The sequence below is a fragment of the Leuciscus leuciscus genome, assembly GCF_965113295.1.
Source record: "Leuciscus leuciscus genome assembly, chromosome: 4".
Taxonomy (NCBI): Eukaryota; Metazoa; Chordata; class Actinopteri; order Cypriniformes; family Leuciscidae; genus Leuciscus; species Leuciscus leuciscus.
Genome location: NC_138728.1, coordinates 42,040,883 through 42,101,830, shown reverse-complemented (window position 1 = coordinate 42,101,830; position 60,948 = coordinate 42,040,883). Strand labels below are relative to the sequence as shown.

Genomic DNA, 60,948 nt, shown 5'->3' with positions numbered 1-60,948 from the left:
GCTCTCCGGGGCGTGGTCAAATTACTTTTGAATGGCTCCTAATGAGCTCGACTGGAGTCGCTCTCTTTTTATACAGATTACAGAAGCTGATAATATTTGTTTTTTATATAAATTACTTCATTTAAAAGCTGCGATCTCAAGCTTTATGCCCGTGGGTCTGTTTGCCTGTTTGACTGAATTTTCGCGGAGTTATAGATAATTTTCGAACGCGTTTCAAATGGGAGTTTACTGACAGAGAGAAGGCAGAAATAGCATCATGTTAGTTTTTCTTTATTTGTCAAAAAGCAAAACACTTTATTTGTATTGTGAGTATACAGAAAAAAAATAGAAACTGAACAGGATCGATTGATGTATTACACGAAAATGAAAGATCAAAATTAACAGAGCATTTTGTGTTTATTTTTCATTGCTAAAAAAAAAAACGAGCAAAACGCGCGGGCGCGTTTTTGGTCCCCAGAGGGTTAAACCAGCGAGTTACATCGTTGTACGGGAAACGCACCCCTGGTCTCGTCGATGTTACTATGACAAACAAACTCCTTACACAAACATTCACCTGAGATCGTCATCCGTATCCTGTCTCCTGTTTGTTTTACACCCGTCGTTAAGATCCAGTTCCCCTGTCTTCGTTCGTCTTCATCACCTGCACGGAAACCCACTTCAGCTATGTCACCATCTGCATCGTTCAGTCACCATCTGCATCGTTCAGTCACCATTCACTCTCCATTGCCTGATTCCTGCTACTGCTTCACCATACTGCATCAATAAAGACTGTTTTGCACCTACCACCTGTCTGTCCCCTTCTATGTGACAATGACTGTATACGTTTTTTTTGTGTGTTTTTTTGTCATTTAATTATTTGTTTATTACAAATATTTTTTTGTCATAAGTCCTTTAATTATAAACGCACACTTTAATTATAAACGCAACACAATTATAAACGCCCATTTTTCATGAGCTGAACTCAAAGATCTAAGACTTTTTCTATGTACACAAAAGGCCTATTTCACTCAAACATTGTTCACAAATCTGTCTAAATCTGTGTTAGTGAGCACTTCTCCTTTGCCGAGATCATCCATCCACCTCACAGGTGTGGCATACCAAGATGCTGATTAGACAGCATGATTATTGCACAGGTGTGCCTTAGGCTGGCCACAATAAAAGGTCTAGAAAAAGTCTTAGATCTTTGAGTTCAGCTCATGAAAAATGAGGGCAAAAACAAAAGTGTTGCGTTTATAATTTTGTTCAGTATATATATATATATATATATATATATATATATATATATTTATTTTTTTAATGATGTGTTATTTTGTACAATTGGACCCCATAAAGAGAGCAATATGATGCTCAATGATGACCAGGAGTCGAAGTTGAAGTTTGTTCAGTTGACAGAGTTTACTAAAGACTAAGTTCTCCACACTTCTAAAGGTCATAGAAAACGAATAAGAGGATACAACTTATGATACAGAAACACTATTACTTACAGTCAAATGGGTAATCAGTTGACATCATACCCACAAGTTCTGCTTAACAGTACAGATCATACTAGCAACGTACAAATCTTTGGTAAGGGTCACAGGTAAATTCCAGAAGGACTCTTCTCATCTGGGGTGCTGTTGAACTCTATTCCTTTGGCATGGTCACATGTCTCTAAAAATAATAATCAACCACTGCAAGCATAATTAGATGAAACATAGGCGATATTTTCTCCCTACAAGGCTAAGTTTTGTCAAGACTTCACTGGAACAGAAAATGAAAACAACATCCACACAGTGCACAGATATAAACTTCTACATGAAGATGTTATCTTACACTCTTACATCCTCCCTGTGTTGTAGACATGAAGTAGTTTTAATAGACTGCGCTGGTCTCACCACCGACGCAAAGGTGTGTTTGTGTGTTTTGGAGCTCTGAAACTGGCATTGGGCTTTTTTAGTTTTGGCCTTGTAAAACGATACCTTGGCCTTGCTAGTTTATGAACTTGCTTAGCCTAGCTTTACAGATTTAACCAGTGGTTTTGTCTTTGTAGCTTGCAAAATCTAGACGACTAAATTCTGGTGGTACGGTACAAAGGGAGAAGCGATGTGGGGAGAGGACAGTGTTTGAGAAGTGATAACCCAGTGTTCAGAGAATTGGCTATGCAAATCCTGGTAAAAGTAACAGCTTTTGAGACTAAGCATGTGGCCATAAAAGGCAATCTCACACAAATGAAGGTGCTATCTTTCACTCTGTTCAAACTGTAGTTCCCAGCATGCTTTTCCCACGGCCATAAAAACAATCTCACACAAATGAAGGTACTATCTTTCACTCTGTTCAAACTGTAGTTTCCAGCATGCTTTGCCCACGGCCATAAAAACAATCTCACACAAATGAAGGTACTATCTTTCACTCTGTTCAAACTGTAGTTTCCAGCATGCTTTGCCCACGGCCATAAAAGCAATTTCACACAAATGAAGGTACTATCTTTCACTCTGTTCAAACTGTAGTTTCCAGCATGCTTTGCCTGTGACGTATTGGGGTGAGTAAATCTCTTTGAATTAAGTATTATTTTTTTGTTTTTGAGTGAGATGAGAAGAGGAGGAGACTTGTATGTCTTTAAAGGGCAAAATTCACTTTTACATGGTGTTTGAACACACGTGTGTTGGCAGTGTGTACACAACGACCTTATAATGATAAAAATCCACCCACTTCTTTGTTTAATCCCCAAAAATCATAAGCAGTGTCTCAGAACAAGCCATTTGCAGATTCTGTACAAAGTGACGTCATTATTATTATTAATAATAATGGGATGGGAGGGGATGGGGGGGGGGGGGGCTTTGTGGGATTCACTAGACAGCGGCAGACATTTTGTCAAGTTTAAGCTTCAGTTATGTGGCACCGAATAAATGTCATTTTTAGATTGAATTAGATTGATTAGAATCTTTAGATTTAGATTTTTAGACCAACCAAACACTGGCACATGACCAGACCGACCAGACAGTGGCGGAGCCAGAGGGGTGTCCAGTGGGCACTGGCCTCTGACATCTGATTGGCCACCCCAAAATTTAGATTGCTACTTCCAATTGACATCCTTTTGAAAGTAGGGATGTGCACGACTAGTCGACTAAACGGTACAGTCGGCTATGTCTTAACCAAAGCAGTTGAGAAAGAAATCGGATGCATGTCAATATATTGGATTTAATATTGTGCATTCGGTCTTAGAGTGACAGCAGTGGCAGTAGTCTACCTTTGATTAAGTTAAAGTTAATCAAAGATGATAAACTGTCCCTGTGGACTGTTGCAACCGTCTCCTCTTATGGGGCCAGGTGCAACATGTGACTTTGTCTATGTAAGTATTAATTGTATTTATATTATATGTATGCATTAGGGGTGTAACGATACATCGATATGCATCGATATAACGTCTAACGATACGATGCATCGATTCCACACGTAAAATATCGATATACACCTTTATTTTGACACTCTCCACATTCTCACGTAACATCCTTCCGCCAAGGAAAAGGTAAGGAAAATAAAAGCTGAAACATTTTCACGGAACCTTACTAAAGAGCAGCTCGTTTAGTGGTGAGGGAAAAGCTCACTGTATTGCATGTACGTTAATCACAACAACAAAGTTTCTCAGGCGTCTAACGTTATGTCAGCTGAGGAGATTAACGTTACAAAGATTAACCGAGTGCTGTATTATTTATCATAGCAATTACTTGGTTTTGTTTGACTCAGAAAGATGAAATGTGAATGTAAAAAAAAAAAAAAAACTTTAACTTTAACTTTTAAGTTATTATTATTATTAATCAAAACAACCCAGCTGCAGTTGGTCCAGGGGCCCGTTCTTCGTACGTCGCTAACTCAGTTAGCTGGATTTGATTGTTCGCGATTTGGCATGATCTTGGATTGTTTGGTTCTTCGACGCTCATCCTGAACTTGCTGTCATAGCAACAGGTGCGCAATCTTAAACCTGCTCGGGAGCAGAGGCTTATTTCATGTTAACAGGATTAGACTGCGGCTTCATAAGCGGAGCTGATACGGGAAGTCCAGCGCAGCGCGATGGTGCACTTTCAGAGATATATATTTTTTCTCGTGACTCGTGAGATTGTCGTTTACATTATTAATTTGTTGGAAACGCACATTTATGTTCGACTTGTCGGAGTCAGGCTTTAACTACAGCACAAACTGTTTGCATTGCCCTAAGATTATTTGCGAGTGGCTCTTTCCTTTACACTATTGGAGATGCGGAAAACTTGATGGAAAATGCTGTCTGTCGTGTCATTCGGACTTTACCTGGTGCTTTTAGGTTTAAAAAACAGTTGTAGGTTTTTTGTGGCATTTCCAAGCCACTTAAGACCCAATGTTGTAAAGCAGTTTTTTTAAAGCAAATTTTTTTTTTTTGGCTATCATAATTTTTTATGAAGATCATGCAATCATGACCATGCCGATTACAGTATATGTCACTCAGGCTTCACTAACGTGATTGTACCATAGACTATAGCTAGACCATAGACTGCCATCAAGGCCTCAATGAAGGGGATTATGTGAACAGAAAGGGGATTCACAATGTAAATGTGCAGCCCAGTTACTATTGGGATTCTTAATATTCCAGATTAGTAATATTATATCAAATTAAAAAAAGGCAGTTGACTAAAATCTTCCATATCACAAAAGTGAAAGCAAAATGGCCAGGATCTGTGCATGACTTAAGAATGTTCAGAGATTCACATGTATGCACATTATTTGAAAGTGGTAAGGAAAGTTCCACAATTAAATATCAAGCTCACTGTATTACATACACTTATGCTGATCCTAACAGAACTGCATTTTTTCATAGGTGATTATGACATGTTCCTGCCTGCAGACAGGTGTTTTATGACCCCATTCCCTGACCCAAACCAGTTACAATGCAGCTCTAGCCAGGACAAGGGCACACAATGAAATGAACTTTGGCTAACTAAAGGGAAGATTTCAGTGTCTGATAAGTCTGAGGGTTGCACACCTGACAGGGCCTGTGACATTGTTGCATGTGCCATATTACACAACATTGCCAAAAAAAAAAAAAAAAAACACTATTCATTAAATGTTTAATAAAAGACAAATATGCTTAGTTCCTTGAGTTTTATTTCAAATGTTCTTTGTAAAGAAAAGCCAGTGGTCAAGTGCCTGCAACAAGAGATATTAGACACATGCCTCATGCAACAAATAAAAAGGAAAAGTTGTCTATACACTGCCCACCTGTAGGCCTATGTCTCCTCTGTCTGTGCAGACTCTTCTGTAGGCCTTTCTGGAGATCAGAATCATGTTAAGTGTTCAGAAGGGAGATGTGTTTATTTGCAGGATGTGGAATCCTGCAACTTAAATTGATGCCATAAAGCACACAAGTATAAATTAAAGCTGCCGTCGGCAAGTCTGGCAGATTGGGTCGATTAGCCAAAATTTTGAATGTTTACAACTCTCATGCCCCTCCCCACTACCAGCGAGCACCCTCCCATCGAGGTCGTGCTCGTCAGTGCGTCACTGTGCGTGTGTACCTGATTTTCTGTGAACGCGTCCGTCTCTTCAGCATCTATCAACACCATGGACTCGGAGGTAGGCTGCCCTGGCTAATCTATCCATAGATAGCAATAACCGAGGAATTGGAAGCTTGTTAGTAGATTTTCTCTCCGCCATCACGCTTCATGCAATCTCCAGGCGAACTTCAGGCGTGGCGTGTGCATGTGATATTAACGTGCGCGAGTGAGGGGGATCTGTGGCGTGTGCACGACCTGTGATTGACAGTCAGATCTCACACCCCCCTGCGCTGATTGGACCTGATGAAGCGGGAGCGCTGGATTTTTGCAAAACAAATAACACGCTCCAGGTGGAGTTAGAAGCTCGGGTTTTTTTCTAAAACCACCTTATTTATGTTGTTCTGTCGGATTATAGTGTCAATTTCACTGAATATGATCAAAAAAATGTTGCCAACGGCAGCTTTAAGTAAAGTTATTTATGCACTTGCAGGTAGGCTAGTTCCTCCATATGACAGTTATCTGAGAGGGTTTATTCACTGTCCAGTGCAATGGAAACAAATGGACATTACAAAGTCTTATACTTTCTTTCCTTTGGAAAGTTAGAAAATGTCCACTTACTGCACATATTTCAGCCACCACTTTCTTGGGAACAGATACAAGTGTTGGTGTATTATGTAAAAGTGCACAAAAGAGGAAAACATAATGTCATTACAATGAACTACACTCGGGAAAAATGTGATCAATAACTCATGGCAAAATATTTTTACATTAACATAAGTTTATCAGTTTTCACTTTCACAAGTCAAAGCAATTCATCATTACTCAAGATTTAACAGTTGAAATGACTATACGGCCTTAATTTAATGCAGCAAAAAATATTTTACAGTGTAGGCTACTAAGATCTTTTCTTCTTTTTTTCTCAGCCTTTTTCTTGGTTGCTTTTATAAACAGCCAACCATTTATTTAACAGTGCCTTTTATAAAAGAGACTATAATATAGGCCAACTAAAAATTACCATTATGTAGAATATTTTTGTACTTCACTTTTGTTCCCATGTTCTAGTGTGGTGACTCTGACATTACAATGAACAAAGTATTATGCAATTATTAAAAATACAAATATATAGGTTATTAAGTGATAAAAACATCTAACATGGCCACTTCTAATGGATTTAAATTGTCTGCTACTTTTTGCCAGCCCTCTCTCCTGGCTTTTGCAGACTTTGAGGTGTTCCCTGGCGTTTTGATTAAACATTAAAATTCCGAATAAACTTGGACTATTAGTTCTTGCTCTGCTGAGGAGAAAAACTGAGCGCGCTCTTTGGCCACGCTGAACAGCCAATAGCAGCGTTGCTGATCAATGTTTCTACTATCGATACATATCCCCTTTTAACCCAGCGCATGAACGCGCAATTATCTCAGATAACTCAATCCAGCGATACTAATCATATCCGGCAAGTGTGTTCGAAGAACCTAATTAGCCAGATCATGATTAGCACGATGATATCATCTTGGATGTCTCATTTGATCTCGGATGTTTTAAGCAACGTACGAAGAACGGGCCCCAGGTCTGTGTAGAGGTGTCAAAATGATCACATTTTGGGGTCTCCCAGACAATACAGGATAGGAGACAGTTGTATGTGATGGTTTACATTTGTTCACGTTTAGGATCACACAATAATACAATTTTAGAGGTGACGATCCTGCCTTTTAATTGTTTGAAGCTTCCAGAAACAAATCAAACCAAAAACACAACAACAGCAACAACAACAACACACAGTCAGGATGGGGAGCTGTGCCCCTGCATGCTGCATCTCAATTCATCTAAGTTTCTCATACATCTCATCTCATGTTCATAAGCTTGAACCCTATCTTTAAAATACTTCAATAATCAAATTTCATCTTATTTCTATTATTTTATATGTAGTATTTATCAGCAATTAGCCTGGCTAACGTCGGGAACCACATGTTCATTTTCTCGTATTTGAGGCGTGGTTTACGAATGCCCAGAGCCGTTTATTGGGCGCTATGAATGTCTATCAAATGCACCTGTACGTAGCTCATAGCCAATCGCTTCAATTATACCAGATGACGTATGTAGAGCGACAGAAATTCGACGAGGAAAAAGACGATGGGTCATAGATTTATTTGTACACGATGGCGTTTAGCGAATATTACCGTTTGTGCAAGATAAACATGAGGGTAGAAGGTAACGTCGAGTCTGATGCCATGTTGGATCCATAGATATAAACAAACTGCTTTGGTGTCGTCATCATCTTGCTGCTCCCTCCCCGTTCAGTGATTGGTTCCCTTTTTCAGGGGAAAATCTGGTCCATGGTGTCCAGGCTGCCTAGCAGCGTGAATAAAATCGCACTGCGAGCAAGGCAGCATGGGGAAACCCAGGCTAATCAGCAATGCTACCCGCTACTTACCCGCTACTTACCCGAGATTCATCCGCCTTCTGTCTTCATTCGAAGCTCCGTCTGCCTTCTTCAGTCTTCAGCCCTCTTCCTGAGACCTTCCAGCCGCCATCTGAAACAGAGACTCTGATTATTCTTCAGTTAAGTTCCTGTCTGATTATCATCTGCTTGCATACTCACCATATCTCCATCTGGTTCTGTGTTTCTGTTAATAAAGCTACGTTTACTTACCACCTGTCTGACTCCTGTTCCATCCGTGACACAGACATTATGGACGGTTGTAATCCAAAAACAATTCAAAGAGCTGTGGACTTTAACCAGATAGAGAGAGAGAGAGGAGAAAAAAGTCTCATTTCATCAATGGTAAGTTCACTTTAACTCATGTTTAAAAGAATAAAGCTAACTGTAAAATACTTATACTTTATAAAATTAATCTTATTTCATAAATCTATTATTTTGTTTTATTTATCAGCAATGCCATTTCATTCACACACACGTTAGGGCTGAACGATTAATCGCACTTAAATCGAGATGGCTTATCGTGATTTTAAAATCGCAAAGGCTGCGATTATTTAATTTTTTATGCGCAGCTTGTCATTGATGTACGGCTTTGTAAACACTGCTCCATCTGAAAGCACTGAGTTTGAGTCACTTATAAAGTGCATTTGAAAAAACAACACGCGTCAAACATCTTTCCAAACCATGAAGCATTTATGAACCTCTTGTCCAACAACAGACAACATGTAATAACATGCATTTACTCCAAACTCACTTCATAATGACAGTTGAGCATCCCTCTGTGAGATGATGTGCCTTACACAGAATAAGGCAGTTGTGTATTTATAAGTCATGTTTAATCAAAGCGTTTCAATCTTCTGTTTATTCAGCTACAGCGATAGGGATTTCCTGGAATGATGCGCATTATTGTACTTCTGCGGCGGGGCATATTTATCGTGTTTGCGTGAGAGCGCCCTCTGGCGTTCAAATGGGGCAGTATTTACTACCGATCAGCTGCACTCCACTGACAAGCTGCGCATAAAATAATCGCAGCCTTTGCCAAATCACGTGCGGTTTTATTGCGATATAATCGTTCAGCCCTAATGGACGTTGCTGTACAATCTGAAAGCCAACAACATGGGGTCATTAACATGCAATAATAATAAAAAAAAATTCAATTCCTTATAACACACAAACATAAACACTCCGGAAACGGATGGTCAAAAGGTCACATAAGAAAACCTGCTGGTCATAAAAGGCCATAAAATAAAAAGTGACACAATGACCCGCATATAAACTACTTAAGATCAATAATGATTGTGTACATTGTGAATTAATTTAATAAACTTAGTTACCTAACTTTCTTGGTAGCCTTCAGTAATTTAATGTCTCTGAGAAAATTATTCATATAATCAGTTGACCCAATGTTTACTTTCTTCTCTGACACTATATCAGTCAAAGCTCGGCTTTAGGAGGGGAAGAGAGTGATGGAGAGATGATGATGGTTTATTGAAAATCAAGTATTTTAAGTCACCATTATGTTGATCGGTGTTTGCTTTAGGTGGGCTCTTGACACTTAATTTATTCACATTAGCTTTTCTCTTTCTGGTGTATGTGTGTTTAAATCACATTTATTATAGCAAGAAAAAAAATATGCGGTGCTGTGTATTGACGATGACATAATCATTGATCCACTGATTTCACCCATATTTAAAGGGATACTTCACCTCTGGAAAGATGAAGGCGAAATTATGAAGAAGAAATGTGAAATTATTAGGGGTGACCCCGAATAGTCGAAGATTCGATGCTTCGATAGGAGGAGCCTGATTCGACTACCGATCTCACGGTCGAATCTTCGCAGAGGTGTTATGAAACGAGGATCATGCCACTTATTTGGCTATATGAGGGCGCTCAATGTCTGATTTCACATAGAACTACCAGTTTTCTGTCAATACGTTAACATTCAGCCTGTTATGATAATGCTGTATATAAAAATGTGCAAAGAAGCTTTTAATAAATATTTTTTAACGTGCGTGAATAAATCCAAACACCCCGTGACAGATTTAAGTTTCACTTTCAATCCGTGACCGACAGAGGAGCATCTTGGCGGCAAGGATCTTTAACAATGTCCGGGATAAGAAAATCTAAAGTGTGGATGTACACCATCAGAAAGGATATTCTCCAAGGCTGGATTTAGCATCAGGAAAACCATGATCGCACTTCTGCCGGCCAACGTTAACAAGTTGGTTTTCCACAGGACATTGTAAAATGCGTAATGTGAAAAAAGCTTTTAAAACGCTTAAAAGGCACTTTAACGTGGCTTAATGTACACAGTACACACTTTATTAAGAAGCCACACTATGTGCAGATAAGCAGATGATGAACGCAATGCGTTCCTCCTATAGTAAAGCGTTTTCATATTTTAATTTAACTATTTTAGGAGATTAAGTCGTTAAACGTTTTTCACGTTACGTGTTTTAGAATGTATTTTATCCGCGCGCACAATTTGAAAAGACTCCAACGGACACAGAGTGAAAGACTTTCAGGATTTGTTCTCTCGATCAGGTACAAGTGGTTTCAAAACTTTTCAGCCGGTTCTAATTTGATTTTTGGATGCTGTGGACATTTTTAGCTAAAAAGACTGCCTCTCCAGTTTAGCATTTATTGTTGTTTCTGCAGTTAAAAAGACAAAGTAGAAAATTCTGGCTACTATCATTATTTTAATAATTTCTTTATTTTTATTTTATTTATTGATCTGTCAGGGTTATCTAATCTAACTATTTGTGGCTTGTGTTTTGAATATATGTTCCCCTGCACTTTAGGCATTTTGCACACATTTGCTCCTCATCTTGTGACTTGATTCTGATTTATTTCGTTTTGTATTTTTATTTATTAGAAAGGTATATTCTGTTCTAATTTAATTCAGTAAATTAATTGTTTATTTTTTCGGTGCATCGATGTTGTGCTGTAGCCTACTTAGAGCCTGCTGGCACAGGTAATTTAGCCGATTTAATTTGATTTGCATGTGAAATGTAAATCCTGTCTGCAGTGTGGCCTTTCTTGAGTTATTTATGTTATTTCTTAGTTTTATTGATCCAAAATGTTTTTATACATTTTCTTCTATATCTTTGTGTGATTTTTCTGAACATCGCGGCTTTGAATTGTTAAAGCCCCGCCCCCATACACATGATTCGACTATTAGTCGACTATAGGCAAGACTTGACGATTCTGATTCGACTATGAAAATCCATAGTCGGGGACACCCCTAGAAATTATTTTTGAATTTGGAGCTTTCTAGACTGAGAAAAGCCAGAAAATGTATTTTTGGCTTATGTGGATGAAAGACAACAACTCCCAGAATGCACTTATTCGCTGCCCTAGGAGGCCACTCCCAAGCCACGCCTACCGGTAAGAGAGCGCAGCAGTTAAACAACAAGGCTTAGCTACTAGTGGGTCTCCCCGGGATTTCGAGATCGCCCCAAAATGTCCGGGATTCGGCTTTTGTGTTCTACAGTCGCCATTCATTATGTTTACTGTGGCGAGCAGGACGAGGCTGAGGGCGCGGGAGAACGATGAGAGGCCGGTGGCGTGATTACTGAGACGCACCGGTCTCGTATCTCTCACGGAGGAGCGGGAATTTTCTTAGCAATGTTAAAACGCACATCAACCGATCACTTGTTTAGCGTTCATGTAAACACTACATTCAGATTCACCAATCGGAATGAATTCAGTTAAATTGAAACAAAAGGTGTGCAGGTAAACAATGAATGGCGACTGCAGAAAGCAAAAGCCGAATCCCGGACATTTTGGACGATCTCGACGGCCGGACATGTCCGGGAAAAAGAGGATGGTAACCCCTACTACTCAGCTTTCTCCTACTACTCAGCTTTCTCCACAGAACAAGAGCCTGCTAGCTTAGCTTCCAAAGAAAGACGGCTGATACTATGTGTACATTCTGTGAGTGAGATCCCACCCTCTATGGGCGGGTTGAAACATGCGGAGCGAGCTCCTCCTACTGGCTGTAGTCTTTAGCCTCTGGCCAAAAAATCTTTCCAGACAAAAAATACATAAATCTCTCGTCTCAGGGGGATATTAGGGTGGAAAGCACGGTCATTCAAAAATACTACAGGTTTTCTACTGATACAAAGCTTAATGCTAAATCCTGAAGTATCCCTTTAATATCTGGTTAAATAGGTGATGTTTATTTACTGTCCATTATTGATTATAGTAGCCCTGTGAATCTACAGCTTGAGATCCAGCAGTGTTGTGATAATCTAAAGGATTTAAAAAATGTTTTTAATTACTGGATCATTCAGACACACACAGACATCAAGAACAGTGACGATCAACAAAAAGCTTCATGCTGCAATGCATGCTGGGTACCAGCCTATACAAAACACATCCATGACTCCCAGCATGTATTTTTGCATGAATAAATTATACAGATGAATTGTCTTAGTATTTTCATTTATTCTTACTATTTTCTTTTTAATTGCTGTTTTGTTGTGACTTTAGTTGCTTGTTTTGTGATGTTCAGAGTTTATTGTCACCATTGTTGAGAATCATACACTGATTCTTAATGTCTGTATTTAAACGTTGCAGTACTTCAGAACTATCTGTGCACAATGTGCTTTTGAAATCATCCAGATGTTTTGATCGTGACAACATTGGTGGATCTGAAACTGTAGAATCACAGGATTATTATAACTAATACCACAGTATAAAACGTAAGTAAATGTGCGTGTGGTAGAACTACTCTTTTCGTAAAAATACACATGTATTCACATGAGATCACGTTGCATATTTATTTGACAAATATCTCTTTTATTCCATTCCCTATAAATTCTATTCTAGTGACTAAATATAGTTAATACATTAATGTTAACAACCTTATTGTAAAGTGTTAACATATTATTACATCTTTGTCGTGTAAACGTACCCTAAGAGTGCAGCACAACCATGCAGATTATGATGATCCATTCCCCAGTAGAAACCACATTATTTACACCAAGTTGAGTTGGCACAGTAGTACATTTGAATGAACTATAGGCACACATGTCAAAAGGGATTTATCACTTACACTAGATAGTGTTACATTAAGCAGCAACAATTTGATACTAGACTCAACACCTCCCCCTTTGCCTTACAGACGAGGTTCATGTTTATAACAGTAGTCTTGCGGGGTGGACTCATTTAAAGTAATGTAATTGTTTGGTTTTAGCCAGGTTTCTGTCAAACACAGCACATCTAGATTATAGTCTGTAATCATATCATTAACAATAAGTGCTTTTGAAGTAAGGGATCGAATATTCAGCAACCCAAGCTTTATCATTTGTTCATCTGTATTATATCTGTTTTTTATGTGTTGAACATCTATCAAATTTTTACACTTAAATGTGTTTGGGAGTTTTTTGCATGTCCTAATTCGGGGAAAAGACACAGTCTCTAAGTGATGATATCTAGGTGAAAGAGGCTCTATGTGATGGGATTTATCTGACCTTGGTGACGTGAGACAGCTGGCAGACGGTCGGTTTAGCCAGTCTGTCTGCTTCCTGACTTGAGCCCCAGATAGTCAAGGTTCAACTCTAAGGCCCTGTCCACAAGAGTCAGCGTGTACAACGTCCATTCACTGATGCACCTTTCAGAAGATGCTCACAACTTTGGCTGCCTTGACAACTGCTGATTATTATACACTCAACCCCCTTTATCCTTAACCGCTCTGTTTAACTGTCGGTCTCGCACATCCGTCATGTTTGTAGTTTTTTTTAAACACTTTTTATTCGTGTTTGTATTTCTAACCGAATCCTCGTCCGCAGCGCAATGGGTTGTGGGCAATATTAGCTGTTAGAGTGTTCACGAATCTGCACTTCGGGTTCTAACCGGAAAAAGTATACCATCCGGGGATCTTTGGCATACTCATTTCAACATACTACAATTTGGGACACACCAATTCTAATTTCAAATACTATTTAGGACGGATGGTATGCTAATTGGGATGCGGTGTTTCTGAACCTATTGACTCATTGAACAGATCCCTCCAAAGTGTGCGGTTAGTTTGGTGGGGGGTAATTGAGAATGAATGGGGGAAAGTACGTGAGAGGAAGCAATGCCGTCCATCGCACTATGATTGGATATGATCGGTTATGTTTGGATACGATAAATCCTGCCTCTAGTTTTCGTGCACGCTCTCGAATCGGCCTGAATGGACAAAATTATGGCATTAATGTGAAGGCTGATTAAAAAGTAAGTAAACTCAGCCATTTAGATATCAGCAGCACTTTACGTCACAACCAAATCAAACTGGAAATGGCCTGAAAACATGAGGACTGTGGGGTTTGTAATGAGCAATCAATGTTGTGAAATGAAAGGTACATCTTCATGTTACAGTGTTTTTCGGAGCATGATGACTAAAGAAAATAAATTGACTATTTAAAAAAAATACAGCTGAACATTACTTCACAAATAAAATATATTTTTTAAGTTGTTACTGCCTTTAGTAATAAAAAAAAAAACCCTGCAAAAACAGTACCTTGACATTTGCGCTTGGTTTTAATAAATGGAACATTTATTACATAGGATATCCTACATAGGGTAAGATATTACATTTGATATACAAAACTGTGAGGACTTTCCCTCATTTTAAAAACACCACTGATATTTATATGCGACAGGCTGAAAGTCGTTGACTTTGCAAGAAGATTGTATGTGCTGAATCATGTATCATAATGCACTGTTTTATGTTACGCTATGCAATTTCTTGGCAACGTTCTTTAATAACTGAGTGTTGCTGTTTGTTGATTCGATGTCTTTATCTTCAGAGTGAAGTTTTGGGGATTAGAAGAGTGCTACAAAAAGAGAAAAGGAAAATGACCATTTCAACGTCTACTGATCAATGATGTGATCATATAAGTTTATAAACTGTCTGTCTCCAAGATTGTAAAAAGTGCTTTGGAATGTGATAAAGTAATTCTCTTTGACTAAATGTGCATAATGGCATTCAAATGTCAATATGATCTCAGTTTGTAAATATTCATATTAGTAAGTCTGTTATGAGAACATGATGGATGTTTAATACTATTGGGAATAGTTCTTTCTACATCTGTCTGTGTTCTAGTTATAATTAATGTAAACTGTGTATTATTTGAAGGTGTAATAGACTGCCGTCACCCTTAAACTTATCCTGAGAAAGCAAAGAAAATGATCAGGTGAGAGGATTTTGACCAAAACCTCTCACAATATGAGTATTTTTATTTCATGGTTAATACTATTGTTGTGGTCATAAAAATAAAAAGCAGCCAGCAATTTTTATGATCCCTCTTAATTTTGCAAAAATTATTAACATTTTACAGATTCGGTAAGGTGTATGAGATTTATTTTATAGTGATGTCCTGAAAATGCTATTTCACATAACAGTGGTTTACGTATAGACTACAAGACAAAATTAAACCTGAATTTACACAATTACCCAATTCCAAAATGTACATATGCTTAATACTGTGTGCTTTTACCTGGATGATCCACTATTTTAATGTTTTGTGATAGTTGTTAAAAAGTTACAAACATTCACTGATGCTCAAAAGGGAAAGTCGACACTTTTAAACAAGATAATCAAAGTCTTTGCTATTCTGTCTTCTGGGAAACATGTCTAATGAAGCTTATGAATGGAAGTACTAAATGAAAAAATAAGATGAGCCCCAATGGGCTAATGTATAATATATGTTTATGTCCAATATATGGGGAAGTTAAAGGTCTATTAAAAAATGATTGAGGTGTTATTGAGGACATTGTTTTCTATGTGCCTGAATATTTAGTCATGGATCCTTAACTTACTATAACATTAAAATCTATCAGGCCTGTTAGCTGAAGCTGTAGCATTTGTGTTCAGGTCATTAAACCTCCCTTGGTCTCAGAAATAAGATTCAGTGAATTGCCATATGTCTATTCAAATAGAATGTTTGCATATCGTCGCTGTCCGATGAAAACCGCGTATGTCCATTTTGCCGATTTTGAGATTTTTCGACGGATAGAATGTCCAGGTTCATTTCAGTATACAGTATGCTTCACATATCTAAATGACCAATGAAAAGTTGTGAAATCATGTCATCTGATTTTCACGTATATCCATTTGGTGTCAAAGCTGTCAATCACGCCGCGTATCTCCCGCCCTGTGGAGGCATCTCGCCGGTCTAAGCGTCTCTGGAAGCTCAGCATTGGATAGCCGAATAACTCTGTGAGGTAAAGTATCAGCAAACGTTTGTTTTTGACAACTGTTCAAGTTTATTATATATTCGCAATATATTCACAACTGTTATTTACCGGTAAATGGTCTAGACGAAGTAATTGTCACTGTTTATTGTGGAGATGTTCACGCACGGGTCTGTTAACTTAAGCAATACTTTTAAGGTAGTCTAATATTTTCCTGACTAATAAATTACTGACACAGTAAAGGGTAGATTTAAATAAAGAATAACGAATTTTAAATAAAGAAAAACTAAATTTAAATAAAGAAAAAAACGAAATTTAAAAAACGAAAAATGAAATTTAAATAAAGAAAAAACGAAATTTAAATAAAGAAAAATGACATTTAAATAAAGAAAAAACGAAAATTAAATAAAGAAAAACCCGAAATTTAAATAAAGAAAAACTAAATTTAAATAAAGAAAAACTAAATTAAGTTAAATTAAAAACGAGATTAATTTAGATTGATAATGGGTAAAAAGGCTAATAGCCTACATGTTGGGTCCGTGTACTTTTTCGTTCATTCATTATTCTATTTCGGAATGAAAGATGAAATGTAAAAAAAAGGGTGCAGCTTGTTTTTTTGTTTTAAAGAAAAAAACAGAAATGGCTGTATTTTTTTGTACATAGCATAGCCTACTTTGTTATGATTTTAGTATCATAATGATTAATAAATGCACGCACAATTATCCGTGAACTTGATTTGAAGCCTTTCAACTTGTGTGTGCAAAATGCAGAATTAAATGAATGTGCAGCAATTTGTACAAATAGAGTCTGTAGGTCTACTATACTGTTAAAAGTATGAAAAGTGAACAGCACGAGTAATAGGATGCACAATTTGAGACGGGTCAAACATGATTTTGACCACTTCATTAAGTTTGGTTTTGTAGAAAACCTTTCTTTAAAGTGAATTTCGTTTTGTATAAATTGTATCTTAATTTTAATAAATTTTTCATCAACCAATTGCCTGGAGTGGATTTAATAAATAAGAAGCAAATATATAGCAGACAATATAATCATGGAGGCGCCCGCGCGGTCACTTGCATTGCACGTTAACTGGAGCGCATCTCATCCTAACTTAACGAAACTCAGTGTATGCCTCACACAGACATGAGAAATACATCAAATACACAAAGCTTGAAAAGTCTTTAAACGAAATAATTCAAAACGAAAAGAAAAAGGCTCTCTGATTATGTATGATTATATGATCATATAGCCTAGCCTATTTTGTGAATTGTTCATTCCCGGTTGGCACACATTTTGCTGCCCTTACAAAAGTGCCGCTCTAGGCAATTGCCTAGTTCGCCTATATGGACGCGCCGGCCCAGCAATGAGTGTTGATTCATTGTCCCTTCATAGTTTGCAAGAGACATTTAATAAACTGAGACGTAGGCTATTTAATAAACTGAGCGTAGCCTATTCATCTGTCAATATGAAACGCGACTTGGCCATTCTAATTAATGATCGGAAGAACGCGTATCGACCACCGTTACTGTAAAATATGCACGTATGTCCATTTAAACTCGATTTTGGTCAAATGTGGATTATATCATTACACTGGCAAGAATATGGTTACATTTAAAGATGCCGTACCAAGTATGACAATGCTACGTTCAACTGCTTTTGAAATTACGGTGTTTTTTTCACTTCCTGAAAAGTAACCGTTTTGGACATACGTGAGTTTCATCGGGCAGCGACGATATATTCAATCATGTCTGGCAACTTATTTTTATTAGGATATATGTAAAAATTAAAGGTAATCTTTTCTGATCTATAAGCAGATTTTGTAAGTGTTAAGTGAATCTTGTAACATGAATAATTTGACACTTTTTTTTGTTGCTATTCAACCATGTACAGTGATGCAAACTATGAGAGTGGAAAGTGTTTTTTTAATCACACAGCTCCCTCTTGTGGTCAACACAGGATAGTGTTACAACATACAGGCCACATCCCAAAATATATCCAGGGCCGTTTGAAGGAATTTGGGGGCCCCAGGCAAAATGGCCATGGAGGCCATTTAAATATCCTAAAGGGGCTGTTTTTTTTTTTTAGGACTTTTTTACCTGTAGGAACAAGTGCAAGAAGACATTTTACAGCATATGCTGACAAAGTTTAGCTTGATTATTCAGAATGAAACATTACTGTTGATGCAAAATCCCTGCATCAAATTACTGTATGTCAACATCCCAGAAGCTTTAATTACAGGTCTACAGGAGCTACTATGGAAATCAGTGGCTGCTGTCAACTGTTTGGTTAGCGACATTCTTCAAAATATCTTCTTTGGTTCTGCAGTAGACAGAAACACATAGGTTTGGAACAAGTGGAGGGTATGTAAGTAAGTATGTAAGAAGGGTTTGTATTTAGAGCAATGGCAACAGCCAAAAATAATAAAAAACTTTATCACCTTTCTGTCATTCCTACAGTTACATAAGCACTATCAGTAACAAGTGTCATAAGCACATTTCAGATCTTATCAGACAATGTCCTTATTCATTGTGTGTGTGTAGAGAGAGAGAGAGAGAGAGAGAGAGAGAGAGAGAGAGAGAGAGAGAGAGAGAGAGAGAGAGAGAGAGAGAGAGAGAGAGAGAGAGAGAGAGAGAGAGAGAGAGAGAGAGAGGGCCTACATTAAATCTTGTTGAATCATATAAGCGTATATTATATTTTATTGTCACACTTTAATGGGAAAATGAATTTATTTCATGAACAAATCAAACACAAACACGTAAGGTTTTTATTTGTACACATAACATTGAAACTATGGAGTGTGTTGTGGTTGCTTCATCTGCCAGAGCTTCTAACACAGGCTTCTGGCTGCTTTATTTTAAATAAGCACCAGATGGCGCTGTTCTCGACCAGTGACACTCTCGAAGCTTTGAATCTTTTCCCGGAACAGTCAGGAGAAAGCCTCATTGACTACGTTTACAAGCTGTTAAAATTCGGGTTATGGTCGGGTTAAGATCACTATTGGGTGTCTGAAACATTCAGAATAACCCGTTTACATGCGTGAGTAGAGAGAGTTACTCCTGTATACATGGAATTTGTAATCAATTGGCAATATCCCGATGTAAACGGCGACGCACGGTTAGCGTCTGGACGTAAGGACAATGTTAAGACGCAATGTGCGTCATTTCCGATTCTTCTTCCTGTATCCAAAGGCAGCAACAACAGCAGCAGCACGCGGATAATGAATAGTTCGGGGCAGACAGCAATCGCCTTTGTTTGCGCTTTCCTCCTCGCTCCAAAAGTGTGGTGCTGTGCTGCGTCTCGCCATGTTCACCTCTACTTCTTGTTTACTTCCGGTATACTGCACGCGGGTTTCTGTATGCGCCGTCTCTACTCAAAAGACCAAGATTCCTTGCGAATAGAACATGCGCAGAACACAAATCAATGTTCCTTTTGATGGCGATATGCCGATACACGTTTACATGACCAAATATTCGGGTTAGAAAAGGGGTACCCCAGGTATCATATCCGGGTTTTTAAAAACCAGGATATGAGCATATCCGGGTTTTTGCCGGTGTTTACATGGCCGCGCGCGACCGGGTTATTGCTAATATCCCGGTTTTGAACGGGTTATTGGCTGCATGTAAACGTAGTCAGTGATTCATGAGGCTTCATTTCCCCATCCCTAGTAAGTCTGCTGTATTTATACCTGAATGATTAACTGAATGCTCTCCACCTGTGCTAATTAGGTTAATTATCTGAACCTGCTCCGCCTGAATTTTGATAATAAAACATCATGTCGTGTGATATCAGTGTTTGGTACTATCTCTTTGCACAAAGCAAAATGTAATTCATAGAACTGAGTGAATGATGATATTAGATATGCTTTGACCTTTACCAAAGGTTTTTGAATTCTTCACAAATGTGAGTTTTGGTATTTTTAAATCTTGCAGTGTTCAAGTCTTTATAAAAAGTGACCTATGTTTATAATTTTTGAAAGCTAATGACTTTAAAAAACAGTTGCAAATATTTGTTGAAGTATGACACTTAACTTTGCATGAATATTCCCAAAATCTTTTCCAGAGTACGTGGTGACCAGGGAGTTTAAAACGTGGATATTGAACTGGTCGAGGTAGCTTTATTACCAGCAAAAGCGTTCACAATCAAAGGAAATTCAGTTTTTTGTTGTGGTTGTTATTTCTGGTGGGGCCCAAAAAAATCACTTGCCTGACTTGATGACATCATTATTAGGCATGTTAATGTGTGGCATTATAATACACCTCAGTCTGTTTGCTGTTCTGTAAGCATACTGAACATGGGTCTGTTGTTGTTGTTTTAAAAGTGGCGTGTGGTCAGCCGTCACATCAAAATACTACGAAACCCTGCATGTAATGGTAGAAGATGGAGTGCTTGATCTGTCAAATCAACTACAGCTCTTTTTTGTGCACTACACAGTTCTTTCACGCCTGAAACTGGACCTGAAGTGCTTCATTGGGAGCTGGAACAACCACCCTATCAGAACAGAAGCAAATCTTACACCAGTACACTCCAGTAGCTGATCCAGATGTAGAGGTATTCTTTAATCATCTATTTAATCATGTTATCTGTATATAATCTATAAAATTCTTAATTTCCTCACCCTTATTTCATTAATAACCTGTGTGAATTATTTTTGGATCTTATGGTATTTGGCATAATATTTAGCTGTTTTTCACATTTTGCTTAATGTCTTTGTTACAATAATAGCTCTTCAGGAGCATGGTAGCAGACCCCTTTGTAAATGTGCCTTACTTGACCACTTGTGATTTGTATAATTTAAAACGCATCTTAATAATATCTGAACATGAGAAAAGTTACATGAGTTTATAACAACGTGGATCCAAGTCATTGACTATTTCAAAATGGTTGACATTTTGACCTACTTAATGTTTCTTTGACTTTGCAGATAATCGAGCAAATGTGTCAACAGCAAACTTCTGATACTGACCCAGAAGATGGTGTGGTGGTTCCAGAGATCCAATGCCCTTTATCTGAACAGAGCCTTGCTGTTCTGCTGGGATTAATTGATCCCCTGACATCATCACTGAACTACCGAGAGCTCTGTCCAGTCACTTGATATTATTCGAAGACTGTGCTTTACTAATATTTGACTTAAAGGTGCCGTAGAATGGATTATTTTATTATTTTATAATGTTTTCTGGGGTGCCCTTATAATGTTAGTATGTTTTTTAGATCAAAATTTGTTATAATTTATAAATAAAAGGCATATTTCCTAGCCTGATTTCATCACCTGATTTGAACACTCAGTTTGAAGGGGCGTGTCTGCTGTGAGACTTCAGTGTTGTTGCCCACTGCTGTGATTGGCTGACATGCTTGCATATGAAATATCTGGCATTACATGTAGAGCTATCTGGAAAACTTTTACTATTACAGCTTTTATACGTTTTTACTATTACAGCTATCGGGATTAACGAATCATGAGAAGTTTAAGTATTTAGATCTATTCCCATCACATAAAAGGTTGCAGTGATGAGCATTGAGCAGATGAGAGCCTGTTGATCACGTGAATGAAGATCTTATCACTGCAACGCGATTTACTGATGCATAAACAGTGTTGAACGACTTTGAGAGAAAGATTATCTGTCTGAACTTGAACAATTACACATCAGAAATTCACATAACCCACTGGTTCTTCAGAGGCTCGGATGAAGGAGCTAAACAAATACTTTTGTGTTCATTTGTACATCCAAACACTGAGCAACTGCCATGCTTCACTCGTTTGCAAGCCATGATGTCTCTCGAGGAAAAAACAATATCGCGCTGGATCTAGATGACACAGTGTAAATTATCGTTAATAAAATCACTAACGTTACTTACCGCTTGCAGGAATATAACGTTAGTTGAAATTGCCCCCTTCGTCAGTATGAGATGTTGAGAGAAGCCTGGCTGCTTGATATTGTTCCAGGTTAGAAAAACAGTCCGTGGTGAAATGGGCAGAGCAACTAACAACTTCGAATTAAACTGTAGCGGTATCCGATTATAGATAGATAGATTATAGATAGATAGATTATAGATAGATCTGCCATTTTCCCTATGATCCTCGCTTGTTTCTTCACCTGCAGAACTTCTGATGATTCGGCTGCGCAGTTTCGCCTGGCACTGAGCATGGGCTGGCATATGCACATTTTTGGAGGCGTACATATTAATGATCCCAACTGTTGCGTCACAGTTGGTGTTATGTGGAGATTCGCCTGTTTTTCAGGGGTGTTTTTCAAAAACGAGATTTAAATAAGAAAGAGAAAACTATGGTGTTTGAGACTCACTGTATGTCATGTCCATGTACTGAACTCTTGTTATTTAACTATGCCAAGATAAATTCAATTTCACATTCTAGGGCACCTTTAACATTAAAAAAAGAAACTTACAAAAACACATGTTACATCAGAAATTTAATTCACAAGAACATCACATGTAACAATGTTTTGGCAAAACTAACTTCATAACAATGTTGTGCAAATTTAAAACTTTGTAAGCCACTCTATTGATAATAAATGATAAAGTAGTTTTTAAAGAGGTCAAATTAAACAATTAAAAGGATGTAAGAGTCTATTAACAAATCTGTTCTAAAGTAAAAGTAAGCTCCCTGTTGCACTGCAATTTTCATGTTTTCTTTAAATTCATTTAAACTTGTTAAATGTGCAGTGGGAAATGTGATTGTGATTGTCTGTGTGCATGCACTGACAACTGGGTGGCAAATTCTGTGGTCTGTGCATATGTGGTCAAATTGAACAGTGATTTTAAAAGCTTATCTCTCTGAAAGAAGCAGATGGTCTATGTGCTTGACCAGACAGCCACTGCATTACTTTTGACACAGAAAGTGCCTCAGAATCTCCATCTAGGGCAGTAAACAATAGACATTGCCTTAACATTTGAGTAACAACAAACTTACCTTCAAGTTCCATAAAAAAATCCTGGAAGTTATTCAAGATTAGCATTTCTTTGCTGTGCTTTAGAGTGCCACTCTCACTCATTTGTGGGTCAAGATGTGACACAATGTAATGAGTACACCTGGAAAAACAGTCCAGAGAGAAAATAAAAAGCCAAATATCATCTAAAGAAAAGTCTGTATGCAGTATTCAAAAATGGGAGTTCAAAAGAGTTTTTCTAACACAGTGGTCCTCAATTCTAGTTCTGGGGACCCACTGCTCTGCACATTTTGTATTGTCTCTTTCTGACACACACTGTTTAGTTCATGGAGCTGTCTCATAACAAGCTGATGACCTGAATCAGGTGCGTAAAAAAACCCCCAATACAAAATGTGCAGGGCTGCGATTCCCAAAAGCATTTGTAACCCTAAGTTGATCATGGCTCCACTGGTGACAATGGTTCTCCCATCAACTTAGGCTAACAATGGTTTTGGGAAACACAGCCCAGAGCAGTGGGTCCCCAGGACTTGAGTTGAGAACCACTGCTCTAATGATTTTTACAAAAGCTATGCACCTTACCTGATCATTGCCACCTTCAAAAACAAAGAGGCCACGGCACACTTCTTTGTTCTTCTCCATGATGTCCACTAGATGGTAAAGTTGGAGGCCCTGACGGAGCTGCTGAAGCATAAGAGTTCTTCGAGCAGAGGCATGCATTGCAATTGCCCTGTATAGAACAGAAACAAACATTGTTTTACAATCTAATAATTATTACTTACATTGTTTGGAAAATAGATTTAAAGGGATAGTTCACCCAAAAATGAAAATGTGATGTTTATCTGCTTACCCACAGGGCATCAGATATAGGTGCCTTTGTTTCTTCAGTAGAACACAAATTATGATTTTTAACTCCAACTGTTGCAGTATGTCAGTCGCATAATGCATGTCAATGGGAACTTCATCTATAAGAGTAAAAAAAACATGCACAAACAAATCCAAATTAAACCCTGCGGCTCTTGACGACACATTGATGTCCTAAGACACGAAACGATACAACTTCTACAGTCAGCAAGTACATTTAAAACTCATGTTCAAAAGGCATTTGCTCTTAATTGGATTATTCTGCAAAAAAATAAAAATATAATAATAAATATAATAATGTTCAAATAATACCTTTGTTTTCTACAGAAAAAGGCATTTACTTTATTTTCTGTTTTACAGAATTTTCTGTTTTTATAGACTCCTTATGTAAGTCTAATCTAAACAATGTTCGATGAACTATTTCTTTAATGACTTAAATTCTTTAATGACACTTACCGAAACAGGCCATTGTCAAGGTCATTTAATGAATACTTAGGCATTTTTCCTTGATCATTTTCTCCTTCGAAGAGCCGGGTCTCTATGCCACTAATCATTTCTATAGTTTAAAAAAAAGAAATAATTCAGCAACATTCCAATATGGAGACAGCAAACAATCTGAGCAGGACGAATTAATTAACATTGCAAAGGTTTTGTGGTCAAGGGTATCAGATGCAAAAATCCTCACCTGTCAGGAATTCTTTACGGAGAGCGCCTGTGTCGACTCCAGCCTCTCCCATGAATGTCACCTTTAAAGTGTGGATTGGGGAGTTAAGCTTTTGTCACTTCCACAGTGACATTCTAGACACACAGTTACTGAATTCTTTGGAGGTGTCAACTTGAGCAGCAAGCCATCGCAGTACATCCTCTTCACTGTCAAATTGTGATTAAAATGGAGTGTTTTAGACAGCATTATGATATACCAGTTATGTTTTCCAAGTACATTATTAAGTAAGAATACTGTTGATACTTTTCTTAAGTAATATACCATGACATTTCTTCTTTTTGTGGCTCCATTATATCAGGGAAGGCCAACTGGACTAAAGAGAAAATGCATGTACAAGTGAAAATTTAAACCATAATCGTTATTTAAACAAACAAAAAAATTGCTTTAGTGCATAAATAAGTAAATCATTTGTACAAAATGTCAGCTGCCAAGTAAACAACTTTGAAATGCAATGTCTAGAATCATGCCACATGTTGATTCTGTTCATAGTATTACCATTACCTATCTAAATCGCCACAAAAACTTGCATGGAGCTCCAATTCCTTCACAGGAAAACTTTGCTAACAAACAGGACACTTTGTGTAAAATACACATTAAAAGAAGTCAGAATAATGTCAGCCCAAGCAACAAGGTAATTACCTTTTCTTTAGTAACAGGAGGTAAATCAGGTGAATCAGGAGGTAGATTAGTCAGCTAGAAATAGAACAAAACATTTAACATACATTTAACATCACATCTGAATGTGTCAAGTCATCAGGCATAGTAAGATTCCGTTTTCCCAAGCCAGCTTTTGCAAAAGCTGCACCTCATCAGCTGGTGAAGGGGCCATGTCTGAATTTTTGTTTAAAAGAAACACTGAAAACACAAAGTCTCTTTGAACCACGCTTAAAAAATCAGGGGGAAAGACCTTCAATAGCTTGAAAGTAAAAATTAGTATTGCATTATTTTTATTACATGAATGTGTTTATTGGGAACACAATGAACCTCAAAATGGCCCCTGACTACTACCACTGCTCTAATTATAAGTGCTAAAATGTATTGTAAATACATGTTAAATACAATGTTGCTGTTTGTCATTGTCATGACTGCAAAACTGAAACCTGGCCACACTGTTTGACTCTGCCCCGACTGCTGAACGGACTGCTGGTTAAGAATTTCAAGTATGTTATGTTTTCATCTGCACCAAGATTTCTGCCTTGCTGTGTAGAATAAAGACCAGTTTTATGGCGGCAAATCAATGACTAAAATAACCGAGCGCACAGCTGATGCTGGCGCGCGCGGTAAATGACTTCCGCGAGAGGAAAACAGATCTACACCAGAGCCCGTCTACGGAGAGCCTGTCCACTCCCTATTAAGCCCTATTGTACCGAATTTTGGTTGTAGTACCACCAGAGTTCCACTGGGGGCGCTTGCCATGAGTGCAAAATGAATGGGAGTCAATGGGGCTAGACGGCTAAATTTGTCTCTTTCACCCGATTGCCGTTGAGAAATCTCAGATGTGATTGTAGATTTTGCAAGTTCAACATGGGTTTTAGGTCGAAAGTTGAATGAACGAGTACTTATGTCGTTTTGATTTCTTACAGGTTGAGTTGTTGTTGCCCATAACACGCTAGCATTCTGCTAATGACGTCAGCATTCTGACGTCACTGACATTTTGAAAGACTTTTTTAAAGCAAATAAGTGACTCTAAAAAATCTAACACCCAGCAATGTGTAATTTCTTTGCATCTCCTTTCGAATACAACATTCAAATTACTAGACAAAAAATTATATCCTGAGAAAAGTGGATTTTGAGGGGTATACCGCCATTGACCTCCATTCATTCTGCACTCGTCCTGTGAGCGCCCTCATATGGAATCAGAGTGGAACTGCAACCAGTTCAAAAGCCGGAAGTGTAGTGAGAGTGAAACTTCTCGCCATATTAGACATTCTCTGTCTACACGCAAGGAAACGGGAACTCGCGAGTTCATTCAAACCCTGCGCGCGCGCATGACATCTCCTCTGCACGCAATACAAGCCCTCGCGCGCGCGCACATGATCATTCCCCACGCTCCCGCGCTTGATCTTCTCTCGCCTTCTGCTTTTGCTCGCTCGAACACTTTTATTTTTGGCAGTCGAGGGACAGGACTTATTGTTTTAATAACCTCAAATGTCATTGATTACTTCCCCTTTTCCAGAAGTCAGTTGTGACTGGACGCCTGTCCAATGACCCATAATTCCCTTGACTTCATACATGAGACATCACTTAATTTGTTTTATTTATTTATGGTTTATTAATGTGTAATGTAATTGAATGCATTGTTAATATAGAATAGATTCTTACCAGATACTTTTATTAATGGAACCAATAACAGATTCTGACTGGCTGGAGATTTGCCAAATGGTTAGTTCCAGTCCACTTCAATGGATTAAACATTTTTATGTAAAACCTTTGAATGTTGATAGATTAGTGTTTCTAGCCAAAAAACTGTAACTTACTGGTTTTTATAGTTCAGTATATAGTAGAAGCTTAGAGTATATAAAACAAACACATACATGTATGCTTATAGTAGGATTTGTGCATTCACAACTGAAACATTTTTGTTTTTTACATAGGAGTTTTATCATAATTAAATGTTTTTATTCATATTTGGCATATAAAAGAGACCCACTTTTATTTTGACCAGAATAAGCTTGCTGCTTATTTATTTATAAATAGTTTTTAAGTTATTTTAAATTGAGTCTATTCAATTATTTTTTTACTTATTGTATGTATATTTGTATATTATTTATTTTCTATACAGTACACTGCTGAAGCTCAGTACATATTTCGATGTCATGTACAGAATGACAATAAATACACTGAACCTGTCAACTGTGACCGGAAAAAATTGGCCTAGTTTTCATTCCTTTTGGACAGGTTTTGAGTCGGATTTGAGCTGCTAATTTTGCTGGTACCTGGCAACCCTGTGCTGCTCTCATAAACAAAAGTGAAAGTAAATGTACAGAGCATGTTTCGCCATTTTAAACAGACAGCTTTGGTTGTTTACGATACAGAATGTAATGTAAATAAATGTTTAATAGAATCATTTATAAAAAGCTCAGACAGGAACTCGAGATCAGCTGAATTATAAAGGCTTTTTAATTACTTTATTTTTGTGATTGTTTGTCACGTAGATCTAGAGTCAGTGGTGGAGATCAAACTGTTCAGCTCGAACATGGATGACGCACTTAAATCCAGAGATGAAGATTCTTTTCCAGAATGCAGGTACTTTGAGTAAACGCATTATATTATAGAAGAGATATCTGTATACAGAAAAAAAAAAAAAAATCTGTTTGTTTTTCAAAGTTTAATATTTATTGAAAACAGTAAAGCATGGGTCTCAAACTCAGTTCCTGGAGAGTTTAGCTCTAGCCCTAATTAAACGCACTTGATCCAGCTAATCATGGTCTTCAGGATTACTAGAGAGCTAAACTCTACAGGACATTGGACCTTCAGGAGATGAATTTGAGAGCACTGCCATTATCCCTCTTTAAGTACTTTTCATAAAAAAAAATGAATAAAAAAAAAACCTTTTGAAGATCCTTATCTTAAAATGTTCTGTTCTGTTTTAGTCCAGTTCAGCAGAAGAGATCAGAAGCAGAGCCCAGCTGTGTGTCTATGAAGAGTGACGGGTCTATTGGTCAGCTATTGGATTTTAAGATTGGAAATACACAGCCTGGACTCAGGTATAACATTTCTATGGAAATATGATTATGATTATAAATTATATATGATTATAGTGCTTTGCTTGTGGGTATTTTTTTTATTATTTGTATCTGAATATGTAACACATACATAAATGTGTATATGTAGCAGAACACTTTACATACCACAGGATCAACCCCGAATAAAGACACCAGTAGTGCCTTTTCTAAAAGTCTGCAAGCATAAAAAGAATTGTGAAACGAGAACAGAGAAGATTGTTGTAACACTGTCACTGTTCTCGTTTCACAACAATATTAACTAGGGCTGAACGATTAATTGCATTTGCAATAATATCGTGATATGATAAAACAATTTTTTATCCGTAAAGGCTGCGATTACACTCTGGTCACGTGACATGTGAGAGTAATGCATCTGCAGAGATAGCATCAACTTGGCACGCTACGCTGTACCTTGACCTGTTGTACAATGGCCTGGTCAATGAGCCTTTAATTGCCTTTATATAACACATAGCCTAATCTGCACTGGCAGAAGTTATGTTTATGAATGCGTCAGATACAAAAACAGCAAGGAGACGGTTTAATAATTTATTGATAATGTTTTCTGTGTTTTCGACTGCAGAGATGAAGTCAAAGATACAGACTCGTCATCTCCGCAGTAGTGGAAGCGCCTATATGCACATTTCATACGGATTAAATAATCTGAGAATATTTGTTTTCAACCTAAATTGTTTGATAATCGCTTGACATTTCAAGCTTTTTATAGATCTATTTCTCAACTTCCTCCCCCACCTTAAAGCTGCTGTATGTAACTTTGTCACTCTACTAAAGCATAAAAATACCATAATATGTCTGCAGATATTTAGGAACTTTTAGTTAAAGATTTAGTTAACATTCTTGTTTCTCTGAAAAAACACTTCTACAGCCAATTGTTTTACTTTGAAATGTGCGTTCTGTGTGTGAATGTCTGTTTTTGCTTTGGTCTGTGTGATCTCGCCCACTGCCAGTTCACCCAATAGTATTTCCACACCCTGGGATGCCAGTTGACAGGAAACACAGAGTATTGCAACCAGCAAACAAACTGGCTCAGAGATTGCAGATTTTACACAACCTAAAAAGCCTCTGTATCCATCTAAAAATCTCGATGAACGAGAGCATATTAAACCGCTGATAAATGAACTCATCAACTTACAGTGTGTAATGCTGCGTCCACACCACAAAATAATCGAGCAGATTTTGGGCCGATATCTCCACTTCCGACAATCCTAGGTAATGTCCCGATTATCTTGATAGTTCTACAGATTATTTGATCATATTTTCCCATGGTGTGAAGTGTGTTAAGAGTGACTGAATCTGCTTGGAAGAACATCGGAGCCGCCCCGATCGCAAATCATAAATATTCAACATGTTGAATATTTACAATCAGAAATTCTAATGTGTGAAGGGGAACCCCGAGGACAAACACGCTCACACTCTGGAGATTACGTGAGACGAAACAACATCGAATCAGAAAGTTTATAACAAATGGCGCAGCACAAAGTTAAATGGATTTGGACAGCAGAGATGGAGGATCAGCTTGTCGATTTGTGGTAACAGCATGAGTGGTTATACAACGTGTCATGTAAAACATACCGCAACAGACTTTACAAGGAGAAGAGTTGGTCAGAAATAGCTTCTGCAATGGATGTACCAAGTAGCTAACCAAATAGCAACAGACTAGATTTGTGTGTGTGTGTGTGTGTGTGTCTGGTTTGACCTACCTTATGATGACCCATATTTATTCAAATGTAGAAATGCAGAAAGTTTTCTGTGTTGGGTAGGTTAGGGAAAGGAGCTAGAAAATGTAATTACCTCAGTATAAAAACCATTACGTGATGTGGTTTTAAAGCTATTCCTTATCCATTTTTTTGGGCCTTCAAAAGTCTTAAATTGCACATGTACCCTGGTAATCCAGAGTTCTCGCGAGAGCACAAATTGAATTTGCTCAGCGAGTTACTCTGGTGTCGAATAATGATGCTCATTAAATATGCCCCTCGATCTGAGCTGCACCAATCACATCGGGTTATCTGATATAGGCGGGCCAGAGGCGAGCTAAACAGATGATGACAGCGCTGCGACGTCGAAGTCATTAGTAAACATTGCAAGACGGCTCTGGATGAACACCAGTTGTTTGCAGTGATGGGAATAACGGCGTTATAAATAAACGGCGTTAGTAACGAGTAATCTAACTAATTACTGCTTCCTCCATTACAACGCCGTTACCGTTACTGTCAATAAAAATGCGGCGTTACTATAATTGAGCTCACTGAAGCGGTTTTCATCCGAGTAGGCTCTCTCTCAGCCATAGGAGCTGCAATGTTTTTTCTCTGGTGTGTGAGTGTTTATGAGGCGCGGGACTCGACAAAAGCGAGGCGAATGCCGCGAGCGTGCTCGACAGTGCACGAGAGAGACCGAGTGTGTCCGAGAACGCGCTCGACAGTGCGCGAGAGAGACCGAGTGTGTCCGAGAACGCGCTCGACAGTGCACGAGAGAGACCGAGTGTGTCCGAGAACGCGCTCGACAGTGCGCGACAGAGACCGAATGTGTCCGAGCATAAATACTTTATTTATAAATAAATTACACATATCAGCATTTGAATAATCTCTGTAGCATATTGGTATCATATGCAATGTTTTAATTAGTTTATATAACATAAACTCCAAAAAAACCTGCAGGGAACGTTCAAACATATTTGTTTGACGGTTGTGAGCACGTGCGGCAAACACGACTAGAATTTGGCTAAAATAACCTCTGATGATGACGTTCTCTGTAGGTTATAAAAATAACCCCCCAAAAGATTATATTGTATTATTATTATTTATGTTGATACATTGTTCAGTATTATATTGAAAGCACTTTTTGTTAAACTTACTATTGTGAGGAAGTTTTATCATTTTAATTATATGCACTAGTGTATGTGTATGTATATTTTTATTAGGCTACTATTTATTTATTTTTGGTACATTTCTTAAGAAGCATAATTTATTTTTAGACTTATTTGTTGGCCAGTTGTGGTCTGTGCAATACATATTAAAAGTTCTAAACCATCCATTGTTTTATTGTTGCACTATAGTAATGATACTATTTTAATATTTAAGTTAATAGGTGTCTCTCACATTGTCCCACAGCAACATTAAAATAGTGTAGATTAGTGTACAATGTTTTATAATAATAAGATGTTCTATTTAGTGTCAATTTCATTCATTTAACATTTCATATTGGGGGTATCCAAGAAATTTCTTATATTTAAACTTTTTTTTAAAAATTTTAAGTAACGCAATAGTTACTTTCCCTGGTAATTAGTTACTTTTGTAATGATGTAATTCAGTTACTAACGCAGTTACTTTTTGTGAGAAGTAACTAGTAACTATAACTAATTACTTTTTTTAAGTAACTTGCCCAACACTGGCTGTTTGAAACGGCTTTGGCCGCTACAATGAACAAGTTAGACTTGGCTTTTTATCTCAAAGAGGAACAGAAGACGGCCCTCGAATCGCTCCTTTGCAAGAAGGGCGTTTTTGCTGTTTTGTGACCGTCTAATCTACCAGTTAGCTCCGCTGGTAGCTAAGCGTATGGGGTTTATTGTTGTGATTGGTCGTAGTGCCCTCGAGCTGGCCGATTTTCATTAGTCGACGCCAGACCATTAATCTTTTAGATTTAGGTCTGGATTTCCAGGCTACATGTGTAGGTCATAGAAATTCAAATTTTCCCGGGGGAGCATGCCCCCCAACCCCCCTAACTACCTCACATTTGAGTGGCAGATGGTAAATATAGGTGGACCAAATATCAATATCAAGCAATATCAACATTCTTCCATCGCAGCACCACAGCGAGCCACTGTCTGAAAGTGAAACAGCAATGTCTTGGCCTGAGAAATCATAAGCTGATGTTGCAACAAGGTGGAACAGCGCATACAACATGGTCTAGAGGTTCTTGGAACAAAAATCTGCAATTTGTGCCAACTTGCTGTCACCAGAAGTCAAAAAAGGAGAGACAGATCTGTGCACTCTCATTGAAACAGATGTGACAAATGCAGAGGATGCTGTGAGGGCATTAAAGCCAATGAAGGATGCAACAACACTGATATAAAAAAAAGCGTAATCCGACAGTTTCTCTCATTGCTCCTCTAAATGCGCTAATTATTTTATATTTGCTTTTATTTTGTGTATTAAAAACACTGCTGAAGTGCAGATTTAGTTTTTTTTTTTTAAAGATTGGCCTCGTTTATTTTGGTTTATAATTTAATTTAATGTTTATACATTTGTTCATATTTAAATGTTTTACAAGAAAGGACACTGCACGATATAAGTACTAAAGTACACTCCCTGCATTATGCACTTTTAGTATTTACTTTTGTGTGTTCTAAATGCTTCTGTGCCCAGACTTGAGTTTTGTTTGATGTTTGATATATTCAATAAGCGTGTTTTCTTGGAGTGGGTAAAATTAAAGGTTAAGTTCATATATCTGACTGATTGTATTTATTGACAAAATTGTATACATGTGAAGTAAAATTTTAAATTGAGGATACAGTGCATCGTCAATGCATCATGATATCGAATTAAACTGAATCGATGACATGATACTCGCAATCGAACCGTGAGACCAATGTAGGTTCACACACACACACACACACACACACACACACACACACACACACACACACATTTATATAATTTAACTGTTCAGTTTACAATTTTTGATGTGTGAAGGAAATTATTATATATTATTATAAATTGTTCATTATAGTGATTTTTTAAATATTAAATTAATTGATGAATACAGTCATTTAAAAGATTAACTTTAATCTCTCTCTGTTTTAGTCCAGTTCAGCAGAAGAGATCAGAAGCAGAGCCCAGCTGTGTGTCTATGAAGAGTGATGGGTCTATTGGTCAGCTATTAGATTTTAAGAGTGGAGATACACCACCTGGTCTCAGGTATAACATTTCTATGGAAATATGATTATAGTAAGATTATGATTACAAATTATGTGTGATTATAGTGCTTTGGTTGTGCCCATGGGTATTTTTATCTTTATCCGATAATGTAACACACACGCACACATATACATATATATATATATATATATATATATATATATATATATATATATATATATATATATATATATATATATATATATATATATGAAGAGGTCAGATGCAAAAGCCTCTAAGTGCCATCTGAAATTTTCTTCTAGAATGATCATTTTTATCAAGCTCGTATATTTAAGTTCAATAATTTCACTTAAATGGCAATGCAAATTACCTATTAATTGTCATTTAAGTGAAATTACTTAACTTAAATATACAAGCTTTATAAAAAGTATCATTCTAGAAGAAAATTTCAGATGGCACTTGTATATATATGAACTCTTCATATATATATATATATATATATATATATACACACATACATACATTTGCTTATTTTATTTGGAATGACTAATACTGATTAAAACAACACAGCATCCAAATATTCACAAAGAGCCTGTAATGTTTCACCTGACAATTCAAACAGTGCTAATAGTCACAACCACATGAATAAATAAATAGCCTATGCATGTTAAGGATAGAGGTGACATCGCCTTCTCCACACATGCACATGCCTATGATTGCTGACACAGAACAGTATCTGGCTATTTGCTTTGAGGTCCCTTTACTCAGTCCAGCAATTTGCAAGCCTCTGACGCATAGTCTGTGCACATGTCCTAGACTACCAAAAATTAGGATTATCAGTTTTGTACTGTAACCACACACTGCTAAAGCATTTGTTAATGACTGGTATTTTAACATTTTCTCAGAAAAACACAAGTCCATGTAAGCATCAAAACAACAACCCACTTCCAGAATCAGAATGTTTTTAGAAAGCTCACTGACAACTACAATGTCTGGAGTATTTGGGTATTCTCTGAGAACACTTCTTAGAGAAGTTTATGTCATCATTCAGATTTGAAAACTAGCTAGTTTGAACAGTCTTATTTGTGTGTATTGCACTTTATCCAGAAACTTTGCGCAGTTCTTGAGCTGTTATGTTTACGATGCGATCACACACACACACACACACACACACACACACACACACACACACACACACACACACACACACACACACACACACACACACACACACACAATTTAACTGTTCGGTTTACAATTTTTGATGCATAGTGAGAAGGAAATTATAATATATTATTATAAATTGTTCATTAAAGTGATTTTTTAAATATTAAATTTATTGATGAATACAGTAATTTAAAAGATTAACTTTAATCTCTCTCTGTTTTAGTCCAGTTCAGCAGAAGAGATCAGAAGCAGAGCCCAGCTGTGTGTCTATGAAGAGTGATGGATCTATTGGTCAGCTATTAGATTTTAAGAGTGGAGATACACAGCCTGGTCTCAGGTATAACATTTCTTTAAAAGACATGAGTTGAAGATATGAAACAGTGTGCATAAGAAATTATGCTTTTTAACTTAAGTAATAATGTGGAATTTACATTTTACAGCCATGAAGTCCTTAACTCATTTAGATCAAACCTGAGGAAGAAGTTTGAGTGTCTGTATGAGTCAACAGCAAAGCAGGGACACCCAACACTCCTGAATGAGATCTACACAGAGCTCTACATCACGGAGAGTGAGAGTGGAGAGATCAGTAATGAGCATGAGGTGAGACAGATTGAGACTCAATCCAGGAGAGAAACAACAGAGGGCACACCGATCAAATGCAATGACATCTTTAGACCTTTACCTGGACAAGACAAACCCATTAGAACTGTTTTGACAAAGGGAGTCGCTGGCATTGGAAAAACAGTCTCTGTGCAGAAGTTCATCCTGGACTGGGCTGAAGAGAAAGAGAATCAGGACATCCAGCTCATATTTCCACTTCCTTTCAGAGAGCTCAACTTGATGAAGGACAAAAAACTCAGTCTTTCAGATCTTCTTCATGTCTTTTTCACTGCAACAAAAGAACTGAAAATATCCAGTGATGAATGCAATATGCTGTTCATCTTTGATGGTCTGGATGAGTGTCGTCTGTCCCTGGATTTTCAGAGCGATGTGAGGTTGTGCGATGTGACTGAATCAGCCTCAGTGGACGTGCTGCTGACGAACCTCATTGCGGGGAATCTGCTTCCCTCTGCTCTCATCTGGATCACCTCCAGACCAGCAGCAGCGGATCTCATCCCCTCCGAGTGTGTCCATCGAGTGACAGAGGTACGAGGCTTCAGTGACACACAGAAGGAGGAATACTTCAGGAAGAGAATTAGTGATCAGATTCTGGCCAATACAATCATCACACACCTGAAGTCATCAAGGAGTCTCCACATCATGTGCCACATCCCAGTGTTCTGCTGGATCTCAGCCACTGTTCTAGAGAAGATGTTGAGTGAAGCAGAGAGAGGAGAGATTCCCAAGACTCTCACTCAAATGTACACACACTTCCTGATCATTCAGACCTACATCAAACAAGAGAAGGACTATGAGAAGAACGTGACAGATGAAGACATGATCCTCAAACTGGGGAAATTGGCTTTTCAGCAGCTTGTGAAAGGAAACCTGATCTTCTATGAGGAAGACCTGAGAGAGTGTGGCATTGATGTGACAGAAGCATTAGTGTACTCAGGATTGTGCACTCAGATCTTCAGAGAGGAATATGGCTTGAATCAGGGTAAAGTCTTTTGCTTTGTTCATCTGAGCATTCAGGAACATCTAGCAGCTCTATATGTGCACCTCTCCTTTACAAATAACAACATCAATGTGTTTGACCAAACCAAACATAGTCTGTTCTCTAAAGTTTTAAACTGGATGAGTTCAATATCTAATCTGCATCATAATGCTGTGGATGAGGCTTTACAGAGTAAGAATGGACATCTGGACCTTTTCCTGCGTTTTCTTCTGGGTCTCTCAATGGAGTCAAATCAGACTCTCTTACAAGAACTACTGACACAGAAAGGAAGCTGCTCCTACAACAAAGAGAAAACAGTTCAGTACATCAAGCAGAAGATCAGGGAGAATTGCTCTCCAGAGAGATCCATCAATCTGTTTCACTGTCTTAATGAACTGGGTGATGATTCACTGATGCAGGAAATCCAAGATTATCTGAGATCTGGAAAAATAAGAGAAACCAAACTCTCCTCTTCACAGTGGTCAGCTCTGGTTTATGTGTTGCTGACATCAGACCAGAAGATGGATGTATTCGATCTAAAACAGTTTATTGGAGCAAAAAATACAGCAGATGAAGTTCTTCTGAATCTTCAGCCTGTGGTTAAAGAATCCAGATCAGTTCAGTAAGTAACACTGAAAACAATCACTCCACTTTCAAAACATGAACACATTTATGATTTTTGCATGTGCTTTTTTACCAAAACAACAAAATGGGTAAATTCCCATAAAATCATATTTCTGGCAGTGAGCAAGAGAGGTGTATGAGATACACTAAAGGTTTTTGTGTGGTCTGTGTGAGTGCTGGATAATTGTAGAGGTCAGTGTGTAAGATGAGCATGAAGGTTTGAATTAGAGACCTGCGCGGGACACAATTTTCAGTCCCGCTCCCGCCCGCTCCCGCAGTGTTCAGTCCCGCTCCCGCAAAGGTTTGTCATTTTTAGTCCCGCTCCCGCCCGCATCTGTGATATTATGTCCCGCTCCCGCCCGCAAATGCCCGCAAGACGGCAGGCAGGATGTATGTTCACTTTCTGTCTCACGAAAGGTCTTGGAAAAAAATGCGATTTGTGTCCGTTGTATGTTAACACCTTTTGGCATTTATTGCAGCAGGCAAAAGGTAGTTGATTCCCCTCTCCATCATGCACAACCGAAAAAGACTGCCAAATGTCTGATTTGAGGTTTCGTGAATTTTTTTTTTTTGTAGTAAATGTGCCTTTCTTTAGAGAAGTACTTACATCTGAAGCGCTTAGGCCTATATCTGAAGCACTAGAGGTGCTCTTTTCCTCCTCCATGCTGTCTCTTTTGAACTTGAAGCTTTCGAATTCGAACACGGAGCAGCGGGAAGGAATTGTCTCTAAACAAGTGTGCGTGAGATTAGGTTCCGCCCTACCCCAAACGACAACATCCAAGTTTAGGCTGCTTAAAACGTTTTTATTGCTGCCAAACAGAATCTCCCTCACAACTACAAATTATGTACGCTACTTTAATAATTTATATATTTTACTTTACACTCATATTTAATTTGCGGGAGTGCAGCGTATCATCCCCCCCGCCCGCACCCGCAAGTGCACCTTCATCATCCCGCCCGCTCCCGCAATGACCTTTCATAATTTGTCCCGCGCCGCTCTGTTTTGCGTCGGGTCCCGCGGGTCCCGCGGGACTCCCGCGGGAGTGCAGGTCTCTAGTTTGAATGTAAGAGAGATCAAAACTGACGGATTTGCAAAACGGATTCGCACTATCTGTTCTCTTATGATGTTTTTATATCATTTTTACTGTCTGCATGAATGACATTTGCATTTTCTGTACAGTTTGAATTATTGTGATGTCAAGGATGAAGGTTGTGCTGCTCTGGCTTCATGTCTGACATCAAACCCCTCACACCTGAGAGAACTGGATCTGATTCATAATAAAATAGGAGACACAGGAGTGAAGCTGCTCTCTGCTGCACTCAAGTATTCTCAATGTCAACTGGAAACCTTGTGGTAAGATTGTATCAACATCCTCATTCATCTTCTACTGGGGTTAACCCTCTGGGGTCTGAGGTGTTTTCTGGGCCCTGGAGGTGTTCTGACATGCTCTGACATTTATGCTTATTTCTGTTACTTGTGACTTTTTCATGGCTAAAGTCTGATTACACTGTATTCAGCACAAACTCTGCTACAAAAATATGTAAGCAGCATGTATGTAAAAGTTTGTAGTTTTGAGATAATGACGTTTATGCAGGGTTTGTGAAAAAAAAAATTGTCACTGAAATAAGGTCATGAAACCCATACTGATTATTTCTTCACAAGACTTTGAAAATTGTATCACGTAGCCTAGAATATTTGCTTCAAAACTATGTGAAAATCACCCTGACTGCTCATTCAGATAAGACAATATATATTAAAATTAGTAAGACATGTTTTGTGTAAGAAAGCTTTATGCGAGGAGGCATGAATCATCATGAATATTGATTGTTGTTTCACACCTGAGAAAGACAAAGACCCTCCCATAATGGCCCTATCAGGTGCTATCAGGCCCTATCATTCTGAGCAACCTTGCACAAAGAATGAGGAGAGAAAAAAGAATGGCTTTTTGATTGTTTGGATTTATTTACAACACAACATAATCTAAAGATACACAACAAAAGACAAAAAAGCACATTATTGAACACACTGAACTAAAGACAGAGACTTGAACAGTCACACACCTTTGTGTCATTCCTGAAACATAGTACATACCTGTCATTTCCAAGGTGTTTGATTTTTCACTTTACCATGTTCATGTACAGAGACCCATGTAAATGTTTAAGTCAGCAGGACTCATCAGTAGCATCTGGTCCCTGTAAAAACAAACAACAACAAAAAACAAAGCAACTGTGATGCTGATATCAAGAGAAACTATAGGGCTGCACGATTTTGGGAATAAATTTTAGATTTTCTGGTTAAAATTGCGATTTAAAATTGATATACATACATACAGACCCTTTCCAAAAAATTTGAATATCATGGAAAAGTTTATTTATTTCCATAATTCCATTCAAAACGTTAAACTTCCATAGATTATAGATTCAGGGCACACAACTTAAACGATTTCAAGTATTTAGTTGTTTATTTGTACATAATTTGGGCTTCCAGCTCATAAAACCCACAAAAACAGGATTTCCAAAAATTTGAATATTACATGAAATCACACAGTAATTACACAGTGATACCATGGTCATTGAACCAGGTTTTGGTTCTTTTGGCAGTGTGGGCAGGTGCAAATCCTGCTGGAAAATGATGTCAGCATCTCCATAAAGCTTGTCTGCTGAAGGAAGCATGAAGTGCTCTGAAAATGTCCTGGTAGACGACTGCGTTGAGTGGACAGCACAGTGGACCAACACCAGCCGATGACATGGCTCCCCAAACCAACACAGACTGTGGAAACTTCACACTGGACTTCAAGCATCTTGGATTGTGTGCCTCTCCATTCTTCCTCCAGACTCTGGGACCTTGGTTTCCAAATGAGATGGAAAATTTGCTCTCATCAGAAAAGAGGACTTTGGTCCACTGTGCTTTATTAAATCCAGAGTCAACGCAGCCGTCTACCAGGACATTTTCAGAGCACTTCATGCTGACTTCATTTTCCAGCAGGATTTGCACCTGCTCACACTGCCAAAATAACCAAAACCTGGTTCAATGACCATGGTATTACTGTTTAATTACTGTGTGATTTCATGTAATATTCAAATTTTTTGAAATCCTGTTTTCGTGGGTTTTATGAGCTGGAAGCCCAAATTATGTACAAATAAACAACTAAATACTTGAAATCGTTTAAGTTGTGGGCCCTGAATCTATAATATATGGAAGTTTAACGTTTTGAATGGAATTATGGAAATAAATAAACTTTTCCATGATATTCACATTTTTTGGAAAGGGTCTGTGTATATATATCTATATATATCTATATATATATCTATATATATATATATAAAATGAACACCAGGTTTGTTGTGCCTTGTAGGCATACGTGTAGGGCTGCATAAAATAATAACAATAGCCTATAGCAGGCGGCATATAAATCGTTAAAAAGGAACACTTCAGTAACACTACACTAGAGAGAAATATATGGATTATCATGTTACTTCAAATGTTTCCATTCGTTATGACGTAATGAAATGAGATTGGAGTAAAAAAATGAAGCCTAATGTTTGGCGCATTTTGCTTTTCAAACGCACAGCGCGAGTGACTCAAACTCACAGCGCATGCAGAGAACATTTACTGAAGCAATCGAGCCGCTCCAAACTGAAACATTATTGTTACCACATTGTAACGTGTTAGTTCAAAGGGGAATTATTAATAATAACTCATAACTTGTTGTGATTAATTAGGGTCAGTTAATTGGATTAACATGATGTAGCTAAATTAATATTACAATCAATTTATCAGTTCGTCCAACAAACTCTTTTGATTATTCATTTATTCTAAGAAAAGGGTATATTTCATGGCCACCGAAAAATAATAATTTCTTAGCCTGTACAGCGCTTAGAGCATGTAACAAGATCAAGATCGTAAAATAGACTTTGTTGCAAGCAGAGAATCAGAACCAAATACATATTGTGCACAAGCTAAATCACAAACATAACTAAACTAAACAAACATATGTAGCAAATTAGCTTTATGAAATATTAATAATCAATAATAACTGGTTATAATTGATTATGAATATTTGGATCAGTTTATATAATTAACTTACTGTCGTAAATTAATATTACAATCAATTAGCCTGTTTGTCCCGTGAACACTCAGGATTAATTGTTTATTAACTAAGAAATGTACATTTCCGGGGCATGGGAAACAGTACTACAGTACTGCTAAGAGTACAGAGTAACTTAACAGGCTCTCAAGGGCACTCCAGCTGGTGACCGTTACAATGAGCTTGAGACACGGACAACTTTACGTGTGACATGAACAAGAGTCTAAACACTTAAACTACTCTAACATACACACACATACATGCATACAGTTTACCAAGGGAAAGAGAGCTGAAGCAGAATACAGGAAAGCAAGAAATTATAACATTGTTTGAAATTCTGCAGATCAACAGCCTTGAGCAAACCATCAGTTTAGTTCTAACACGCCCTTCTTTAAAGGGGTAAGGATACTTAATGTATCAAATAATGAGACTAAGTTTGATACTTGCATGTCTTGCCCATTTGAATTAAACTGTCCTGATGCAATCTGTTGAGGCTCCAGTTGATCTTTGCTGATGTGGTCTTGATGAGAGAGAACCAGTGGTTTTCAGAGTATCTTTGGTGAATGGAAAGACAAGGCCACAGCCTGGCACAAGCTTGGTGGGTCCTTAGAGGCTTCTAGTTCAGCATCATCTTCACGTCAGCATTTCAGAAAGGGACTAAGCGAGAGCTAAGAGCTGATCAGTGACTTTAAAGCGTGAAGATGGCACAACCTCTGGAGCTGTGTGAGCCAATGAGAAGATTTCCCTTTGGAGGGAAATTTTTACGACCCATTGTCCCTTTGAACATGCAATTTGATTGGATGTTTAACACAAGAATCTTTAAGATGCTTATAATACTAATGCGTCACAAAGTTAGCAGAATGTAAAGTAAATGAACAAAACGGGGATGAAGATTGGAGTTTATAGATACCAAAAATGCCACACATTTGATTTGGTTAACCATATTATCCAAAGTCTGAAATATTAACCCAATAGAGTTTACAAGAATACAAAAGACAACCACATTAAAGGAAAATCATGAGATCGGAAAATTAGATACATGTTTACACATTTCTCAAATGGTTATATATAGAATATATAGAATTAACAGGGTTTATTTCTCCTTCTCAGTGAGAATTAAGTAAGAGTCGCAGCTTCCTGGACATTCTTTTGGATCGTAAAATCCTCTTATCAGTCTCAGTGTGTCCTGTAACAAGACACCGCGTTCTGCCAGTGTGTTAGCTTCATTTGGGATGTTAGTTTTTGGGGGAAGTTTCACAGGCATTTGTTGGGAGAGTGAGTTTGCTGGATTATTCATTAAAAAAAAACCTAATAATTTGTGTGTGTCTGATTGGTCCAGACGCTACACATACATGCATAAGTAAAATGGTGAGTGATATGGAACCGGAAGCAGGAAATGGAACAATGGAAAAGATCTATTTAACTATGAAAATACCATCAGCTTATCATTTTCAGAGCACCTCATTAAAATTGATACTTGCATGGTCTGTGCAGTGGACACAATTCTTGAAGTGGTTGAAAATTTAAGTTGTTGAAGTTTCAATAGTTTTCTTCTCCGCTGGATGAAGAAGATATGATGAACTTGTATGGTTAGTTCGACTCTGTTCTCATGGCTGGAGTGCAGATTGTGGCCTGCCAGCCCTGGGCCGGAGAGGACACGCAGAGCAAATGGTGGGAGTTGCGATGGACTTCTTCTGCATTGAATGAAGACGTTGAACTCCTGAGGTTGTCCTTGATTCTGATCCTGAACGTACCGAGAAGGCCAAGGGTTGATCGTTGCCCATTCAGTGATAGTAAAGTTGCAGTTTTCTTCTGAGTTGGATTGAAGAAAAGACAGTCTGACTCCTTTGGGAGAGTAAAGGCATCGCAGGCGGTGGTCCTGGCCTGCCAGGGCCCTTGGGCCCCAGTGGGGGGTCCCCACAGACATCAACCCGAAGAAGCAGCAGTAGAGAGCCAGAAGAAGAGAGAGAGTCACTGTGAATTTGTCTCTAATAAAGCCAGAGAAAGGCCCCACCTTTCCGGGTTTGCTTGACCAATGAGAAGGGTGGAATTTCCAAGCGGGAAAATTCCTTTGTGGTTGATTTATGAATCTTTGTTTTAAGCGTGCTCCAGTGCATGTGCAGCTGGATTGGTTTCTGATGAAGAAACTAAGAAAGATTCATGTAATACTAATATGTTGTGCAGCTATCGGCATATCATGTACACAATCATTTCGATCTTCAAAGTACCAATTTATAGAGACCAAACATGGTATAGGTGAGGTTACATTGACCGTTGGTTCTATCATAAAATACACAGTATCAAAAAAATTATAGAATTAAAAACACTACACAAGACAGTAAATCATTCACACAATTTTCTGGGATGCATGTTCATTTATAGATCAGATTAATGCAGCAAAGTCTGTTTTAAAGTCTGTTTCTGTCTTCCCCATTGTCTCTGTCTTGACCAGACACATTTTTAACAGCCATAAAACCAACTTATCTGATCGTGGTCATGGTAACTAAGACCTTCTTGCCCTTGTTGGGGGGATGGGACCACAGATCCCAGAGTGAGTTTTAAATATTATTTGTTAAACTATAACAAATACTTGTGTCTGATTTGTCTCAGTTGTTACAACATTATACATATCTACGTTTGAGCAGATATCCACAAACACAGTATTTAAAAGTAATACAGTGAATATTATAATATTTAGACCCGTGTTTAGAGTAAACACTCATACTAGCCTACTTTTACATCATGCTGTGTTTTATTATAGAACATAAAAACATCCTTGTGTTGTACATGTGTATAAACTTTGCATTGAAAGGTTGCCTACCTGTCTATAGCTCATATTTCCAAATGTCTCAGTCGATTTCATATATTTTAGTCTGGCACCAGTTCAATTGGTACACTGTGAAGTTTATGCAACAATAACACATTTATTGGGAACACCTTTCTTACCTTATAATTCTTATCTTCAAATCACGTTCGTCTTCTTCTGAGGTAAATCCAAGGTAATCTCACAGCGTGTCTTCCAAACTCGATGAAAAGCAGAGGACTTGAGGTGATAATGAGGGCATTTACAGTTACGTATTCCTTCACGTGGACTATTAGCATGTGAATCGTTCATGTGCGCGTGGGTGTTGTCACATTAGAGGTAATGAGACGGTGCTTGAGAAACTGTACCTCTCGTTGCTTTCATACGGATTTCTTAAACAGAGAATATTTGCTTTTGATATGATTTACATCATTTAAAAATAGAGACTTCAAGCTTTCCAAAGACATCTCTCAGGTATGTATGGCAAGTATTCGCTGAGTTACAGTTCATTTTCTGTTGCATTTCAGAATGAACTTCACACGGAGAGACGGCAGAATGCGCATCATGTTTATTTTCTTTATTTTACGAAAAGCACAACATTCTGATTTTATTATGTGTGTACACAAATAAAAGTGTAAAAGATGCCTGTATGACAAAAATCAATGGAATTATTTGAGTCTCTTTCACACTGATAAGAAAAAAAGTGAGATGATCGTGACCGCCGACCCCAGAGGATTAATTATAGATGTTATTAAAGAATTGAATGTATAACTTATGGCTTATCTGTGCTGTTTATCTTAAAATGAGAGAGTAAAGGGTGTCATTGTTCTCTACAGGTTGGGTTATTGTGGTGTCACAGATAAAGGTTGTGCTTCTCTGGCTTCAGCTCTAAAATCAAACCCCTCACACCTGAGACTGCTGGATCTGTCTCAGAATTATCTAGGAGACTCTGGAGTGAATCTGCTCTCTACAGGACTGAAGGACCACTGTAAACTGGAGATATTGAAGTAAGATCATCTCTCTGAGAATCACATACAGATTGATACTCACAAAAATATTCACAAATAATTTATAGTTGTGGCAGTTCTGAAAAGAATGTAGGATTGAGGAGGAACGCGAGAATCCTGCTTATAATAAACCACATTATGAACTGGTACATTTGTCTTTCTGAATGGATGAATTATGATGCTGTAGTATTAAAGCATCCATTGTAGCACATTTTATCCCAATGCCACTTTTAATTTGACATTTGATTTGATCATGACTTGTTTAATCTTTAAATTTCTAAATGCAGTGAATTTTGGTGTGCACTCCTGTATCCGAAGCTGAATGTCTTTTCCCATGTAATCATGGGACCAGTCATGGTCCCACAGCGGCTAAACACCCTCTGGCTCCGCCTTCTACAGTAGCCACACCCCCTCAATATAGGTTAAGCTGGAAAGAAATTGACAGATCTGAGAAGACTGCCTTCAATGTTTTGAAGGTGCCTGGGATGCTCAATGTTTACTTTTGTTAAAGTAATCACCTGCAACAGTGAAAGAGACTGACGGATAAACAGATCCGTTGTCTGTGTTTATGCCACTACTACATTTAATCCATACAAAAACAAAACTGTAACTTCAGACAAAATTTCTTGCCTTGCCTTGCCTTCAAACACAAGTGAAAATTACACCATTAATAAATTAATAACAATTTTCATACATTTCATATATAACTATTCATTTGGAGTTATATATGTTTTTCACCTTATTTTTAAACTTTTATTTGCAAGTAAACTACGCACTCTTAGTTTTTTGTCAGTTTTTCCACCATTTAAAAGATATACATATTTTTCCATATATTTGTCCCTCCCCTTTTTGTCTAAATTTGAATTTCTCTAAGTTTATACTGATTCTCTCTCAAACAGTCATTTGAAATACATTTGACAAGTAAATTATGTGCTTTATACTTATCTGTCAATCAACTAGATCGCCAAATTTTCAAGCATACAGTTTAATAAATAATTTGTTGGTTTGTTAGTAATAGCCGAGTTGATTTACAACATATAATGAATTCTGATTCAATGTATTTTTCGTTTTATATAACAGTGCAATTGTTTTAGATTTTTTAACATTATTAATGTGTAATTTCCAACATAATTTATGATCTGTCATCAGACCCAAACATTTATTTTTCATATAACTTTTGTATTTCTCCACAAAGGTGTGAATCTTCACTTGTCTCACGATTCGTTCGAATTATGATTCAGAGAGTAACAATTTGATTATAAAAAAGTATTACAGAATACTCTTTAGGGTATTCATTAAAAAAAGATTATCATTATTAAAACTACCAAAGTTGTTCAGTCAAGAGCAGTGAGTGAGTCCCTTTTATTGTTGGATTAACATTGACACAGGATGTGAGATCTTTTTCGTGGCTGACTGTGCTTAATAACTCCTTTGACATCATGCACATCCCGCACTTTATTTTCTCATTCATGCATATCCTTTTCATAAAAACAAAACCGAAACATCAGGCGCAAGTGCTTTATTTTTGAAGGGCATATGCAACATTTGTATTAATACATATTAAGAGTTCTTTATTTAGCTTACCTTAAAATAGTGTATTGTAATATGTAATTAAACATTGTAATTAAAATAATATGTATGATATGCTTATTTAATTAATATGCTTATTTAATTAATAAAAAAATATAAATAAAATTATAAATAAAAAAATTTATAAAAAAATATTAATTATGCATTCATGCAGATTTAATCACATCAGCATCATACAAATGATTATATTCCATAGCTTTATTATTCAATTATTCATGATTTTCTTAATGCACTTTCACGAAAGCACAAATCAAGAGAATGTCAACTCATGCAAGTTTATTTGACCTAATCTAGTTTCCTGATTTATTATATTTATCATTTGCATTAACACACTCTATACATTATGAAAACTGGTTAATCCTTAAGAAACTAAAACAGTAAAATTCCTAATATTAATTCCAAACAATAAAGTCGAGATTCATTTTTAGAGATTTTCGAGATTTAATTAGGGATGTCCCGAGGGGACCAATTAATAATTTTTTAACTTATCGTTATCGGTTATCCTAAACCCAATCCTCTATTTTACCATCAGTTGTCTTGCAGGTATCATGCAGTGGAATCACTGATCTACTGTATATACTGTATAGATCTGTGGGCAGTATGCACCTTCAAGTGCTTCTGGTTTCCAACCACCATTAAAATGAAACTGATTAACGTGATGTTCGATTGAACATTTTAAAAGGCTATGTTTTAATATATTTATTAAAAGCAATAATAAATAACTGCTTTTATATAATATTTTTTATTTTCAAATAGTTAAGTAACAAACCCATTAACAAAAAAAACTGTTACAATAGTTTTTGCTATGGTACCAAAATTGCTATATAGAACGGCTTGGTTATGTATGTAACCCCACGTTCCCTGAAGGAGGGAATGGAGATGCCAAGTCGGACTGACCGACGAATCGGGAATCTTGCTATAGAGACCAATCTACTTGGAGTGTATCAAAACAATCCAATGTACACAGGCATGGGAGATTTGCATCTGCCGCTCTGCCCCGCAGCGTGGATATAAATGAGCAGCAGGTGCACTGCATATTAGGTTGCCCAGACAGCACGTCCAATACGCATAAACTTTACTCTATTTAATTATATGTAAGTGTGAACTCGTGAACTGATTATAATTGGAAATGATGTGCCTCTTGACAGAGGATTGTTTGACACAAGTAGCTGCTGTATGATCACTGTCACACAGAGGTGCTGTTGGTGTCATGTCAGAGATTGGTCCCTCTGTCTCTACTTTCCATGCACAAAATCCACTCTTTGAACCATCCTAAACAGCCAATGGCTGAGAACTGACGAAGAGGTCTGATAATGATGTACTACAAAATAATATTCTAGGTTCTTATTGTGGTTATTTTGTATTGCAAAACACTTTTGCTGCCATTTACTTTGATGTTCAGACACAATATGCTAGAAGTGAGCGCCACCCCCTGCAAGTTTTGTGTTTTGGCAGTTAATAAAGTTAAGTTAGGGCATGTAAAAGCTGAAAAATTTTAATTTCCTTTTTTATTTTTGTTAGTTAGTTTAAAGGATTAAACACAAGTGAATTTTCCAAAAAAACTACTTTTTCGAACTCGTCCTAGACGGTTGCTCTGATTTTCACGAAAATTGAACCAGATCATCTTCAGACCATGCCGACAAAAATTTGTGGAATTCAAGTTGATTTGTCAAACCGTTCTCAAATACCGCACGAACGAATTTTATGTAGCGCTTGCGAAAACAGACTTAAGGCTGTATCTCCGCAACGCTTATTGTATTCTGGCCAAACTTAATGCATTTCATCACAAGCATAACTTAAGGCGACATGCTGTGTTTTGGTGCAGCGCCACCTACTGGTCCGAAGATGTGAAAAATGGCTATCTTTGCCTATGACTAATGAACGGTTTGTCAAAAAATCATAAAAGTGGTCTCGTTAGATTTGGGGCGTTATGACGAGTCGAATGATATCCAATTTTTCCATATCGGCCATTTTGAATTTTGTACTAAAATGCTGTATTTTATGAAAGCATGAATGAACATTACAACATTACAAAACTTGGTATGGGTCATGGGCACGATACCCTGAAAGAGTCTGAGAAGTTTCGGACAAGCTTTTTACTTTTTACTCGGACATGCTTTTAATTTTAGATGTGGTTGACTTATTTTCATGGGAGTCATCTCCTTAGGTTCCTGAATCCTTGCAGAGTCCAATGATACCAAACATGCTAAGTTTTGCCTTACGGTTTGTGCAACGTTGTGATTTGGCGATTAAAAAACTTTTGCAAATATCTTCTAAACCGTTTGTCCAATCGAGATGAAACCACCTTAGGAAATTCTGAAACATAGGTGGCGGACTCTATGTTATTGCCCAAATGTCAATGCATAAATGTATAAAAAAGTTATCCATGGATCATTTTTTATGCTCTCATAGATATAAATGTTTATAACTCCAAAACAAAATGAGATATTTTCACCAAATTTGACACATGTATGGGCTCACTCTGAGGACAAATTGTGGGATTGTGCCTGTTGATGGCGCTATAATAGAACAACATTTGGATTAAACAGCTTGATTCATATGGATTTGGGTTTTTTTTGGATATCTTTATGAACTTTTTGAACTTTCTATCACAAAGTGGTAGTTGTGTTGACTGTCAATGTCACTCTCTCATCCCTACAAAGGTTTTTCCGAGTCATCCCGATCTGATGAACACATATCATTGTTTGTTTTGTTCTCTACACAGCATACATAGCTGTGATTTCACTGGACATTGCTGTGAAAGTTTGTCTTCAGTTTTACAATCCTCAAACTCTGTCCTGAGAGAGCTGGACCTGAGTAACAATGATCTGCAAGATTTAGGAGTAAAGTTTCTTTCTGATGGACTGAAGAGTCGAAATTCTCAATTGAAGATACTGAGGTAAGTGGTTTTATTCGCCATTTGACATTTTTAAATACTTCTCTGTTGTGAGCATGATATGGCTTAGTGCAGAGGTTCTCAACCTTTTGGAACTTAAGGGTTGCGCAGTTCAATTTTCACACTTTCGCTGCTGGTGTTTTTTAAAAGTTTCCAGCCAGTGTACCGTAAAACTTCAAATAATAGCCGAGTCCCAAATAGACGCCTGTCTCTTTTACACGCCTGGTGTGGCTACAGGTTTGGATAAATAAAGGCCGGTGTATTTAATCTTCTAAAACCCGTCAGATCGTCTGTGTAAGCCAGTTCTATGGAGCAGATTGCGCACGCAAGAGAGCCCTGCGCATCTTGGCGGGAGCTGTTAGCGCAAGCAAGGCAGGCAGAGTTAGCGGAGGCCGGAGAGGGAGAGAAGTGGAGGAGAGTGACGAAGAGGAGGAATTCACCAATGAACTTGTAGTTGAGGATCGCAGTGATGATGATAGTGATGAATAGGGTCCTTTTGTATCACATGATTGCAGTTGTTTTACAGGGTAGCCTTCATTCTTTCTTGTTGATGTGTTTCGGGCAACTAGTTCATAGGCTCGATGGATATTACCGGTAACTTGTATTGTTCAGCCCATGGCTGTCACATCGTTTCGTTTTTTATGCTGCCAATAATCTAAATGGGGTCGCACACCGTACGAGAAGCGCAGCGTCGCGTCGCATCTATGACAACTCGAGGTATCGCACACCAGACGCGCACTTTGTCAGTTTATGGCCAGCAATATAGTTATGTTTAAGGATATTATGGAATTAAGATCATGTCTGTACTATGTTATGATTGTACTGTACAATTAAATATAATCGTTGCTTAGTCTGCAGTCTGAATTCACTTTACCTCAGAGCGTCTGTTAACTGAATGAATTGAGAATATCACCTGAAAATCCGACAACAGCAGTTTTCATTCAAGCAGCTGATTTCTGTTAATGAATGTAAAACTGAATGTATATTGCAGCACAGGGTGAAGTCAGTATACATTAACGACGATTTGAGACAATGTATACTCATAGAGAATAACGTGTTCGAATTTTAAAGACGTGGCGCTGCGCTTCACGTCTGGTGTGCGACCCCCTTTAGACATTCAGAAATATAGTAGGCTAATTCTTACATTAACTGATTTGTTAAACACAAACACAGATTTGGTAACCTCCTACTGTCATGCTCATCTCAACACTAAATTAAAGGCCTGTCTCATATAGACACCTGTCTCAAATACAAGCCGGTGCAGTTCGGCGATTTGGGAAAATAAAAGCCCGGACTATTATTTGAAGTTTTACGGTAAGCATTTTTTATCCTTTTCAAAGAAATGTGCATGGCCGCCAGAATATTTTAGATTTACACCAATGGGATGCATTTAAAATCAATTGGTTATCACTTATGTATGTAAGGATGGGGGGCTTCAATGGCAAAAGGTTGTGAACTACATACATTAGACATAATGTGGACAACCACCTTTATGATACTTGGAAAATGTATATATATATGGTTGTTTTTAGGGACATTGTAAAATGAATACTAGTTATTGTAACTGCAGAAAATAAACTGCACAGGTCAGTGTGTGGAATATTTTCTTAATGTCAAAATAATATGTGGATTGTTGCCATGTGTGTTTGTAGATTGTCTGGCTGTATGGTGACAGAGGAAGGCTGTCGTTATATGTCTTCAGCTCTAAGTTCAAACCCCTCACAACTGAGAGAGCTGGATCTGAGCTACAATCACCCAGGAGATTCAGGAGTCAAGCTGCTCTCTGATACCCTGAACCTTACAAACTGCACACTGGAAAAACTCAAGTATGTTAAGCAGGTTTTTTTTGTTAATAATATTGAATTACTCAAATATCTTTTTTTGTCAGAGATATTGGAGTAATTTTCTTGTGTCAGATGGAAAACCATGTCAAATAAATGAATACATTTGAACAATAATAATACATTTGAGCTGCTCACTCAAAAGGGTGAGATAAAATATACACTCATACAACCAACTACAACATATTACAATATAAACATAAAATAAACATTGTCATAATTCATCAACAGCAGATCATAAGCAATCGCTGGCCAGACCACATAATGGCCCTCATTTACAAAAAAAAAGAAGAAAAAAAAGAAAATTGGGCATACAGTTGTTTCCATGCAAAACTTGGCATCTATCAATATGGACGTGAGCGGTGGCTACGATCAAATATCATGTCAGGTCTCAGCCCGTGTACGCAAGTTTTTGAGTTAGCGTGAACTTGCATGCAGCATAGTAAATCTGGTGGAGAACTGTAATGAGAGTATTTTGTTCATTCAGATTATTTTCCTGTCCACAACCAAAGCTCGTTGGTCGATCATTCACCGTTAACATTAGAATGTCAAATAAATATTAAATTAGAATAGATGGGTGTCTATGACCCATTAAAAATACCACAATTGATTTTTTCCAGGGTTTTAGATTTATATGTGCATATAGCAGCATAAACAACAGAACATGAGGATTCACACATTGTCACATCACGCACCTGCAGCGCTTATGTGAACTGAGAAAACTAAAATGAAGTATATAAAAGGAATAAAATAAATAGGACTACACAAAATATATTTCACTTAAATAATTAACAGATTAACAAAAGAAAAAAACTGCGACAAGTAGAATTGGCTACACTTGTTTTTGTGACACTCTAACACATTGTATTTGTTTTCTTTATCTTTATTTAATCCAACTGATTGTGCAACTCCCAGGTGTCTGGGAGCCTGGCTAGCGCTTCCCAGCCCGTCTCGCTGGCTCATCCGTACTATCAGACTCGGCTATGCAATTCAGTTCGTCCGGTGTCCCCCAGCCTTCAGACAATGGACAATGCCCCTGTGCTCAGGGCAGAGATCGCAGTCCTACTGGCGAAGGACTCGATCGAGCCGGTCCCTCCAGCCGATATGAAGGCGGGTGCATGACGCGGTTCTCGCATGCCAACGTTCATTGGCTCGTTCTGTAGACACTCGAAGATGATAGGGCTCCCTGAAGTGATCCCAATTATGTCGTCACGTCGACGTTACATCTCCCGTTTCCTCCTTCAGGGAACGAGGGTTACATTAGTAAACGAGACGTTTTACATTTTGCACATTCAACCCCAGGATTGTGCATATATAGTTTGTAGTTAAAGGGGGGGACATCGTATGCCCAAACCCCAATATGTAAAATAAGTCATACCCACAGATAATTTTTATAGCATGTTAAAATTGCCACTTTTGGGGTGGGGTGAGCAAAAATGTGCCATTTTTATGTGTGTCCCTTTAAATGCAAATAAGCTGGTGCTCCCGGCCTCCTTACAAGAAGAGGGTGGAGCTTCAAGAGATCATACCGGCAACAGAACAGGACAATCTCACACTGAAAATGCCAGAAACGTATATGTTCATATACGTATATGTTCTGAAGGGGTTTATTCTGAGATAACAACCGGCTGGATGTACATTATCCCGCTTATTACACGACTACTTGCTACATAAGTAAATAATTAGATGCAAAATATTGATCAGTCTAAATATTTTATTAGCTCTTTAAATGCAAAGCTTCCGTGGAGAGAGCAGTTGGTAGCACGGCAAATTCAAACTAGATGGACATTTAAGGGATACAGTACAGTCATACCACTTATTACCAGAGGTGGGTAGTAACGAAGTACATTTACTTTGTTACATTTACTTGAGTATTATTTTGGTAAAATTTTACTTTTAAGAGTATATTTAAATGTGGGTACTTTTTCTTTAACTCGAGTACATTTCTAATGAAAAAACTGTACTTTTACTTCGTTACGTTGGGCGACGTTCCTCTCGTTACTTTATTTGAATGCAATATGTTGTTAAATGCGTAGTTTATATCAAGCGCGCTGTATCTTTTTTCTGGCCATGAGCGATGCTCAATTCACAAATGAATCACTCTTTTGAGTGGATTCTGTTCAAAGACTTCATCAAACAAGTTGGCAGATCTGTCTAAATCGGTTCGCGAATCAGTTTGAATGATCTGTTCAGTTTCCTGCGCGCATTGAATAGTCTGAAGTGCTTTCAATTCACACTCGACTCGAGTCGTAACAGGAAGATTTAAGAACATCAAGAGCGTTGGATGAAGTGGCCCTGGACCTACAGTACAGTCAAGTGAAAGCAAATCTGCAAATGCATCATATTTTTGCCAGCGATGAAGATCTTTATTAGTTGAACATCTTCGTAAGCTGTCTGTGAATGAATGATTTCACAGGACGATACATTCGATTTCATTTCATTCAGGTAATTCATTTTACAACCAAACAGATTATTACACCACGATAGCACTACTACAAAGTATGACATTACCCGTTTTTTGGACATATACATTCATTTATACATTAAATAAGCTACCATTGTCCACAGTTTATGAAATTAACACCCGCCATCCCGCGGTAATGTGTGTGCAGTAATGTGAATGCAAAACTCTGCAGAGTCACTTTATTTCGTCAGACCTCATTTAATCTGGAATGGACAAAAGAGCACGAATTTGGCCATGATGACCCCAGAGGAGCTGCTGTCGTCTGAGCTGCTGCAGTGAACTTCTTTGTTAAGAACTGAAATGTGTATTTATTTATTTTCCGCGTTCATTATTTGTTTATTTATGTATTTCCATAGGCGTAATTTGTGGGTGGGACATGCCCCCACCACTTTTTGCTAAGGTCGATATTGTCCCCACCACTTTTGAAACATCTCGCGGCACGAATGTACCAATACAAATAAATAAAACATCTCCTGTTAACTAGCAGAGCATTAATTTCGTTCGTTTGTTAAATAAAAGGCGATCTAGCGCTGAAATGTGTTGTTTTTGAAATCAAGTGATCAAAGTGCTTGTTGCCGCTGCGATCAGTGGCGCAGATACTGTGTTCTCTTGTGGCTCGCGCAGTCTTTTCGGACGCACGTTTCAATCTGTTGTGTAGACTCTATTCATTCCGGCGAAATTCCAAAACAAAATGCACACAAACGTGTCCCTGCCTGATATACAACCACTGATACAATCTATTGCTGGACATAGTAATGTTATTGTACATACAGTACATCTGATTTATGATTAGGACTGAACAAAAAGGCTATCTTGGTTCCAAATGCTATAACTTTTGATTACTTTATGCAATCACCTCAATTGATTTGATCCAGACGCAGCTCACATGTAGAGGGAATTCACCCAAAAATAATTTTCCTCCTACCTTATTTCCTTCCCGAGTTATTGCATGTCAAATAAGAAAAATATGCTAAATCAAAAAATATATATTTATATATATATATTGTCTTTTATCAGCAGTTTCTCAGCATGAGAATGTCTAAATGTAATGTAATTTATATTTTCAAAAAAATTAATTAATAAACTGATAAACTTGGCAATTCTGGATGTGGCACTATAACATTTATATTGCATAATTGGAAACATAATTTGATTAATCTCTTAGCCCTGCACTGTGTAGGTTTACTGACTAAATTTGACACTGTGTGCCTTTTATAGTGTGGATCATGGAGGAGAGTTCAGGATTACAGCAGGACTACTCAAATGTATGTTTACACATTTACACACACACACACACACACACACACACACACACACACACACACACACACACACACCTTTAATTGTTGTTTGTTATAACTGTCTATAATCTTCTTGTGTTAAGATGCCTGTGATCTCACACTGGATCCAGATACAGCTCACAATCATCTCATTATATCTGAGGAGAACAGAAAGGTGGCACATGTGAGAGAATATCAGGCATATCCTGATCATCCAGAGAGATTTGACAAATCTCTTCAAGTTCTGTGTAGAGAGAGTCTGTCTGGACGCTGTTACTGGGAGGCTGAATGGAGTGGAGATGCTGTTATATCAGTGACATATAAAGGAATCAACAGGAAAGGACGGAGTGATGACTGTGTGTTTGGACGCAATAAAAACTCCTGGAGTCTGAGACGCTCAAATGACAAATTCACTATTTGTCACAATAATATGTTCACTGGCATACATGTCCCTTCCCGCGCCTATAGGAGAGTCGGAGTGTATGTGGATGTGTCGGCCGGCACTCTGTCCTTCTACAGTGTCTCTGGCACACACACACTCACACACTTACACACATTCACCTCCACATTCACTCAGTCTCTCTGTGCTGGATTTAGGGTTTATGGTTTGAACTCCTCAGTGTCTCTGTGTGAGATTGAAAAGCTTGTGAGCAACGAAAGAGAGAACAAGCATGTGAGAAACAACCCTGACTGAAAGAAAAAAAACCCCACTTTATATGTTTTATTAACAGAGATTGGGAGGAACACATGATCTACCCAATCAGTACGATTGGAGGCCTATATATTTATAGATAGATAGATAGTCGACTCTGAGTACTCTGGATTCAGGCCACATTCTGAGCTCGCAGCCCTCCTCCGGACAGTACGCCAAATACGCTTACTTTTTTACTCTTTATTTGTAAGTGTGAACTCGTGAAATACTGTTTATGTTCTGTAGGTTACCCAACATGCTTTGCATCTCTATGAGCTCTGATTGGGTTTATAACCATTTGCTCTTAAAGACTGTGTATTTAAGTGAAAATGTATTTAAGTGCTTTTCTCTGTTTATACTATAACGAACTTCAATGTAACAGGTATGATCTCACTTTAATCAAATACGTTGATAACTTGGTTTTATAATTTCTTGCCAAACAGACATAACTTGGTCAACCTATTTTGAGTATATTAAAAGTCTTGTACAATGGTTTGATAACAGTCATCTTAATTGAACATTGAGAAGACAAAGGAATGATGCTGTGGGAATTTAACTTATAATATCGTTTCATGGTATGGCAATTTATCAATGAGGCAGAAAAATAAATTAATACGAGAAATTAACTAAGCAAATAAGATCGCCAAAAACAGAGTACCTTGTGCAAGAGCTGTTTTCACATTTTATGGAGAAAAAGGCGATAGCAGTATATTCAGACCAGACTCATCCCCTCCACTCCTGCTTTGAGGCCGCGATACCGTTGGCTAAAAAGAACATTTATAAAAAATAATTTATTCCATTGGCGGTGACTGTTTTAAATCAAAATTTTAATTGAGGTAGTTACTATAGGTGTATGTACGTGTGTATGTATGCGTGTATTTTTGCAGATATAAATAGTATTCAATTGTTTTAATCATGTTTTTGATAGGGACAAATTTGTGCCCCATGTGTTTTATTATGTGGTATATAAAGTGGTTGAACAGTTTTGTCTGATGTGTTTGTTTTTATGCCAGTGTTAAAGATGAATTTCTGTCCAGGAAATCTGAACAGACAATAAAGTCAAACAAATAAACAAATGGTTTGGTGTTTTTTTCTTTGTTAGCTAAATTGTATTGTTGAATTGTTCAATAATGGTTATTTCTATGTTATACAATGAACAGATAACACTGGAACACTATTATAAATATTCAGCATAGTATACTGAGTAGGGTTTAAATATGGACTAAGTTCGACTCTAGGAGGATTAATTTGGTTGGGCCATTAACAAATTAACAACCAGCACTTTTATTGCAAATACACAAGAAAAAGATTTAATAAACAATTTAAACAAATACACAATTGTCTTAATCCAACTCAACACCATGAATAAAGTGGAAGGATGGATTTATACTGAAAGTCTCAATAGTCCTTCAAATTCACCTACAAAGCTGACATTTACTATCAGCTGTACAAAATGTCAATGAGTACAGATGTTATTTCAGCACGACATATGTGAACATAAGCATGTTCAAGTGCTGAACACAATCACAAGAATCAATTTTTTTTTAAATGAAAATAAAATAAATATATAAATATTCTAGCTATAATGTAAAAAGAGAAACATTCTAGCAATGAAACTAATAAAATGAATAATGAGTCAATAATAAATTAAATACGGTCAAAGTTAGAGCCCATATCTAAGTGCTTAGCCCATATCCACCAAGGCTCGCAATGTTAGAAAAGTGAAAAAATTAAATAAATAAAAATCCAGGATACGCCCTTATTCTGGACTACAAAACTAAAGGCCAGTATTCACCAACCATTACAAAGAAAGATTTTTGGAATAGCCTCCTTAAGCTGCATTCACACTTGAAGCAGAAAAGCGGCACGATACCATTCATTTCAATGGAGAGCAGGCGATTTCTGGCGACAAGAGCAACTGAGACACAGCTCAGCTCAGTTTCAATGCTGGAACTCTACTCTGGTGATCTTGCAGCTCTTGAAACACAGTATCAGGCTGTTGCATATCTCCCATGGACAAACAAGGAGGACAGCCAGGCAGAGAGGCCTTTTGGGTTGAAGTGCTCAATTACAAAGACAGCAGTGGAGACCACACTTTCAAAAAACTTGCCCTCTTTTCTCTGTCATTGCTTGCGATGCCTTTTGAGCAATGCTGACGTAGAACAAGTGTTCTCACAGATGAGCCTGGTCAAGTCCAAACTGAGGAACAGAATGGGACAAGAAACTCTCAGCAGCATACTCCACATAAAATACGGACTGAGAAGACAAGGCTTATGTCACGAGGTGACAAAGTTGAAGTTGTGAAGACTGGAGAACGCCATCATCATTGGAAGGGAGATAAGTAGTATGATATCGGATCTTATTGAATGTATGCACCTGCACCGAGCTGGATATGAAGTTGTGAAGTGTATTGATCACGAGTGTAATTGTCACTTGAGAGTGGTTGGACTGAGTTATCATTGAACTCTTGTTTCTCTTCTTCTGAGTGTGAGCGAGTGTTGAGGAAGCTTTATCCACCGTGCCAGTAAGGAGGCACCCGACTCCCCTTCCTATGTGATGAGAACTGATTCAGTATGACAGTGGAAGGATCGATCATTGGGTGAGTGCTGGCCTTATTGCACTGAGAGAGAGAGTGGATATGCAGTGCCTGAATTGATGTGTCACATAGTATTGGCTTGAAGTGAGGTTGCAGTGTGTGGGGATCATATATATTGACCGCTGTGTACTCCCCATTTCTTATTTTCATCCGCTGTCACTGAAGAGGGACTTCAGGTGTTGAATGTGAACATTTCATCTTTGCATGTTGGGGAGAACGTGCGTACTTGTATAACTTACTCTGTCTGCTCAAATAGAAGAAACTCTCCGTAAATGTCCCTTTATGTGATGTCTGCTGGAAGGAGAGACTCACATTAGAAATACTCCCTCGTCTGTTTGCTTACAGAAACACACTCCAGCCGTAAGCTCTTGTCTCTGCATTGAGGAAAAGCATAAATGCACTTGCATTACTTACTCTGTCTGTTCAATAGAGAATTCCTCTGCCAACGTCCCTTTATGTGATGCCTGCCTAAAGGAGAGACACACATTGGACAACATCCCCATCTGCTTTACAGAAACACACTCCAGCCGTAAGCTCTTGTCTCTGTACTGAGGAAAAGTATGCATGTACTGGTATAACTTACTCTGTCTGTTCAATAGAGAAGTCCTCTGCAAATGTCCCCCTATGTGATGCCTGCCTGAAGGAGAGACACACATTGGACATACTTCCGTCTGCTTTACAGAAGCACACCCCAGCCGTAAGCTCTTGTCTCTGCACTGAGGAAAAGTATGCATGTACTGGTATAACTTACTCTGTCTGTTCAATAGAGAAGTCCTCTGCAAACGTCCCTTTATGTGATGCCTGCCTAAAGGAGAGACACCCATTGGACAACATCTCCATCTGCTTTACAGAAACACACTCTAGCCGTAAGCCCTTGTCTCTGTACTGAGGAAAAGTATGCATGTACTGGTATAACTTACTCTGTCTGTTCAATAGAGAAGTCCTCTGCAAATGTCCCCTTATGTGATGCCTGCCTGAAGGAGAGACACACATTGGACATACTTCCGTCTGCTTTACAGAAAGCACACCCCAGTCGTAAGCTTTTGTCTCTGTACTGAAGAGGAGCACGCACATACTTGAGTTACTTACTTGTTGTTTCGCAGAAGAATTCCTCCACCAAAGTCCCTCCGGTGGATGTCTGCTTGAAGAAAGAGACTCACGCTGGAAGCATTCACGTTATCCGCTTGGCAGAGGCTCGCCCCCCTTCCTTTGTCCCGCTTCGCGTCTTAAGAAGGTATACGGATGTCACGGGGTGACGAAGGCTGGAACCTTTTTTTAGAACTCGTTTCCCCGTCGGAGCATTTCCGGTGGGACACCGGGCCGGTTCCGGTCTGGACGTGATGGTCGATCGCGGGGTAATGAAAGCCGAAACGAGTGCCAGCTGTGAGAGATGAGGGAGGCGATTAGCAATTGGGACATGGAGGAGGAAGGTGGCTCATAAAAGGACACTTTGGCGGTGAAGAAGGGGGCGCGAGGTACGAGAGAGAGAGAGAGAGAGGATGTGAGGCACGCAGCACGTGAGCGGCCGCGGATCCGGCGGGAGGCCGCGGGAGAGAGAGAAAGTGAGAGAGAGAGACGGAGAGAGAAGACTTCGGCTGGATTGCGGGTGTAAGCCTTGGTAGCACCATGAGTCTGTTGAATTGCAGTTTTATTGTGGAAATGAGCACGAGTGAAATCTTACAGTGTGTGGTGGATATGCGAGTGTGGGAATTCAGTCACAGCTGTTCATTAATCTCTTCTCTACCTGAGCCCTGTGAAGTTACAGCTGCATTGGGGAATTACCATTATCCTCCACTCTCTGCCTGAGTCCAGTGAAGAACCTGCTAACGTTGTGAGTTACACGTATCCATTCCTCTCTCTGCCTGAGTCCAGTGAAGAACCTGCTAACGCTTGAAGAACCTGCTAATGCTGTGAGTACATGTATCCTCCACTCTCTGCCTGAGGCTAGTGAAGAGCCTGCTAATGCTGGAAGGGCCTGCTAATGCTAGTGAAGAGCCTGCTAATGCTGGAAGAGCCGCTAATGCTGTGAGTTACCTGTATCCACTTCTCTCTCTGCCTGAGGCTAGTGAAGAGCCGGCTAATGCTGGAAGGGCCTGCTAATGCTGGAAGAGCCGCTAATGCTGTGAGTTACCTGTATCCACTTCTCTCTCTGCCTGAGGCTAGTGAAGAGCCGGCTAATGCTGGAAGGGCCTGCTAATGCTGGAAGAGCCGCTAATGCTGTGAGTTACCTGTATCCACTTCTCTCTCTGCCTGAGGCTAGTGAAGAGCCGGCTAATGCTGGAAGGGCCTGCTAATGCTAGTGAAGAGCCTGCTGGTGCTGAAGAGCCGGCTAATGCTGGAAGGGCCTGCTAATGCTAGTGAAGAGCCTGCTGGTGCTGAAGAGCCGGCTAATGCTGGAAGGGCCTGCTAATGCTAGTGAAGAGCCTACTAATGCTGGAAGAGCCTGCTAATGCTGTGAGTTACCTGTATCCACTTCTCTCTCTGCCTGAGGCTAGTGAAGAGCCGGCTAATGCTGGAAGGGCCTGCTAATGCTAGTGAAGAGCCTGCTGGTGCTGAAGAGCCTGCTAATGCTGGAATAGAGCCTCCTAATGCTGGACGAGCCTGTTAATGCTGTGAGTTGCACGTGTCTTCCAATCTCTGCCTGAGGCTAGTGAAGAGCCGGCTAATGCTGGAAGGGCCTGCTAATGCTAGTGAAGAGTCTGCTAATGCTGGAGGAGCCTGCAAATGCTGGAGGAGCCTGCTAATGCTGGAAGAGCCTGTTAATGCTGGAAGAGCCTACTAATGCTGAAGAGAAACTATTTTATTTATTTAATAAAGAACATTTATTTTTAATTCTGTGTCCGTCTCCTTCGTGTCCACGGTCAGCTCCTCAGGGGCGGCACGCAAGCGGAGGGGTGGGCGGCCCGCTGGCGCTCCACCCCGACCTGTGACAATTTGGCGTAGTCGGCAGGATTGCCACCGTGAGTTGTAGCGGCCACAGGTACGCGATGGTGGACGAAGAGGTTCCATTAGTTCGCTCGCAAGTAATGCCCATCATGATGGGAGCCCCTTGGGCACAATGCTATGGAGGACCAGGAT

The 60,948-nt window shown here is 38.3% G+C and overlaps 1 protein-coding gene and 2 long non-coding RNA genes across 3 annotated transcripts; all 3 read left to right on the top strand.

Moving 5' to 3' along the window:
* Positions 1 to 5,376: 5,376 nt before the first annotated feature.
* Positions 5,377 to 6,494, top strand: LOC309496194. Its single transcript, XR_014205050.1, has 2 exons — positions 5,377 to 6,302; positions 6,338 to 6,494. It is a non-coding gene; the product is annotated as an uncharacterized lncRNA (long non-coding RNA).
* A 13,687-nt stretch (positions 6,495 to 20,181) lies between these two features.
* On the top strand, positions 20,182 to 21,139 carry LOC309496196. The gene is made up of 3 exons (XR_014205052.1): positions 20,182 to 20,230; positions 20,554 to 20,670; positions 21,044 to 21,139. It is a non-coding gene; the product is annotated as an uncharacterized lncRNA (long non-coding RNA).
* A 6,450-nt stretch (positions 21,140 to 27,589) lies between these two features.
* Positions 27,590 to 56,350, top strand: LOC309496036 (NACHT, LRR and PYD domains-containing protein 3-like). The gene is made up of 11 exons (XM_082165955.1): positions 27,590 to 27,855; positions 28,203 to 28,316; positions 33,152 to 33,265; positions 34,617 to 34,730; positions 34,834 to 36,612; positions 37,795 to 37,968; positions 44,342 to 44,512; positions 48,828 to 49,001; positions 50,651 to 50,824; positions 54,522 to 54,568; positions 54,688 to 56,350. The coding sequence occupies exons 1-11, from the start codon at positions 27,806 to 27,808 to the stop codon at positions 55,275 to 55,277; spliced, it is 3,501 nt and encodes a 1,166-aa protein (XP_082022081.1). The 5' UTR covers positions 27,590 to 27,805; the 3' UTR covers positions 55,278 to 56,350.
* The last annotated feature ends 4,598 nt before the right edge of the window (positions 56,351 to 60,948 follow it).

Excerpts from the sequence above, each read along its gene's own strand:
- LOC309496036 (XM_082165955.1), top strand. The coding sequence starts at position 27,806 with ATGGATGACGCACTTAAATCCAGAGATGAAGATTCTTTTCCAGAATGC. Across the intron at positions 28,317-33,151 it reads AATACACAGCCTGGACTCAG|TCCAGTTCAGCAGAAGAGAT; the intron begins GTATAACATTTC and ends TCTCTGTTTTAG. Across the intron at positions 49,002-50,650 it reads TCTCAATTGAAGATACTGAG|ATTGTCTGGCTGTATGGTGA; the intron begins GTAAGTGGTTTT and ends GTGTGTTTGTAG.